The sequence below is a fragment of the Scyliorhinus torazame genome, chromosome 21, assembly GCF_047496885.1.
Source record: "Scyliorhinus torazame isolate Kashiwa2021f chromosome 21, sScyTor2.1, whole genome shotgun sequence".
NCBI lineage: Eukaryota > Metazoa > Chordata > Chondrichthyes > Carcharhiniformes > Scyliorhinidae > Scyliorhinus > Scyliorhinus torazame.
This window is the reverse complement of record NC_092727.1, coordinates 32059888-32131976: the sequence shown is the minus strand read 5'-3', so window position 1 is coordinate 32131976 and position 72089 is coordinate 32059888.

The window sequence follows — 72089 nt, the reverse complement described above, 5'->3', positions numbered from 1 at the left end:
GATCCTTTTAAAACTAGATAGAATCGTCATTACCCTAAAGCATGCAATCCATGGTGCTCAGACAGATCCATGAGGGTCACCTTGGGGTCGAAAAATGTCGCGCAGAGCTCGGCAGGCAGTCTACTGGCCCGGCATCAGCCACGACATTGCCAACATGGTCCTCAACTGCACAACATGCCAGAAGTTTCAACCAGCTCAGCCCAAGGAAAAACTGAAACCGCACTAGATTGTGACTTCTCCGTGGTCCAAGGTGGGGATAGACCTCTTTCACGCAAATGGGCGTGATTACGTGCTCTTGGTCGACTACTTCTCCAGCTACCCAGAAGTGGTGAAACTGTCGGACCTCACGTCCAAGTCAGTGATTAAAGCCTGCAAAGAGACATTTGCCAGGCACGGCATACCACTCACAGTAATGAGTGACAACGGCCAATGTTTCTACAGTCAAGAGTGGTCCGACTTTGCACAATCCTACCACTTCAGTCACATCACATCCAGTCCCCATTACCCACAATCAAACAGGAAGGCCGAAAAAGGGGTCCATATTGTCAAGCGGTTGTTGTGCAAGGCTGCAGACTCAGCCTCGGACTTCAACCTGGCGCTGTTGGCATACAGGACAACCCCTCTGTCGACAGGTTTGTCTCCGGCGCAGCTACTCATGAACCGCAATCTGAGGATGACAGTTCCAGCCATCCATGTTCCAGACCTTGACCGCCTCATGGTGCTGCAGAAAGTGCAGCGATCCAGGGACCAGCAGAAGATCAAGTATGATGCTCATGCCAAGGATCTACCTGCGCTGGCTCCAGACGATGTTGTTCGCGTCCAGTTGCCTGAGGGAGGTTGGTCAGCCCCAGCTATTGTAGTCAGGCAGGCTGCCCCCAGGTCCTTCGTTGTCCAAATGTTCTGATGGCTCCATTCTACAGCGCAACAGGAGGGCGCTACGAAAAGTTCCCTGCCCACCGCCAGGCCGCACTTCTCCGCATGTCATCATGCCTCCTCCGGACATCTCGCACCACGAGGCCACCGATCTGGCAGCAATCCCGCCTCTTCATGAGGCCACCGACATGGCAGCAATCGCATTAAGACTCTCCCTCTCTCGACAGGACACAGCTACTGAAATGGTAAGAGTGCACAAGCCAGTGAGCACTATCACCATGAGGTAGAGAGTTAGTCTGGTCAAGCCAGTAGGAGGTATCATTTAGATTGATAGAGTGTCAACTCACAGCAGACTATGTACAGCAATCAGGAAGTTCAATAAAACAGTGATGGACCATCTCCTGTGTCAGAAGCCTGTTTCTAGTTTCACTGCATCCAGTTGCAGTCAACGTTGAACCAACTTATTTAACACATCAGTTCCAACCATAGTATTTAGTTGGAACTTTGGTTATAAGTGTCTCTCTGTCTGTTAGGTCAACCAACCTTCAGAAAGCTTTGCACAATAGTAACAATTGAGGCTCAGTGTGTTCAGAATAGCATATTTCTAATTGCTGAATTCTATATATGCATGCAACTTGCATTAAATTTGCATCTATTTTATTTGTCTTGTTACAGCTTCAGTGCCAGAGCACTTGGGGGGGGGGAGATTGGTGTAATTTAATATCTTGGGCGGGATTCTGAATCTCGAGCGTCCACGCCATCGTAAATGCCTTTGCGTTTTACGACGCCGTGAATGGGCCGACCTGATGACTAATTCTGGCCCCTATAGGGGGCCACCACGGCACTGGAGCGGTTCACGCTGCTCCAGCTGCCGATCCCGGCGCAAATCGGGTGCCGCGGGATCCACGCATGTACAGTGGCACTGGCGCCAACCCGCACATGCGCAGTGGCTTCCTTCAAAGTGCCAGCCCCAATGCAACATGGCACAGGACTACAGGGGCCGGTGCATAGGAAAGGAGGCCCCCCAGCCAGAGAGACCAGCCAGCCGATCGGTGGGCCAGGCCGCATCGGAGGCCCCCCCCTGGGGTCGGAACCCCCCCCCCACAGGCCACCCCCGACCCTTCCACGCCCATCCCTCGCCGGCACCAATTCTCTGCTCTGCGGAAATCACGTGTTGGGGTCGGGCCGCAGGGCGCGATTCGCACCGGTCACGTGGATTCTCCGGCCCAGCCCCGGGCTGAGAGAATCCCTCCCCTTATTTCAAATTATAATGATGAAATTAGGATATAATGATGAAATTAGATTGATATAAAGATCCATTTCCATAAAAGAGAATCCCAACAGTGCAGAATGAGGCCATTCAGCCGATCAGAAGAGCACCCTTCCTAGGCCCAATCCCCTGCCCTTTTTCTGCCACCACACCTAAGGGGCAATTTAGCATGGCCAATCCACCTAACCTGCATATCTTTGGATTGTGTGAGGGAACCGGAGCACCCGGAGGAAACCCACACAGACACATTTCAGAATCGAACCCAGGTCCCTGGCGCTGTGAGGCAGCAGTGCTAGCCACTGTGCCACCGTGTCACCCCAAATTTGAATCTTGCAGCCAGGGGTAGTTAAAACCAACCACTTTCTTATCTGATCCTGGCTATTTCCAACTGTTAGTAATGTTAAACTGGAAGATTTTGTGGGTGGATATGCCACATGTTAGAAACGTCCAGGTGAGGCAGCATAGTGGCGCAGTGAGTAGCACTGCTGCCTCACAGCGCTGAGGTCCCAGGTTCGATCCCAGCTCTGGGTCACTGTCCGTGTGGAGTTTGCACATTCTCTCCCATTCGGCGGCAGAGTGTCCAGAGTGTCGCGACGACGTTTCCGACGGTGTGAACTGGCCACTAGGAGTATCAATTCTGGCCCCTACAGGAGGTCAGCACAGCACCGGAGCGGATCACGCCGCTCCAGCCTCCTATCCCGGCATGAACTGTGCGCCGAGGGATCCGCGCATGCGCAGTGGCGCCCATGCCAACCCGCGCATGCGTGGTGGCCTCCTTCAATGCACCGGCCCCGACGAACCATGGCGCGGGAGTTCAGGGGCCGGCGCGGAAGAAAATAGGCTCGGGGAGCGAGAGGCCGGCCCGCCGATCGGTGGACCCCGATCGCGAGCCAGGCCCCATTGGAGGTCCTCCCCCCCACTCCATACAGGCCGCCCCCCCCGACATTGCACGCAGAGTTCCCGCCAGCTGCATCCAGGTGTGGACGGCGCCGGCGGGACTCTGCCTTTTTAGAGCGGACATTCGGCCCATCCGGGTCGGAGAAATGGCGGCCCGGCCGCGTAGAGCAGCCCGCGTGACAATCGCGTGCCGGTGTCGGGCGGCGTAGCCCGATTGTGGGGATTCTCAGGCCCGGCCCCGGGCTGGGAGAATCCTGCCCCCTGTGTTTGGGTGGCTTTCGCCCCCACAATCCAAACATGTGCAGGCTAGGTGGATTCGACATGTTAAATTGCCCCCTAATTGGAAAAAATTAATTGAGTACTCTAAATTTTTTTTTTTTAAAGTCCGGGTAACTATGACCATAATGCAGTTCGCACCAGAGCCTAAACAGGGGAGCCACTGTAACTTTACAGTTAGATAGCAGTCTGCAGCTGATTTGAAAGCAGAATGGGCCCTCTTGGATGTGGAAAGCTTCTGTATCTGAGACCTGAAGGATTCACCACCTCGCCATGGACAACAAAAGACCATCTCATCTGTAACCTGATGACAGCCATTTTGTGCCACCTTCCTGGTTAGATCTCTTCCTTGTTCAAATTGGTCTAAATACCTTAAACAACAGGGTACACACACATACATTTATAACACTGTTAGATTAGGTCTTCATTAAGACCCCATTCTCCTTCATGACTCTTGTGTTAGTGCCCCCATGTAGTGATTTGCTTACATGTCAGTTCAAATTTTTCCTTCCATTGTTACATTTCATGCATACTTATCAACACATCATGTTGCAGCAGATAACAATTGAGGTTAATCAAAGTTCACACACAACTGATAAAATACATTTTGTCCTTCTCAACCCCTTCCAATTATCCCATTACCATGATTACAATGCTTTATTTAGCTCAGCATCATTTCTCATAAGCACCACTGATCCAATAGGCATATTCCAAATCACTTCAGCCATTACGGAGCACTTACTTAACTTCAGACATGTTATCATCCTCTTGACCGCTGGACGTGCCTATTCCCTGTCTCACAGTGAATTGCTTACAATCCCATTTTCAGCAGTAAGCTGTTTTAACTCCTTGTATACTAATCCTGCAGGCTGCCCAGGACATTGAGGAACATGGATAGTGTGGACTTTAATTCCCACATCCTGTCCAGACAAGAAATGAGTTGGTGTCATTCAAATGAGACCTCGGTGATTGAAAACACCAAAGTGATGCCTCAGCAGAGTGGGGACAATCTGCTGGAGTGGCTCCTGCTTAAAAATAAATTTGAGGTTAAAATTCAGTCCTTACCATTAAAGGATAGGAATGTAGATTACAAATGATATGTATTTATTCTTGCAAATAGGCTATTACTGCGACCGAGTGGCCCTAACGACACCTGTTGGGCTCTGTGAGGCCGGATTCTATTGTGTGATGGGATCAAGTTCATCCAGACCAGCAGAGGTAAATGTATACAAGTGATTATTCAGAACTGTGACAGTCAAAGCTAAATGATCCGGCTCGTACAAAATAGACATTAAGAAGTGAAAAAGTTTATATTTTCAATCACACTGACAGGAGCTGTTAGATCATTAATTAGAACCATGAGTCGTATTGCTATACAGAGTGGAGCAGATGCCTATTGTAACTGGGACACAATTCCTCCGAGTGAAAACCAGGAGAAAACAAACCTGATGGTCCAGTAGGGCTGGATTTTCACTCAATTGAAGTTGGATGCAGATGCGCTTTGAAAATGGCATTCACAGATATCCTGTCTGTCCTTCATTGTCCCAAAATCGCCTGGCAATTTTCAACACCATGATGGGGAAAGGGAAAAGCTGGTAACCCACCCGATGTCAATTATTATTTAAACGGTAAGATGTTAAAACATGCTGCTGTGCAGAGGGAGCTGGGTGTGCTGGTGCACGAGTCGCAAAAAGTTGGTGTGCAGGTGCAACAGGTGATTAAGAAGGCTAATCGAGTTTTGTCTTTCATTGCTAGAGGGATGGAGTTCAAGACTAGTGAGGTTATGCTGCAATTGTATAAGGTGTTGGTGAGGCCACATCTGGAGTATTGTGTTCAGTTTTGGTCTCCTTACCTGAGAAAGGACATATTGGCACTGGAGGGAGTGCAGAGGAGATTCACTAGGTTGATCCCAGAGTTGAGGGGATTAGATTATGACGAGAGGTTGAGAGGTTGGAGATTAGAAGGATGCGGGGGGATCTTATTGCAACATATAAAATTATGAAGGGAATAGATAGGATAGATGCGGGCAGGTTGTTTCCACTGGTCGGGGAAAGCAGAACTAGGGGGCACAGCCTCAAAATAAGGGGAAGTAGATTTAGGACCGAATTTAGGAGGAACCTCTTCACCCAAAGGGTTGTGAATCTCTGGAATTCCTTGCCCAGTGAAGCAGTTGAGGCTCCTTCTTTAAACGTTTTTAAGAAAAAGATAGATACCTTTCTAAAGAATAAAGGGATTCGGGGATATGGTGTACGGGCCGGAGAGTGGAGCTGAGTCCACAAAGATCAGCCATGATCTCATTGAATGGCGGAGCAGGCTCGAGGGGCCAGATGGCCTACTCCTGTTCCTAGTTCTTATGTTCTTAACCTTCTGTCAGCTGTGGCAATTAATGCGTAAGATTATGGAGATATTTTTGTTGATTATTAAGAATGCAAATTCTCCTTCTGCCATGATATTCCTGTGTTAATTCCTGTATATCATTATATACATTGTTTTTTAATCCTTCCCAATGATATACCTTTCAATGGCATATCTAACATTTCCATATGGCTTCTTAATCACTCATGCCTTCTCTTTACAACATCTCTGCTGAAGTTAATAAGTAGCATTCATTTGTTTTTTAATTGTTTGTACTTTTCTCCTATTGCTGATTCAACATTTATTTGCTATAGACCTAGTTAAACTTTATTTAAACATGAAATCAGCATAATTCTCACGTGCAAATGTACTGCAAATTAAATCTGTAGTTAAGCAAAACACTAAATATGTTTAGCAATTCCACTTGCTTGTTCTTTAGGTAACACCTACTGGAGGTCCTTGTCCGCCAGGATACTACTGCACTGAAGGAAGCAGCAGACCACAACCTTGTCCTGCAGGAACTTACAACCCTTCCTGGGAACAAAAAGAATGCTTTGTGTGTCCCCAAGGTCACTACTGTGAAGCTGAGAACAGCAACTCTACAGTCCGTCCCTCTGGTAAAGGATCACTTTCTTCACACATTACCAGTTCTACAAGTGACCTTGTACTCTCATGGCTTATACCTGGTAGATTGGGTTTTAAAACCCATTAAAATATACATATCAGTTTTGGAAAAGCCAAATTTCAAACAATAGAGCTGAGCTTAACTTTGTGCAATCGTGAACCAGTAAAGTCCTCTGCCTTTCACTTCCAGCTTTTTTTTCTCTTTCACTTCTGTCTCATCCATTTTGGTTTCTCACCTCTATTCATATGTTTTCTCTATATCTCATTTTCTCTTCCTCTTTTTTTTTTTTCTTACTCATTTTCTTTTCTTCTCTTCCCCTTTCTCACAACTCTATTTTCACTCTTTTTTGACCCATGTGCCACTCAAACTGTAGACATAAGTAACCAGCAGCTTGGATCTCATCAAGTGAGAGATGAGGGCATGTGGCATTGTTCCCTGCAGTTTTCTCACCAAGCTCTCAATTCCAGTAGCGCTGCATGTAAGGTGGGCAGAAGTTTGGGCATGCTTGGGTTCAGCTACCTTTTTAAATGCTATTTTGGATTGTCCTAAGTTGCCTTCTTACTCCGCATTAAGCTGCTCCAAGCAAAGAAATGTAACATTAAATGTCAGTGGTTCAAATGTTAATGGTTGCAATAGAAATGAAAGGAACTTGAAGATCTAATCAGATCTTTTACTTGCAGAATAAATACGTTCATCTTTTTTAAGCCAATAATAAGCCTTACGTAATCCAATGTACATCTGCTCATTCTATTGTTCCCAGAGTTCTATTGTCCTAATGATCACCAGTGTCCTCCTGGTAGTCCAAAACCCAAACCGTGTCCTGCAGGACAGTACCAGGATCAGATTGGACAGATGCAGTGTAAATCATGTCCATTGGGAAAGTAAGTAAATATTTTTTTAAAAGACCTTCTTAGTGTGGTTGCTGTTTTCTGAGAAGAGGTTTTAATATTGATGGGTTTTAAAAGGGATCTTGAATGGCGAGGGTGGGGTGGAGGGTTTTGTATATAGGGAGTTCCCAAGCATTGAGCCTGGGCTGTGCACACACAAAAGATCAATACCTGAAGAATGTACAGTCAGGAAATGATGGTGTTTGTAACAGTCAAGGAGGTTACAGAAAGAGATGGGAAAAACCAGGAGAGGAATTTAAACAAAAGGATGGAAGTTTTAACTTTAAGGCATTGGGGAAGCATAAGCCATTGACCTATGAACAATGCAAGCCGGGGCGTTTTCTTTGGGAAGTCTAGAAGATGATGATTGGCTCAAACAACAGTGACATGGCAAAGGCATCAAAAAGTGCCAAGTGGACTGAATTGGAGAGAGGCTGTGACAGGAAGTAGATGGTCTTTGTGATCAAGAAGCTATTGGATACAAGTTCAGCTCAATGCTGAACAATGCACAGATTGTTGATGTAATGATGCACTTTCACAGACTTCATCAGAAACACAAGGGGCGGGATTCCCCATGTCCCCACTACAATGTGAAAACGTGGGCGAATCACTCTGGACTTTCCTGAAGAAAGTCCAGAGTGATTCTCCTACCTGGAGGGGGCTAGCAGGGCCCTGGAGTATTCCTCGCAGCTCCGGCTGCCGATACGGAGCCCGTGCATGCGCACAGCGGCGATCTGCGCCAGCCGCCTCATGCGACATGGCGGACCCACACCGCGGAGCGGCACCAAAAAGATAAGCCCCCCCCCCCGAGATCAGTGGCCCCCGAACAATAGCCTGGCCGTCTGTGAGACCCCCGGTGAATGATTCCCCTGCCCCCCACCAGGGGCGCCGTGGACTGAGTCCGCAGCCGCCATGCCGAATTCCCGATGGGTGGGACCATGAGAGAATCACGCCATCGGGAACTCAGTCAGTTACATTTGGAGAATCGCCGTGGAGCCCCCTGCCAATGCCCCCAGACCGTGCGCGCGATTCGCGGCGATTCTCCGGGGACCGGAGAATTGCGGGAGTGGTGTCGCACCGGATTTCAGCGTCAATGCCCATTCTCCGCACCCGCACCGATCGCGGTTTTGGCGCGGAGGCTTGGAGAATACCGCCCAAGGTATTTATTAATAAGAAAACCTGTGCAGCAATGTAGCAGCCACTTGGCTGCCCTAGTCCCTTACATGTCTTCTGTCTAAGAGAGGACAATACCCCCGGAGTGATTATCCACTCTGGTCCCAATTGGTTTCCCAAGCCAGGTGACTCTTACTCTGCTGTGTTGCCCTGAATGGGACAATCACCACAAATCACCACAACCCTCCCCTTTTAACTCCTTTAAACACTTTTCAATAACTAAATTCTACAGTCCTATATTCTAAATAAACATGATATATGTGAGTTGGACAATTACAAATTGGCAATTTGAAGGATTTTTCTGTTTCTTGTAGAGGGACATCATTCTGTAGTCTGAATTGCTTCCACAGGATTGACATTAACTAGGACTACAATAACTGGTATCTCTCTGGCACAGGCCGTTCATTACTACTTGCTTCCACGGAGACATCAGTTATGCCTATAACAGGTTGATCAGGTCCTTTGGTGCTTACGCGTTGGAAAACATGCCAATTGGAGAGCCCTTTTTTTTTTCTTCTTTGATGAGCTGATTTTTTTTTTTTTTGTCGCTTTTTCACTGGGAGACCTGGCATTCTCGAAGTCGAAGAAGCTGATATTATTATTTTTTTTTAAATATAAATTTAGAGTACCCAATTCATTTTTTTCCAATTAAGGGGCAATTTAGTGTGTTAAATCCACCTACCTTGCACATCTTTGGGTTGTGGGACGAAACCCATGCAAACACTGGGAATGTACAAACTCCACATGGACAGTGACCCAGAGCCGGGATCGAACCTGGGACCTTGGCGCCGTGAGACTGCAGTGCTACCACTGCGCCACCGTGCTGCCCTAGAAGCTGATATGTTTACAACTTTTAGTTGAGGACTTCTCTGCTTGCTTGAAGTCCATCAGTGCATCGATTGCTGCCACAGAACCCCCACAGGCTCTGCTCCGACTTCGGAAGCTAGTCTGTTTTAGCCTCTTGATTTTCCCATGCTTCAGGACACCTCGCTACAGCTCCTTGGGGTATTACTTAAAGCCTGATTTCTGTGTGCTTTTTATTTTAAAAAAGAACTTGCAGAAACTATTTTTAAACTTAACTTCCACATTTTAAAAACTTTAAAAACCACAGCTCTTGCTTCTCAGAGTTAAATATTCTTTATACCTTTATTTCTAAACTTTTGACTGTACCAGACAATTCAGATTTGTTCTGCGTCTGTCCCTCAGCTGCTCCAATGCACTGAGCCTCCCGGGCCACCTTAGCTCCTAGTCTATAAGTAAGTGGAGGTACGTTTCTGCCTTTTGCTCACCCTTCTTGTGGATTCTAACCCAGGGTTCTTGGCCTTGTTCTCTTCATTGCCCACACAGCTTGTAACTGTCCATCTTTTCTGATGCTACATTACTCGGAGTCTGGTAATATCTCAACATCACAAATGGGTCTATTCGTCCAAAGAGTCTATTCGACTGAGCACCTTCCTTTTCGCAGCTTCAATTAAAACAGGATACACTCAGGAATCAGGCCAAAGTCCGTGTCATACTTTTATCCTTGTTGCCAGATGCACTTACAGACTTCATTAGAAACACAAAAGGTATTTATTAATAAGAAAAACTGTACAGCAGCCACATGGCAACTGTAATCACCTACATGTCTTTTGGGTAAGAGAGGACTCCACCCCCTGGGGTGATTATTCATTCGGTCCCAATTGGTCCCCCAAGCCAGATCATCTTTACTCTGCTGTGTTGCCCTTAAACCACAAATTTCAACAGTTGATCTATTGAAGACTGAGCAAACAGTCAAGAAAGCTAATGGAATTGGAACAAACGTATTGATTTTCTCATGGGCAATGGACAGAGTAGTTAAGATGGAGAAAGCTTGGCTCATTTATAATGTTAATACGTTGATTCCAGCTGAGTAGATTTCCCCTCGAACTCTTATGAGGTAAATATAAAATAACATAGGAACATTGTATACTTTTTAATTGTTATTGTCTTATTGAACTGTGTATCTAAATAAATCTTGTCTCTGAAACATTTCTCTAGACAGGAAATTAATAGCATCCACTTCATTTTGTTTTGTTTTAGGCATTGTGACCCATTCCATGTAATTGAACAATACAGTGAAAGTAGCCCTGGTACATTCCAGCCCATTGACTGTCCAGGCGGATATTACTGCATTAAAGGAATATTATACCCATGTCCAGAGGGAACTTATAGTAATCAGACTGGTCAATACAGTGCTGAGCAGTGTGAGCCTTGTCCCAGTGGAAAATATTGTGCACTGAAGGGTATTGCTATTTATTCTTTAATAATTATGAATGAAGTGTATATGAAGTGACATTGCCACTAAAATCTGTGTTGCCAGTGGTGTAAAATAAGTTTGGATGTAACTTTTTGAGTTTTTTGTAACTTTCTCAGTCAAAACAATATTCTCAGTGCTCATCTTTAAGTCTGCTGTATTCAACCTTTTCCAGGAATGAGTAGTTACTCCGGCCTCTGTGACCCAGGTTGCGTGTGCTTGACAGGTGCCACCTCTCCCTGTCCTTCAGATAACATAACTGGATATAAATGTCCATCTGGGTACTATTGTCCCCTAGGATCTGGCCATGGAAATAAATGCCCAGCTGGAACATTTGGTCCTCGAGATGGTCTATATTCTGTGATGGAATGCATTGCTTGTACACCAGGATTCTACTGTGACACGGAAGGTATGTGGAAAAACCCTTAAAACCATGATGAATCCCACTGCCTCTGAAAAATAGGCGTGGTACCAATGCGGTAATGATAGACAAAGTAATTTTCTATAGCTTCAATTTGATTTTATTAATTGTTCTTGTACTAATGCTTGGAATTTCCTGAATGACTGAACCCATCACCTTTTGTTGTCGAGCAAGAATGCTACCATTGAACCAAGCCTTATTAGGCCCAATTTTAAGTTGATGAAAGAGGATGGGTTTTGAATGAGTTAAAATCTTTCCTGTTGTCATTCTTCACTAACAGACTCCTATCCAGATACAATTATTTTTATCATGGAAAATGTGGATGAAATATATCCTGCATCCAACATGCAATGCAGCAGGTAGTTGGAAATGTATATGTCTCATCATTGATTTATATATTCACAAGCAGTCACAGAATTATATATTCAAATCATCCCGTAAGTTGATTTCAAACTCTGCATAAAAAAGGTGTAAAACCCAAGTATTGTCCTTTGACTCCTATTAACATTTCATAGGATGGCATGTGGAACAGTGGTTAACACTGCTGCCTCACAGCAGCAGGGACCTGGGTTCAATTCCGGCCTTGGGTAACTGTGTGGAGTTCGCACATTCTCCCTGTGCCTGTGTGGGTTTCCTCCAGATGCTCCGATTTCCTCCCACAGTCCAAAGATGTACAGGTTGGGTGGATTGGCAATGATAAATTCCCTTAATGTCCAAAGATGTATAGGTTAGGTTAAGGGATTACTGGAGTAGGGTGGAGGAGTGGGCTTGGGTGGAGTACTCTTCAGAGGGTCAGTGCAGACTTGATGGGCTGAATGGCCTCCTTCTGCACAGTAGGGGTTCTATAATTTGGCACATCTCATCACTCCAATACAACTGCACTCTGATTCCAACTCTCATTCAGTGCAGTTAGCTTCTACTGTTTTTGTTGCTTCCTGTACCAGATTCCCTGACACAATAAGAATAACAGGTTATAATTAATTTTCTCAAATTGATATTGGAGAAAATAGATGAATGAGTGCAGAACAGTGCATTAATTTTGTTACAGATAATGTTCACTTGCAATCAAAGAAATCCTGCTTCACCCTGAAGTTGTTACAATCCTACAACAGAAGGCTGAATATCTGTATCCAGCATTGAAATTAAACCGAGATAATTGTGCTGATTGAAAGTGGCATGGGTTTTTTAAAATGACAATACGTTCATGGCATAACACTGCAGGGCAGTGAATCTTTGCTCTATGGAATTTCTGCATTTATGTGTGGCCATGTTTGAAGGTTTAGAAATAGCTGTAACCTGATCCTCGGATAATTTCCTTAATATGTCCGCCCATTGGCAGAACAGGATCACGGAATTAATCGGATTGTGTTTTTTTTGAGACATTTCAGGCACTTCATCCAATTGATTAAATTTGAAGTGTAGTAATTTGTTTTTGTCGACAGTCAAGGATGTCTTCATCCGATAGCTGAGAGCCCTCTGTTTCTTTCCTCCCCCAGGACTCGTTACTCCAACTGGACCTTGTTTCCGAGGACATTACTGCCTATTCGGTGCCACAACACCCAATCCTGTTGGAGCCGTAAAAGGTGATAAGTGTCCACCAGGCCACTTCTGTCCATCTGGGAGCATCAGTCCCAAACCTTGTCCCCTGGGTACATATCAACCTATCCCAGGGGGGACTTCCCAAAATGAGTGTCTGTCTTGTACAGGAGGGAAATATTGCAAAAGTCCAGGACTGAGTAATGTGTCTGGTAAGGATTTGTTCTGATTCTTAAGTGTAAATTACATGAATTTAATTTCACTGGGTGGGATTTTCTAGCCCTTCCCACTGGGCGGCAATTACCGGTCACCACCACCACCATGGCAATGGGGTGGGCGAGTCACACAACGCGATAAACATCAGCGGGACCAAAAAAATGGCGAGCTGCCTCTGTTGCCGGAAAACACGCCGTGGGGGGGCCAGAAAATTCCACCCTATATATTTCTGAACAATAGAATGTATTTGTATATTTATATATTGAAATGTTACATCTTCCCTCTGGTCGGGAATAAATGCAACATTACCACATTCATCTGTATTTCTTGTGATTTCATTCAATAAAACATTGTTTAGCAATCGTCTTGTTCAGAAGCAGAAACAAGGTAGTGGTATTTTTCATAAAGGCACTATATAGAAACAATGGAACAATGCCTTTTTCTAATCAAAATTGTAAATGCAACATCCACCTTCACTCCAGAAACCTAACCAGAGGAGGTATTCTGCTCCTTGTACGTGACCTCTGACTGTAAGATTAGTGTGGAAAATCCTTGTGGATTTTCAATAAAATGACATGGCATTCAAAGTTTACAATAATTGATGTGATGTTTCTAACATACTGGAGGTCAAATATGGAGGTACAGGGTAGTATTCCCTTGATTACATTGATCTTCCACGTTCTGTCACCTTGAACTAAATCATATATCTGCAGAAATCTCAGTACAATAATGCCCAGATTTATACCCAGGGAAAATGGAAGAAAATAGAAGGGACGGCAAAGTTGACCGCCACGGACCTGGGTTTGAATCCAGCCTTGAGTGACTCTCTCTGTGTGGAGTTTGCACGCCCCCCTGTGTTTGTGTTGGTTTCCTCCGGTTGCTCCCGTTTCCTCCCAGAATCGAAAGATGTGCAAGTTAGGTGGATTGGCCATGATCAATGTGCAGGGGATAGGGAAGAGCTCTGGGCCTCAATTTCAGTGCCCTTTCTGAGGGTCGATGCAGATCCGATGAGTCGAATAGCCTCCTTCTACAATGTGGGGATTCTGTGGTCGAGGAAGAGAGAAAGAAAAGCTTCTTTTAAAACTTGGGTTTGAATTAGAACCTTCTCTCGCCTGAAGGCAACCGTGTGATTGGTACACCGTCATCAGTGGCTGCTTTGAAACTTTTGGAAATCACAAGTTGAATAACTTCCAATAATTTTTAGCTCCGTTACCAATACACAAAGTCCACAAGGATTTTCCACTAGTTTACTAATCTTACAGTCAGAGGTCACGTACAAGGAGCAGAATACCTCCTCTTGTTGTTAAGTTTCTGGAGTTAATGTGGATGTTGCATTTACAATTTTGATTAGAAAAAGGCATTGTTCCATTGTTTCTATATAGTACCTTTATGAAAAATACCACTACCTTGTTTCTGCCTCTGAACAAGACGATTGCTAAACAATGTTTTCAGGCAGGTGTAACAGCCCTTCGTCCATCTCATGGTTCCCTTAGGCCTGAGTTGGCACAGGGGGTTGACTTTAATCTTAAAATCCAATCGATGAAGGGGAGTTCAGTTTGGGTTGTTGCAAATAGGGCTGAGTAATGAAATGTAGCAAATGTTAAAAAAAACTTATGGAGAATTATCTCATTTTTCAATATGTATATCAGCTAAGCTAATCAGAAATAACAACCAAAAGGCTTGAAAGCAAATTAAGCATTTTCCAACAGGATTTAAGAAAACGAGATGGAAGAAAAATAATCCTTGTTGTGTCGATTCCATTTATGTCATTCTACACAATTGAACCATCCCAAGACTGATAGAAAAAAAAGTTGTCAGAAGGGAAGTTTGAAGTTCACCCTTTTGTTTCAGGAGACTGTTCTGCTGGGTTTTACTGCATTTCCGGTGCTGGCAGTGCCTCCCCTGTGGATGGTATCACTGGTGCTCCCTGCCCTCTGGGTCATTATTGCCCAGCAGCCTCAAGCCAACCTCTGGAGTGTAAACATGGTAAGTTATGCTTGTGGCTGCATATCAGTTGGATCTATCTTCAGCGATTATCATAGCAGTGCAAAGAATCCTGGTGTGGGCCAGTACTGTGATTCTGCAAGCTGAATAGCATTGTTCCTGTGTAATGAAACTCGATCTTGTCATGTCAAGCTGAAAAAAACGTTTTTGAACGAGCTACAAATTTAGAATCAGGATTTAAAATATTTGCACATCAAACAATCGATTGATTTTTGGATTTCCACTCCGAGGGTCTATGCTTCCTCCCTTACGACTGTGTTGGAAAAGCAACATAAATCATCAGCCACAGTGTGATCATTGTAGGCATGGATATGATTGTACACCATACTCCACCTCATTCTTCCTGACACCTTGCTAGTCAGGTCATTTCATTTTTCAATTATTTTTAGAAAGTGGCGACGTTTGCCATTACTACTTGCCGAACATGATTTTTAAAATAAAAGCATTCAGTAAAATCTATCTTGAGTAATTTGAATTTTAGTACATTTTATAACCTGATACCTTTTCTGTGGCTTATTTCAGTTCATGGTGATACTGGACAGAATCTTCCGATAATTTGTCAGAGTTTTGGTTTCAGAGGGGAAACCTGCATGTAGCTCTCCAGCTGCACAGCTGAGCTTTCTCACCAGATTCTTTGACACTTTGTGCACAGAGAATCTGGGGGCGTAATTTCCACCGTCATCTTCGTGGGGTTGGGCCTGATAGAGCCGGCAACGTCGGCTCCACAGAGATCGGGTTGCAATCTTTAAATGGCGGCCCAATCTACACTCACCGCCCCACAGTCATGGCAGACTAGCCCCCCTCCCCCAAGCAATGAAGCAACCTTCCCCCAACCACAAGCATTGGAGCAACCACTCTCCCTGACCCACCACAAGCATTGGGGCATCAACAACCCGACCCACCACAAGCATTGGGGCAACCAGCTTTCTCCACATGCATCAGGGCACTGCCTCCATACCAGCATCAAAGCAATCCCCACTCCCAAACATATGGGGGCCCCCCCAGAGAATCAGCGCCTGGCACAATCCTCGACCGCCAGGTTGGCACTACCCAAGCATGTCCATCGATAGGTTCCTGATTTGCTTAGGCTGTTGTAAACCTCACCGTGACAGGGAATTCCCTACCTAGCGAGAACATATGGTGGGGAAAACCTTTTAAATACATTTAAATATTCCCTCTGTGTGGGAACTTCACTGCGCTCCTGGCAAGGGGTGAGGAAAATCTCAGAACGAGATCCTGTCACCGAGGTTCTTGTTCCCATGGTCCTGGTCATGGTCTTCCGCTGACATCACCATTTGCACCCCCGGCAAACGCCAGCTGAAAATCCCACCCCGTTGTCAGTTGCCAGTTTCAGTATTGCTATTGATTTGTTAACAGATTGCACATTTAACTGTTGAATGGTTGATTTTAGGTTATTACTGCCCTAACGGTACTGTACATCCTGCCCAATACCCATGCCCTGTTGGGACCTATAACAACAGAACAATGTCACAGAGCATTTTGGACTGCCTTTGTTGCCCAGGTTAGTGAAACAAGTGATGTGCTAAAGAGTTCACCAGGCACACACAAGTAAAATACTGCGGCTGCTGGAAATCTAAAATAAAAACAGAAAATGCTGGATAAGCTCAGCAGGTCTGGCAGCATCTGTGGAGAAAAATCATATGGACTCAAAACGTTAACACAAGAGAAGAAGCTAGCTGATTTTAGATTTTGATAAGTAAATACGTTTGAGAATCTGCTTCTGCAATGAACTGGTGTAGTGCTTTGTTGTGCCGAAGAAATAAATCTGAATCACTCCATGCTGAATGAATCGTTTTGAAGTGGGTAAAATTCAGCAGCAATTTTGAACAAATGTCCATGAAATGAGTAACTCGAGGTGGAGGGGGTTGGGGATGAGTGGTTGCTGGCAGTGGTGGATTATGTTCAAGGCTGGAGCAGGATTGCCTAGTTGAGTGTGTCTCACAGTGGAAAGGATATAAAAGCAATGGAATAAATACAATGCTCATTCACTTGGGTGTCATTCAGGATTAGTCAAGTACTGATGACTGACCTGAGAAGTTATGACATTTATTTTTCGTACAGCTGAGGAGGTTGAGTTACCATCTCGAGGTTGTAGTAACAGTATCAGCAGTCTTAGATTAATGTTCATTGCTCAGTGCGTCAGTAACATTATAGACCAAATTTAGGATAATTACAAAGAAAACCAAAGAGGCATTCAGGAATACTTTTAACACAAAGAGTGATTCAAATGTTTTATTTGCTGCTTAAAACGTGATGGAAGAGAGTCAATAAATACATGTGAAGATATTGAATCGGAATAGACCAACCAGTCTGTCTAGATATCCATCAAGCCTGTCTGCTATAAAGCATACAAAGACCCTCCCAAAACAGTCAGAGTCATGAAAATCAAATAAGAAGCCAGGCCAATGAGAAAAGATAAATCCTCCCAGACTCTAAAACCCGTATATATTGTAGGGTATCTACCTCCTCTACAATGTCATGTGCACAAGAAACAGGACAAATGCAACCCAGCCAATTACCGCCCAATCAGTCTGCTCTCCATCATCAGCAAAGTGATGGAAGGAGTCATGAACAGTGCTATCAAGTGGCACTTACTCAAGGATAACCTGCTCATGGAGGCTCAGTTTGGGTTCTGCCGGGGTCATTCAGCTCTGACCTCATTACAATCTTGGTTCAAACATGGACAAAAGAGCTGAGTGCCAGAGGTGAGGAGAGAGTGACTGCCCTTGACCTCAAGGCATTTGACCGAGTATGGCTTCAAGGAACCCTAAGTAAACTGGAGTCAATGAGAATCGGGGGAAACTCTCCGCTGGTTGGCGTCATACCTGGCACAAAGGAAAATGGTTGTGGTAGTTGGAGGTCAGTCAGCTCAGCTCCAGGACATTGTTGCAGGAGTTCCTCACGGTAGTGTCCTGGGCACAACCATCTTCAGCTCTTCATCAATGATCTCCCTTCCATCATAAGTGGGGATGTTTGCGGAATGTTCAGCACCATTCGCGACTCATCAGATAATGAAGCAGTCCCTGTCAAATGCAACAAGACCTGGACGATATCCAGGCTTGGGCTGACAAGTGGCAAGTTACACAAGTGCCAGGCAATGACCATCTCCTACAAGAGAGGATCTGACCATCTCCTACAAGAGAGGATCTAACCATCACCCCTTGACAATCAATGGCATTACCGTTGCTGAATCCCCTACAAACTATATCATGAGGGTTACCATTGATTAGAAAGAACTGGGCTAGCCATATTAAACTGTGGCTACCGGGGCATGTCAAAGGCTATGAATCCTACAGCGAGTCATTTACCTCCTGACACCCCAAACACTGTCCACCATCTGCAAAGCACAAGTCAGGAGTGTAATGGATTATTCTCCATTTGCCTGGATGAGTGCAACTCCAACAACACTCAAGAAGCTAAACACCATCCAGGACAAAGCAGTCAACTTGATTGTTCCTCCTTCCACAAACAGTCAAACCCTCCACCACCGACGAACATGTGGCAGACACGTGCACCATCTACAAGTTGCACCGCAGTAACTCTCACCAAGGTTCCTTAAACAGCATCTTCCAAACCCACTCCCATCTAGAAGGACAAGAGCAGTCGATACCTGGGAACATCAATGTGGTTCTTTGTAGGGTACATGCTTATTTAACATTAGACCTATTCAAGTGTGGAACACTGCACTCTTCAAGTTAAACAACATTTTTTTCAAGGAACACAGATGATTGTATGAAAAAGAGATATTGGTAGTGAGCCAGATGATAGGATTAGTTTCAAATACAGTGGAAAAAGATGGCAGTACAAACCAAAGGGGCCTGTTTATTTTGTGATGTTTTTTGATTTTAATAACAGTTTGTTATTAAAAATTCTGGTTAATTAAATTCCGGTTCTTCTTTTTTGTTGTTGTACTTTGGTCAGAACATTAGCCATATTCTCAATGAGACCTGAATGCCAATCACTACGCTTATAGAATCATAGAATTTATAGTGCAGAACGGGGCCATTCAGTCCATCGAGTCTGCAGCGGCTCTTGGATAGAGCGCCCACTTAAGCCCTCACCTCCACCCATCCCCGTAGCCCCACCTAACCTAAGGGCAATTTAGCATGGCCAATCCACCTAACCTGCAGATCTTTGGACTATGGGAGGAAACCGGAGCACCCGAAGGAATCCCACGCAGACACTGGGGAGAACGTGCAGACTCTGCACAGACAGTGACCCAAGCCAGGAATCGAACCTGGGACCCTGGAGCTGTGAAGCATCTGTGCTAACCACTGTGCTACCATGCTATAATGATCAGACGTAGGGCTCAGCACTGCGCTGGATCACTTAAGATTGATTTTGTATTCTTTGGATAGATTTGGAACCATAACCTTTAACTCCAGCTTGAATTCTGGATTTTATCATCACTAATTGCATTTTATGTTTTCATTTTGTCTTCCACAGCTGGTCAGTATTGTGACCAAAAAGGTCTGAACTCTCCTTCTGGGCCCTGTCCCCCAGGGTTTTATTGCCCAGGTGCTGTATGTGGAAACCAACATCAACTTCATACCAACATATCTGATTATCATGGGATTCATGCAAACACCTTTGGCCAATGCCAGAATTTTACAAGGAATGTTTGTCCTCCAGGTAGTTTTATTAACTCATGTTGATTATTGCATTGCATTAGGAGAAAAATACCTAATTTAATGTAGATTTTGATCACAATAAAAAATCACTGAGGATTCAGACTTTGCTTTGTAAATACTGTTAATGATGCATCGGGTGGGTCGGTTAGCTCAGGTGGCTGAAAGGCTGGTTCGGATATGGAGCGACGCCAACAGCGTCGGTTCAGTTCCTGTACCTGCTGACATTATACATGAAGGACCGGCCTTTTAATCTTGCCCCTCGCCTGAGATGCAATGACCCTCAGGTTAAATCGCCATCAGTCAGTCCACAAAGGGTTGAGCAGACCATGGTCCACTGGGATTGTGGTGACATTTACATTTTAATTATGTTTAAATGTTTTTACTCTTCCTTCTGTATTGTATCATTTTGTGATTCGGTTATTTTCAGCTGTGTACTCCGTCTTTCTTGTTGATCCAGCACAGGGAATAATCCTGTGGTTACTTTCCTTAAAGGTTATATCACAATCATGAAATATGATCGAATAGGGTATCTGAATATGTTGACTTTATCAGTAGTTAACACTGCTGCAAAGTTATATTGTTCATCCCTCTGCAATATCAGAGGCATGACTTTGAACTGTAACTTAAATATTTTATCAGTTTCTGAGAGTGACAAAGAATTTATCCTTTTTTGCCAAAATTCATATCATTGAACCCCAGAGATGGATATTATGGCCACACCCTCTACCTGGCAAGTTTCTGCAGGGGAGGTGAGTAAAATGTTCAGCGAGCCTGCCACCTTCTCACCGACCCTTCGATCTGTCCTCCATTACACGGGGGGGGGGGGGGGGGGGGGGGGGGAGTGGGTACTGCATGGGTGCTGAAATAGGCAGCCCTCCACCATTTTGGAAATAAATAATTACTGGTCAGTTGAGCTTCTTCAGAAGCTAATTGACTTCCATTTTGCGCTGCCCACACCATAACATGGTTGGCTTGGGCAGGAAGGAAGGTGCCACTGTCTTGAAGGGGTGCCCTTTACGTCTCTGTGGAATCTTACCAAAACTAGTAGCCCCCTTCCGCCCTCTCTGCCTGCACCCTCACCCACTCCTCCCTAAGGTGTTTGATCCCTCCCTGACCAATACCCCTGACTTGCCTAAGTCCAGGATTGACTGGGGCCTTCAGCCTGAGTTTGCCTTTAATTTCAGCAGTGCCCACTACTGAACATGAGGTCGCCAGGACTACAAGTGCTGCCAGCCAATCAGATCGAAGGGCAGGACTTCCTCCCAGTGAGGGACGGAAGTCCCACACTTCCTTTGCTGTTGTCGCCCGCAGTGCATTATCCAGCGGGTGGACTTTTTCGGCGCTCGGTTTCTGACCAACATTATAGTCGGAGGTGGAGTAAGCACCCGGCCCCCCTCCCCACCCCAATACAATCCAGCCCCAGGTATCCCCTGCATAATACACAATTTCCATGATAAAGTGTGTTATGAACACTCATGCTAATTCTGGACTTTTAAAATGTAAACACACTTAATTGGCTTTTACGCTTTTAAAAAGTCTAATGCAGCACAATAATGGAAAAATTATTTTAATTAAAATGGAATCACTGTCAGAAAATTAGATTGAGCCTTGACTATGCAGATAATAGGTTTGATTTTAAAGGATATTATGAACATTGCTCAAATGACTAAACCCAGTATATAGTGCACTCTAAATTATTTACCAATCTGCAAACACCTATTTAATTTTTTTCTCTTATAGGACTGAAACTTTGAAACTTCCAAAGAACTTAGCATTTTAAAGCATTTATTTCATAAATATGTAAAGATGAATCCAAAACTGTAATTTAGCTCATTGCTTTGTATCGTACATTTCGGTCCAAAATTTTCATTAAATCCCACGTTAAAGATTCCATTGCAATAAATCACATGGCACAATATTAAATATGATTCAAACACTATGAATTCAAAGCAAAAATAAAAATATGCTCAGCATTATTCTTTTAAGCAAGATGAGGTAAATGTTGCACTCATCTAACTGAAAAACATGAGCAGTGGAGGACATCCTCTGCTTATGATAACCAAGGTAACTTTTACACTTGCAAGTGACAAGATCCCAGTCAGTATTACTACTGAACGGGAAGGTCCCAGAATGGAACCCTGGCTCAGAAGACCATACATTTTACTTTGTTTTAGAAAACATGTATAAACAGGGTAATAAGACTGCCAATTAACTTTTAACAACAAAAAAGATTTATTAAACATGAAAAGTTTGACTAAAATACAATACTCCTTCACTCCCACAGACCTTCAGAGATGTACACTGATTTAAAGGATAACATGGATTACAAAGTGTATCTTATGTTACAATGGTCTCAGTAAACACATAGTCCCTTTAAGCCCACAGGCAGACTGTGGCCAGACACACTCCACTTTGAAAGTATGAACTTCTGTGGGTTATCCTCAGATACCCCGAGGTGATTCTTACACCATGAGACAATTTTTTTCATGGGACTTTGGCTTCCACATGAGTGATTCCAAACTACTCTTAAGCAGATACCATTTGAAATCTTCTTTCAAACAATGCTTTCTCTCAGCTATTTTCATCAAAGATCCACCTCCGGTTTTCTAACTCTCCTTTCAGTATTCCTTTGTCTTGAATTGCCACCTCCGTTCAAACTTCCACACAAACTCTCAGATACTCAGTTTGTTTCAAAGACTAAAAATAAGGACAAAATATCATATAGCTTCAGATATGTGGCTTTTCTCCAGCAAACCTCATCAGCTCTGCTCTTCCCAGGTCTGACTTTAACTTTAACAAGAACTTGTTCCTTTTTTACTTCAATCATCCTGGAAACCTTTCTTCATTCTCTAGTTTCTAGAACTAGATGTCCTTAAGCTTCTGGGCTTGCTTTCTTGCCCATTACTCCATTTTAAGGTTTCCCTGCTCCTAGCAGGGCTCTGATAGATGTTCATTCTCCAGCTTGCTATCTCCATTTGCCTTTTGAGTTCAGTTAAACAGACTCGATGCTATATTTTTAAAAGATGGTCCGGCTCCCTGATTTTAAGCAGCAGCTCGTTATTTCTCCAAGCTCATGTTTACTTTTCCTGTCATAAACCTCCTACGCACAATTGAACTGAAACCAAAAACTTCCATCCATGCACACACCTTTGTTTAACATGAATCTAACTCGTGTTTTACCTAAAAGCACTAAATTAAATCTGTACTCCAATCTATACCTTATTTCTAATATCCAACAATATAAACATGGATTACTTACAACTACCTCTGCTTCCTGACACAAGCATTTTCACTCCACTCTAATAATGGAGACAAATTTCTGTTGTTTGATATTAATTATCTTCTTGAGTATTTACAATATAATATTAAACAACAAACTGTGGGAGTCGTTCCTCAATGTGCCTTACCTCAGCTTGTGAAGAACAATGCCACTTCCCTTGGCACCTCCGGCATACACCATGCTTATGCCAATTTGTGTCCCGTAAGTTCATAAAACCAATATCTGTTGACAATTGTGATGTGCAGATGCTGGCGTTGGACTGGGGTGAGCACAGTAAGAAGTCTTCCAACAGCAGGTTAAAGTCCAACAGGTTTATTTGGAATCACTAGCTTTTGGATCAGGTAAATGAAGGTTGGCAATTGGTTGGACACTACCAAAGCTGATTTTCCATGCAACCATTACAGCTGTCGAAGAGAGAAGGATCAGTGTCTGTTGTATTTTAACAAAGAGAAGCAGGGAGTCGAGCAATGCAGATCAGAGGTTATTGTATTGTAGCTGTTTCCAAGCTAGGTTCCCAGAAAGTGGGTTCACAAAATCATCCCTAGTGTGTTAACGCATTGCACTATCTAGTCCTTTCCTGGTTATTTTATTCACTCAAGAGCTACTGTCTATTCTGATTGATTAATTAGTAACCAGACGACGAGCTTCTTTCTTTCTCAGGGTTCTATTGTCCCGAAGGTGCTTCTCAGCCAGTCCCATGCGATCTTGGTCAATACTGTGAACAGTCTAGCCTTTCGAGCCCAACTGGACCATGCGCTGCTGGGTTCCTGTGTGATGGCAATGCATCAGTCATCAACCCAAAACCCTGCCCTGCCGGACATTACTGCCCAGAGGGAACAAGATACGCCAAACCATGTCCACTTGGAACCCTCTCCGGTGAGCGTGTTAGCTGCATTCGTTTACAGTTTTACTTTCAGAAGAAGTTTTTGTTGCCTCGAATTAAAGCTGCAAATTCCATTGTGAAGGCACAAAATTACAGCCAGGGAAAGATCAACTCCGTCATCGTGACCTTCAACCTCTTCATTAATCAGTATTCTTTCCCTGAAATTGAACAAGAAAATCTCTCAGCCAAATTAGGAGGGAAACAATCTCTGCAGAAATTAATCTTTTAATTGCTTCTTAAAGGAATGTTCTCTGCTTTCTCCCAGTAGTACCTTCTCGGCTGCATTCAAATCATCATCTTCACATCCGTATGATAGATCACTGCATTTACCAAACCCTATTTATGGAACCATGAGTGTGAGTCTCCCACAATTTGCGGGGCGACCCATACCGGCGCTAAGAGCGGCGCGAACCACTCCGACATCGGGCCGCCCGAAAGTTGCGGAATGCTCCACACTTCCGGGGGCTAGGCCGGCGCCGGAGGTGTTGGCGCCGCACCAACCGGCGGAGAAGGGCCGCCACCGTTGGTGCAAGTTGGCGCATGTGCAGGACTGCCAGCGTGTTCTGCGGCATGCGCAGAACCGCCGCCGTGTTTCTTACGCATGCGGAGGGGGTTTCTTCTCCGTGCCAGCCGTGGCGGAGCCTTTTCAGAGGCCGCCGCGGAGGAAAAGAGTGCCCCCACGGCACAGGCCCGCCCGTAGATTGGTGGGCCCCGATCGCATGCCAGGTCCCCCCGAGGACCCCGCTAAACGGCCGACAAGCCAGGTGCTGCCAGGATGGACCATGTCCATTTCACGCCAGTGGGACTTGCCGAAAACGGGCGGCCGCTCGGCCCATCGGGGCCCAGAGAATTGCCGGGGGAGCCGCTACCAACGGCTCCCGACTGGCGCGGCGCGATTCCCGCCCTTGCCCAAAATCCGCCGCCGGAGAATTCAGCAGCAGGCGCCGGAGCGGCGGGGCAGAACCCAGCGGGGGGTTGGAGAATCCCACCCCATGTATCCGAGCCCACTAGTACAAACTCTTGATCCTAAAGGAGATGCCAGCAGCAATCCAATTGAGTTGTAATTGCTGCTGTTTTGCTCCATGGTATTTCATGATTTACATATAAGGAGAAAAGTAAATGAATCCTTGAAAGTTTTCAGGTCTGTTACAAGTCCTTTTTGAAAAAAATGGCAGTAGGTGGCAGACAGGCAGCCCTTCTTAATTCACAATTTTTTTAACTGGTGAATTTTCTAAATTTACAATACTTCTTTCAACATGAGTGGGGGGGGAGGGAAATCCTTATGTGGATACCTGATTCATACCTGAATCTCATGTAGAAAGAAACTCACTCTCTCACACCTTCAGAGCAAGATTCCTATCGATAGAATCATAGAATCGCTACAGTCCAGAAGGGGGCCATCCGGCCCGTCGGATCTGCACCGACTCTCAAAGAGCACTCTACTATGTCCACTTCCCCCATCCCCATAACTCTATACATTCCTGGGCATATAGGAGCAATTTAGTATGGTCAATCCACCGAACCTGCACATCTTTGGACTTTAGGACGAAACTGGAGCACCTGGAGGAAGCCCACGCAGACAGGGTGAGAACGTGCAAACTCCACACAGTCAGAATGTGCAAACTCCACACAGTCACCCAAGGCTGGAAACGAACCTGGGTCCCTGGCGGTGTGAGGCAGCTGTGCTAACCACTTTGCCACCTTATGAGAAATGCCCAGCTTTCTTATCAGTAAATCCATATTCTCGATAGTGCAATCACTCCAGGAAGAGTTATTTTGTTCAGTTTCTCCGTAACGGATGCACCCTAACAATGGGCAAAAACCTTTAAGCCAAGACCTGCAATGTGTAATTGCAATATGAATAAATTATCCGTCCTGTTGCCCACAGTCAGGTAATGAATCTGATCTTTCTCCATTTGGTAATGGAGTTGGGGCAGAGAGCTCCATGCAAACTCACTTTCTAAGGGGTGACAACTTGCAACTACATTGTGATATTGTCCACAAAATTGAGTGGGAAATTTGGTGCAAAGATATAAAAGTTTAATTATGGACATAGAAATCTGATCAAAAACCATGATTTATGGAGAGGAACTGTGCATCCTGTTTTTTTTTAATTTAAAGTGTTCAATTCTTTTTTTCTAGTTGAAGGGCAGTTTAGCGTGGCCGACCCACCTACCATGCACATCAATTGGGTTGTGGGGGTGAGACCCACGCAGATGAGGGGAGAATGTGCAAACTCCACACGGGCAGTGACCCGGGGCCAGGATCGAACTCGGGGCCATGAGGCAGCAGTGCTAACCACTGCACCATCCTGCTGCCCCATCAATTTTTAATGCAGATGTATAAAGTACTTATTAATAGAATATATAATTAATCATGAGGTGATTAGGATGTTTTCTTAATTGACTCTTTCTTTGTCATTTTCCTCACACTAAGTTGGTCCAGGGGGAGTTGCTTTGACTGACTGCAATCTTTGCCCATCTGGTCATTATTGTGAGAACCACGGCCTGTCGGCTCCATCAGGTTTATGTTCCGCAGGGTATTATTGTCCAGGAGGACAGAGCATATCTGAGCCTTTGGATTACATATGTTCTCCAGGTCACTTCTGTCCTGAGGTCAGCATTATTTTATATATATATTTTTTAAATCTTGTGATGAAGAAGTGCAGTGAAGTAACTTCATGGAATACCATTAAGATGTATAAATTAGATGTTACTGATCAGGCTTTTTCCCCCCTACACTTTTTCCATTGATCACAGCTAGACTAAAACTTTCGCATGTAGGACAGAATCATAGGCCGGGATTCTCCGTTGCGTATCCGCTCCGCTACCGCTGCCAGCAAGAACGGAGAATTTGCCGTTCTGTCAAATCTCCCATTCACTGCAGTGGGCCCAGTGAATCCCGATGCTGTGAACAGACGGAGATTCCACCCAGAGTCTTTATTTACATCTCTGGATTTGGGTACCTAGCCTTGATAGTCAGCAACTAATTGGCTTATAACACTTAATATAGGGCTTCCCCTCGATCACATTTTCAAATTGCTTCTAAAGGTAGAGATAATATAATATCAGACCAATGTTTATGGACTAAACCCACTTGGTGATACTTAATTACAGAAAAAAATATACAGCAGGCAAGACAAAATAAGGTATGAATTACTTTAGAACAGCATGATCACTCATTCTTGGCAATAGGCTTTTGGTAACAGTCTCTGATGATGATCATGAAAGGAGATTACTGTTTGAGTTGGTTTTATCATGTGTTTGGCTGGAGATTTCAACCAGTATCTGAGTAAAACCTGGTCTGAATTTCTGGTTATGCCATTTCAGGAAATTTCAAGCAATTGCGTTGCATTGAAGTGAAGGGCCCTTATTTCTCCAACACTTTGAAATGGACAATAGAGAGAAATCAGACCAGCTCTGAAAATGTGTGTAAATCCCCAATCCTCTTCTCCCCAACCCCCATTCACCTCCCCTCACCCCCCCCCCATTAACCCCCCCCCCCCCCCCACACACACACACACAAGGCAGTCAGCGATAGGGACATCTCATACAATCAAACCTGAATTTAACTATTGTTCATTTCAGAATAGAACATTATTAAGTGGATAATGTACTCTCATACATTTGAAGACCAAGCCACTTTCACAATGCTATTCATTATCTTGACAGCTTGCCAGATGTTAGAAGTGACAGTCTCGCAAACATATTATTTTAATGTCACTTACCTTTTGAAAACAAAGTCTTATGATTACTCACTGTACTAAAAACATAACTTATGGGGCGGGATTCTCCGACCCCCCGCCGGGGGGGCACTCTTTTCCTTCCGCCTTCGCCATGGTCTCCACTATGGCAGAGGCAGAAGAGACCCTCTCCACTGCGCATGCGCGGGGTTGCCGTGAGCGGCCGCTGACGCTCCCGCGCATGCGCCGCCCGGCAAAGTCATTTCCGCGCCAGCTGGCGGGGCACCAAAGGCCTTTCCCGCCAGCTGGCGGGGCGGAAATCAGTCCGGCGCGGGCCTAGCCCCTCAAGGTGAGGGCTCGGCCCCTCAAGATGCGGAGAATTCCGCACCTTTGGGACGGCGCGATGCCGGACTGATTCGCGCCGTTTCTGGCGCCGGTCGGCAGACATCGCACCGATTGCGGAGAATCCCACCCCTGATTCAGCATTTCCTTGTGACATGCGAAGTAGGCAATACCTTTTGAGCTTGCCTTTCAAATGCTTCCTGACTCAAAACTAGGGGGCGGAATTCTCCCATCCAGCGGCAGAGTGTCCACACCGTTGTAAACGTCATTGTGTTTTACGACGACGTGAACGGGCTGCTCCCACGACTAATTCTGGCCCCTACAGGGGGCCAGCACGGCGCTGGAGCAGTTTGCGCCGCTGCAGATCCCGGCGCGAACTGTACGCCGCAGGATCTGCGCATGTGCAGTGGCGCCGGTGCCAACACGCGCATGTGCAGTGGCCTCCTTCAACGTGCCGGCCCCAACGCAACATGGCGCAGGACTACGGGTCGACGTGGGCATGTAGGAAAGGAGGCCGCCAGCCACAGAGGCCGGCCCGCCGATTGGTGGGCCCCGATCGCGGGCCAGGCCACATCGGAGGCCCCCCCGGGATCGGACCCCCCTCCCCCCCCCCCCCCCCCAAGCCGCCACCCTACCCTTGCACGCCGAGGTCCCGCCAGCCCAGAGCAGGTTGGAACGGCGCCAGTGGGACTCGGCTCTTTTCTTACGGCCGCTCGGCCCTTCCGGGCTGGAGATTCGGCGGGCCGGCCGCGACCAGCGCCGCGCCAACCATGCTGGCGCCAATGGTGCCGATTCTCCGCTCCGCCCAGGGTTTCCATGTGGTTCACGACACCTCTGAGCTGATTGAAACACATCAAATTCCAAAATTAGCCCCATTCCTTGAAAATTTCTGATACTTTTACATGTCCACTTCTGCAATGGAGCCAGTATTACTGGGGCATCAGTATGCACCAGGGCGGTAGTGGCACAGTGGTATTGCCACTGGACTAATAATCCAGATGCTGGAGCAACGTTGTGGGCATCCGGGTTCAAATCCCTTCATGACAGATGTGAAATTTCAATTTTAAAAATCTGGAATTATAAGTCTGCTGCTGACCATGAAACCTTTGTTAACCATGGTTCACTAATCTGCCATGCTTACCTGGCCGACATGTGACTCCAGACCCACAGCAGTGCCCTCTGAAATGGCCTAACCAGTCACTAAATGAGCAATAAATGTTGGCCCAACCATGAATGAATCAAACCATGAATGTATCAAAGAAAAACTCTCGCTCCTAAAAATCATCAGCGATGAAAATGGAGGCAGGAATCCCAGAATTGTTCCCATCCACCATTTATAAATCCTGCCTGATGAAATTCGGTCCTGGAAATAAATCCTGAAAAATCTGTTCCTGTGTATGTTGTTCCGTGTTTCAATTTTGTGAGTGCATGAGAAAAGCACTGAACAGCCTAAATGGAAGTACGCACCAAAATACCGCCCATCGTATGTCTAGGTGTAACCAGACAAACGTTACTGAGGGTTTGTCAAGCCAGGGTCTTCAGAGAGCCAGATGCAGAGTGATATCAACTGCTACTCCCAGACTTGCAGCCCCCCCCCCCCCACCAGAAGTCGGGCCCAGCCTGTCAGCTGCATCTGAAACATGCCTTGATTCTTTCAAGGATGCTGCCACACCCATCTCCAAGGATAATGTTGTGGAGAGACCGGGAGGGCCTCTGCTCAACCACATTGAGCGGGAGCAGCACATATTGGGGAGAGTGCAACACTGTCGGGAGCCTGTGGATTGATACCTTCCAGCACTTAAGTTTCCTTTCAGCCAGCCTGACTGTTATTCCAGGAGGGTGACCTTTCCCAACAGGTCTTATAATGGGAGTCCTGCCTTGCCATTTGATCAAATCTGCTTGTGCACATGCATGATGCTAGAGTTTTTATTTTGTAAGTATTTCCAATCCTCCTCAACAATGTGAGTAAGAAGTATTAGAAAAAGGGACATAAATATATATATTTAAACGCAGAAGTAACATTAAGGCTACACTGCAGATCTGTTTGTAAAGGCCATTGAGAAATTCTGAATAGGCTAAAAATATGACAATTAGAACATTGCTTCCCTCGAATGATGCCACTTTTGATATTCACAGGGGAGTGCCAATCAATCCAGCTGTGCACCGGGTCATTACCAGCCCAAATGGGCAAAGAAAATATGTGAGGTTTGTCCTGCAGGATCCTACTGCCAAACTCCAGGTAAAAACTTTGTAAAATTATGCTAATGGCGTATTTGCCACAGGATTGATGTGAAGCATGAAACTAATGACTGGTTACTCTCAAAAGTGTCCTCTCAAAAGTTTTCTCTCTTCCCAGTTGATATTTTGGATTATGTTATTTTCTGTGTCCCTTTTTCCAAGGAACACTCAAACCTGTCATTTGCCAATTGGGATCTTACTGTCCACCTGAATCTGCAAGCCAGCACTTCTGTCCTGAGGGCACCTATGGGAACCGAACTGGGCTACACAAAGCATCAGACTGCCTGCCTTGTGACCCCGGAATGTACTGTCAGGGTTCAGGTATCCTCCAATCACTTTGCCCTTTTCATCAAATATATGGCACAATTCAATAGGCAGTATTGAATTCCTGTTGTGATGCACTAATGATCTGATACTCTTGGTGTGATTTTAACCCCCTCCACTTGGAGTTAGACATTAACCTTGCATAGTTCTCTTTTCTGCTCCATTCCCTCCCTGCAGCAGTTTTAATGCTGCTAATTTTGCTGAGAGATCTGCCTGACTCAGCCAAGAGCCTCATTAACATCTGTTTATCAGGTCATGTAGGATCCCAATGGATTTTTAATAGCGTACTGAACAGGGCATGTGCCATAGGTACGCCATTCGGTAAATTTTGTAAGGATAGCTTGCTAACCCATACAGTCTGGACTCGCACAGGGAAAATATTCTCTGCCAACTGGATGAAACGTGGGGTGAAGTTGACCAAATCTGAGAGTCAAAAGCCTCGAGGAGATGAGATTTGCGGGGGGGGTTGGAATAATAGAGTCAGCAAATACTTGCCAAAACTTTTTGTTTTAATTTCTCTTCCATTATATGGTGGCCGCCATCAATGGTTAGAGCAATGGTGGTGTGTGGCTGTACCTCGTACACTTATTATTTTCTGACCAACTCCATGCAACATTGCATGTATTGAGAGAGTGAGACATGGTGAGGAGCAATGTGTCCCATTTTTGCAAACATGAGAGGTGAAAGCTGAAATGAATTACAATGCCAAAGCGATTTTAAATTGACCCATTTGCGTAACCTTATGGTTAAACTTGAACATTTCCAGATTTTGTTGCTTGATGCAATTTTTAAAAATTAAGTTTTACACCATGGATTGAGCATCAAGCACCTTGAAACCAAGTTCGTTTTCTTTTTTGAGTACCTTCACACCCACAGTGCTTTTTTACCTTTTTGAGAAATAGCGGGGGCAAGTGGTGGAAGGAGTCCCAAGCTATTTATCAGCCGTTGAACACTCCTGCTGTGGCCACCAAGCCCTGGCATTGGACTCAAAACCAGAGCACCTGGTTCAGAGATGTGCCATAAGACCTCCTAGATCATCATGTTGGTTGAATAGTGGCAACATTTCCACAATGGACAAACAATTTGACTTATGTTCTGGAACGTTGAGCATACTGCTGTGATTGAACTGAACAGGATAGTTGGTTTGCTTCTAATTCCTGGTTGATGTTCCCTCTGATAATAGCTAACATGAGGGGTACAGGAACAAGAAATGGTAGCAGCGAATTCAGCATCTTAAGAGAGTCAGTTGCGTTTCCATGAAAATTTGACCTGATAACCAAGGCTCCAAACGTTAGCATCATTTAATATTTCACCACTGATAGGACAAATGCTCTGGGGTATTAAGAAGGTTCTCCCCTTGTCTTTGATTTATTTTGCCCCACATCCTCAAACAAATTGGCTGTTATCCAACAGCAAGTAGATTGTTAAGGGTTTAAACTCAGCAATTCTCTGCCAAATGGGTGACCTATGGTGGCCAGGTTGACCAAACCTGACTGTGTTGAACACTCGCAATCCCTCAACTTTGCTCTACCTGTGCAGAGTGGTCCTTACCATCTCAAATTCTCCACATCAAATAAAGAACCTGTAACTCTACTTCATCCTACTTCTGATCTTTCTTTGCTAAGGAACATTCAGAGTAAATTTTAACTTGTAGCTTCACATGGAGCTCTATCATGAATGTTATATTGTATGTCACCCTGTGAGTTTACGGTTTACCAAATCAATACGACAGATATTTAGTTTGTTTTTATCTGAAAGAAGGAAACTCGGAGAGGAAGATTTTTGTTGGCCATGTTTATTTTGTTTTTGCTTAAGGGAACACAGAGCCAACTGGGCTGTGCAGTGCTGGATATACATGCATCCTGGGCGCCGCTCTGCCAACCCCAACTGATGGCATTACTGGAGATAAATGTTTACCAGGGTTCTTCTGCACCAGTGGCAGTGTCACAGGGCAGCGTTGTCCAAAGGGAACCTTCAGGTATTGTTTATCAGTTGGTAACTATTTAAGTGCAAAAAGTGTAGTTTTATTAGCAAGATTGAATCAAAATACACAATAATATTCCTCATGTGTTCAATTTATATGACTGGAGGTCTGATTCCCCAACTGCTCCAGGGGTCACAATGGCCAGAACCCGTTCATGCCTCTTAATAGGCATTTGCTTCAGCCCCAACATAGGGAGGATGTTTAATGAGGGTGCAACTTGTAAGAAGCTGTCAGAAACATATCTGGCTGCTGCTCAACTGGGACGTTTCTTCTGTCAGTTTTTAAAACAAAATTGTCACGTATTGATGCTAATAATAAAATGGAAAAACCATTCCACCCAACTAAGATTCTTCCACTTGTTGTAGACAGTTGGTTGTGCAACAAAGTATTTTCAATTTTACCATTTCAATGTATTGCTCATAATATTCCTTGCAGAACATGGAAAAATTGGTGTTTTTGACATTGGTTTTGTGAAGTATGCAGAGACAAAAGGTGACTTTTCATTCAGCGGTTCCCAAAAAATAAGTTGATGAGATACGTTGAGGTGAATTTTAATGGGTCAATTACAGTCAGATGTTAACATTTTTAAAATTTGAAACCTACCTCCAACCTGCACTATTCTACCTTAATGGAGGCAAGGTGAGAGGTAAATAACCAACCTGCACTCTGGAGGGGGATGGAGCAAGGGGCTTGGTGTAAATTTAAATATTTTGATGTGACTGGCAGACTGCGATCGAAGCCATCTAACCTGCTTTGCATCAATGTTAAGTGCCTTTACAGCACTGCCTGTGGGCCAGGAGCAACAAAACTGCACTCCCATCCCCTCCCCTCACCATTAAAACAACCTTGGGCGGGATTCTCCCGTACCCGGCGGGGCGGGGGGTCCCAGCGCCGAGGAGTGGCGTGAACCACTCCGGCGTCTGGCCGCCCCAAAGGTGCGGAATCCTCCACACCTTCAGATGCTAGGTCCGCCCCGGAGTGGTTGGCACCCCGCCGGCCGGCAGGATAGGGGCTTGGCGCCACGCCAACCGGTGGCGAAGGGCCTCCGCCGGCCGGCGCGACTTGGCGCATGCGCGGGAGCACCAGCGCGTGCTGGCGTTATCCCCACGCATGCGCAGGAGGGTTGGTCTCCGCATCGCCCATCGCGGGGGACCACAGCAGCCGATACAGAGCAATAGAGTGCCCACACGGCACAGACCCACCCGCGGATCGGTAGGCCCTGATCGCGGGCTAGGCCACCGTGGGGGCACCTCCCGGGGCCAGATCCCCCTGCGACCCCCCCCCCCCCCCCAAGAAACCCGGAGCCCGCCCGTGCCGCCAGGTCTCGCCGGTTAGGGACCGGCTACAGACGGGCGGGACTTCGGCCCATCGCGGGCCGGAGAATTCGGGCGGCCCCGGCGCGCATTGAGTCACGCAGACCCCGTCATGCTCCGAGGCAGGCGCGCGACTCACGCCGGTTGGTATTTTTTGGGGGGCGGGAGATTTGGGAGGACAGCGGGAGCAGGATTCGTGCCGACCCCCGGCGATTCTCCAACCCAGCGGGGGGGTCGGAGAATCCCGCCCCTTGTCTCAGCCAGGATTTGGGAATTGAACTTGCAGCTTCAGTGTCCTGCTCCAGAGTCCTCTCCACGCAACTTGTATTGCAGCAGGCTGATATTTGGGAGGGGAACCTATCAAGGTCAAGAAGCACAAGCTGTGGAGTTAAAATTCCACCACATTCAGGGAAGCCAAAACGTCCTTGTTTCCCATCATAAACCTCACTCACGTAACCCACCCCTGTTAATATACAATCGATTAACTTGTAAAATTCATTTTCTATTGTATTTGTTTCCTCTGCAAACATTTGGAGCTATACCAGTTGATCTTTTGGAATATGCCATTTGGTTTTGTGATTTTTGACAGTGAGAAGCAAGGATTGTCAGAAGCTCACCACTGCCAGACTTGTACCCCTGGAAGTTTCTGTGCAGAAACGGGACTTACCACCGTTTCGGGATCATGTTGGGCAGGTAATAAATTGAGTGTATAAAGTATCACTGTGAGCCTTAATGATTTCCATTAGAATTCCTGAATGCCTATGCATAACTGGTAAGGTAGCTGCAGATAAATTGTGGATCTTTCCAACTACCAATTGGATTTCAACCAACCAAATAGCTTGCGAGTATTGTGGGTGTTTGTTGAGTCAATGCCATAAAATACCTCGGCATTTAGTGTTCCTGTGACCTGCCAGAATGGTTATTTTGTATTTCTCAGTCTCTCTCACCAATGTATTTTTAAAAATTAATCCATACCACATTTCAATCGAGAAACTAAATGCTGAGTTGATAATCTGTGTTGTCACTTTCCAATCATTATTTCCTCCCCCCTTAGGATTTTACTGTCTTGAGGGATGTGTAACTCCCACTCCCATTACATTTGTCTTTGGCAACATTTGTACCTCTGGTCACTTCTGTCCCAATGGTACGGCCCTCCCTGTCCCATGTCCACCTGGAACATTCCAATCCATGACGGGGAGAATGAGTCAGCGAGATTGCACGCCATGTCCATCAGGTTAGTGTTGATTGAATAGTATTCAGTTATAGCTGGTGTTTTGGTGCTTCTGGTGACATTGGAACTGGTATTTTAAGACTATATTTATTATTACATTGGTTTGAATTTATTCTCCACTGGGTTGGGTTCAATCATTATCAACGTTTCTGTAAGAACAGGTAATTCCTGTTTTTCAATGTCCCAGGTAGCCTGCGATCCTATATCAGGGATGTCATGTGATGAGCCTATCTGACTGTTTCTGCAGGTTTCTATTGTAAGGAACCAGGCAAGGACAGTGTGGAAGATTTTTGTGAAGCAGGATTTTATTGTTTGAAGGGAGCAAATACTGCAACTCCCCTTGATGGCCTTACAGGTACCACATTTAATTATCATTGATTTCTATTGACTCGCACTGTATAAACAATGAGTAAATGCCGGCGTCTCTTGAACTATTGGCACAAATAATGAAATGTCTACCAATGCCAATAGAATAGTTCCACGGTAGCACAAGTGATTAGCACTGTGGCTTCACAGTGCCAGGGTCCCAGGTTCGATTCCCCACTGGGTCACTGTGTGCTCGGAGTCTGCACGTTCTCCCATATCTGCGTGGGTTTCCTCCGGGTGCTCCGGTTTCCTCCCACAGTCCAAAGACGTGCAGGTTAGGTGGAGTGGCCATGATAAATTGCCCTTCGTGACCAAAAAGATTAGGAGGGGTTATTGGGTTACGGGGATGGGGTGGGAGTGAGGGCTTAAGTGGGTCGGTGCAGACTTGCTGGGCCGAATAGCCTCCTTCTGCACTGTATGTTCTATCTATCTATCTCTTAATTCTATTAATCAAATAAATGTCAAATCATCAAATAAGGTAGTTAAATAGAATTAAAGTACCAATCAGCCATAGCCTAATTTAATGACGCATTTGGCCCCTGTTTCTGTGCTGCTATCTCCAACTTGCCTAACCTGTATCTGCACTCAACCATTGCCAACCCTTCTCCAACAATCTTCCCTTCGAGCTTCTGAAAGCCACCCGACACAAACTCCAATTCTGAAATTTCAAGCTCGCATTTTCCCGCCGGCGGGATCTTCAAACCCTGCCGAAGTCCACGGTGTTTTTGTATGGCTCACCCACTATGGGTGGGTGGGGTGGGGGGTGGGGGGTGGGGGCCATAATCGCCCTAGGCAGGACCAGATTGATAGATTTTTGTGAGGCAAGGGTATGAAGTGATATGAAGCAAAACGGAATTTATGTACAGATCCCCCGTAATTGTATTAAATGCCAGAACAGGCCCAAGGAGCTAAAATATTCTATTCCTGTTCCAACTAGTTACAGCCCACATAACGGCTTGATGATTTGCGCTCCTCTTCCTGTTTTCCTAATTGCCTTTGTCATGTTTTGTCCAACGAATGAATATGGAATGAGAACCTGAAGTGCTTTAAAAATATGCAATGCAGGGGCGGCACGGAGGCACTGTGGTTAGCACTGCTGCCTCACAGTGCCAAGGACCCGGAGCACTGCTGCCTCACAGTGCCAAGGACCCGGGTTCAATCCCAGCCCTGGGTCACTGTCCATGTGTAGTTTGCATATTCTCCCTGTGTCTGCAAGGGTTTCACCCCAAACCCAAAGATGTGCAGGGTAGTTGGATTGACCACTCTAAATTGCGTCTTAATGGAATTTTAAAAAATATATATATTATTTAGAAAATGTATATGACTGTGCAACTGTTGAGAAAGCATAGAGAAATGCAACTCTTATTTGCAAGTAAGAATGGTCACAGAAAAACCATTGAGGTGAAATAAAAGCATCAATCTTTCAGGCATGCTAAAAAGACAGCAGTTATGAACCCTTCGTATTTTCTTCACCATTGAGCAGTTGTTCATCATTTTTGTGAATCCAGGTGACATTTGTCCTGTTGGTCATTATTGTCCATTGGGTTCTGCTGGCCCCATACCATGTGAGGATGGGACATTTGCGAATTATACAGGGGCTGAAGAATGTGATGTCTGCCCTGCAGGGCACCTGTGCACAAAGAGGTAAGGGATGAAGTAAAGGATGCAGGTTTTTATTTTGCCTCATCTAAAGATTGTATGGAGGAACACTTGTGCTACTGCAACCTTCCATCCAAAATAAAAGATTACAGGAAGTAAAAGAGCCGTTAAGAAAATCTGAAAGAATAATGTGAGTGAGAAGTATGAAATGAGACCACAAAATGCACCATGCAGAAATAATTGGACATCTGAACAAGCATTGTCATATTTACCAGGAGTTCAAGTACACAGCAACTCGGAGACAAAAACAGATGTTTTTGGCAGAAATATAGATCTTTTTTTTCTTCAAAATATATATAAAGATCTGTGAACAGTTGAGTAAAAAGCATTTGTTGGTCTGGACCCTGCGCTGTTTCAGAAGCAGTAACCTGCTGTTAATTTTGACTGGATTGCCCAATTAGTGGCCAAAGGGTGTACTCGCCATCCAGTTAAGATTGGCGGGCGGGCTCCAATATTGTCTGACCAATCGGAGGGTGCCCTAGTTTCCACAGTGAAAGTGGCAGGGAGAGAGAGAGAGAGAGGGAACCTCACAATGAAGACAGCCTCTGAAGAGAAACTTGAATTTGGATTTTTTTTTTTAAAGCCACAGCACACTCTGCATCCACCAGGAGGCCACTTTATTCTGCTACCTGTAGCATGGCTGCTATAAGGGGCTCACCCACCTGCTGAAAAATTCCAGTCGGCACATGGGCGAGGTCTCGATTGAGCCCTTAATTACCTCAATTGGCCAAAGGCTATTCTTCTCCCAAGCTAAACTTTCCAAAATTACACACCCACCTGCCCCCTTTTTCACCCCATCACCCTCTGAAAATTCTGCCTGCAGAATGTTATGGCCTTTCTTTAAATTTTCAGTGCTTCATTCTCACAAGAGCTACGCAGAAGCACAACAGGTTTGGCTACCGAGTAATTTGAAGCTATAAATTCTGTCGGTCAATAAAGCTCGAATGCTTACTAAAGATTGAATTTTATGGGAGTCAAGTTGGTCTTCAACAATGGTGTGAAGTTTTATTTATTTAGCGAATGCAAAGTCCCTAAACCAAGCTTTTCTTCCAGTCTTGCTGTGTTGGGTATAGATAGGCCTCTGCTGAGTCTGTGGATTGGACATTCTTCCAATAATCTTTATTAGTGTCACAAGTAGGTTTACATTAACACGGCAATGATGTTACTGTGAAAAGCCCCTAGTCGCCACACTCCGGCGCCTGTTCGGGTACACTGAGGGAGAATTCAGAATGTCCAAATTACCTAACAGATGATGCGGTGTGTAGTTTGCTCTCTCCCACAGGCATATGAGGGCTGGTGCAAATGCCCCATCTGTGAAAGTGGGCCAAGTAGGGGTCGTGGCCAGTCCTGAACCTGCAAAGGGTGGACCACTCTTTCCTTGGAAGGTGGAAATCAAGTGGCTGTTGAGTTGGGTTTGAGACCAGGGGTGCGCTACGGCATTGTCGTGCATAACTCGGTGATGCAGCAAGGCCGTTAAATCTCATGAGACGTCTGTGGTGAATGTATTACTGCTACTATTCACCATTGTATTGCATTACACTGTATTGTATTATGTTGATGCCCTTGTGGGCTCTGCCTATGGCTCCGCCCCCTCGGGGGAGGTATATAAATCTGCAGCCTGGAGGCGGCTCTCAGTACAGAGCAGTCGCAGGCAGGCACAGATCTAGCTGATTAAAACCACAGTTCACGTCTACTCATCGTCTCGTGTGAATTGATGGTTGCATCAGTTTAATCAGCTAAGATATCGCTACAGAAGCCGCCCTCAAACCTCATCGACTGGAACTCGACCCACAGGCAGCTGAAGCCAAAGGAATCTTTTCACACTGGCTCCGCTGCTTTGAGGCCTACCTCGCAGCCTCCTCCTTGCCCGCCGTCACAGAGGAACAGAAGCTGAGTCTCCTCCACGCCCGGTTGATAAACCGAATTTCCATATTAATCGAGGAAGCGACCACGTACGCAGACGCAGTCACGATCCTGAAAAGACTTTACATGAGGCCGGTGAATGAAGTGTTCGCGCGGCATTTCCTCACCACTCGTCGTCAATGCCCCAGGTAATCGCTGGAGGAATACCTACGCGACCTGAGGGCACTCACTCAAAACTGCAATTACAAGGACGTCACGGCCTCGCAGCATATGGAACTCGCCATCCGGGGCACCTATGTGGCTGGAGTCCGGTCCAACTATGTCAGACAGCGCCTGCTCGAAAAGGGCGCCCTCGACCTAGAAGAGACGGTAAAACTATATACCTCCTTAGAAGTAGCTTTCCAGAGCCTAAATGCTTTCCCCTCCAACCACACGAGTCCCTCGTTGTCACCCGACCCGAGGGTGTCGCTGGCCTGTGCCGCGTGGCTGCCCGCCCAACCCGGGGGGCCGCCCTGCTATTTCTGTGGCCAGACCCAGCACCTCAGGCAGCGTTGCCCGGCCCGGAATGCGACCTGCAGTGACTGCGGCAAGAAAGGACTGATGCGACCATCAATTCACACTTCATAGAAGTGAACAGTGGTTTTAATCAGCTAGATCTGTGCCTGCCTGCGACTGCTCTGCACTGAAAGCCGCCTACAGGCTGCAGATCTATATACCTCCCCTGAGGGGGCGGAGCCACAGGCAGAGCCCACAAGGGCATCAACTTAATACAATACAGTGTAATGCAATACAATGGTGAATGGTAGCAGTAATAAGAACTAGGAGCAGGAGTAGGCCATCTGGCCCCTCGAGCCTGCTCCACCATTGAATGAGATCATGGCTGATCTTTTGTGGACTCAGCTCCACTTTCCGGCCCGAACACCATAACCCTTAATCCCTTTATTCTTCAAAAATCTATCTATCTTTATCTTAAAAACATTTAATGAAGGAGCCTCTACTGTTTCACTGGGCAAGGAATTCCATAGATTCACAATCCTTTGGGTGAAGAAGTTCCTCCGAAACTCAGTCCTAAATCTACTTCCCCTTATTTTGAGGCTATGCCCCCTAGTTCTGCTTTCACCCACCAGTGGAAACAACCTGCCCGCATCTATCCTATCTATTCCCTTCATAATCTTATATGTTTCTATAAGATCCCCCCTCATCCTTCTAACGAGTACAGTCCCAGTCTACTCAACCTCTCCTCGTGATCCAACCCCTTCAGCTCTGGGATTAACCTAGTGAATCTCCTCTGCACACCCTCCAGTGCCAGTACGTCCTTTCTCAAGTAAGGAGACCAAAACTGAACACAATACTCCAGGTGTGGCCTCACTAACACCTTATACAATTGCAGCAGAACCTCCCTAGTCTTAAACTCCATCCCTCTAGCAATGAAGGACAAAATTGCATGAAATTGCTTTGGCAAATAATGCAAGGGAGAATCCAAAGAGATTCTACAGATACATAAAGGGGAAAAGAGTAACTAGGGACAGAGTAGGGCCTCTTAAGGATCAACAAGGGCATTTATGTGCAGAGCCACAAGAGTTGGATGAGATCCTGAATGAATATTTCTCATCGGTATTCACGGTGGAGAAAGGCATGGATGTTAGGAAACTAAGGGAAATAAATAGTGATGTCTTGAGAAGTGTGCATATTACAGAGGAGGAGGTGCTGGAAGTCTTAAAGCGCATCAAGGTAGATAAATCCCCGGGACCTGATGAAATGTATCCCAGGATGTTGTGGGAGGCTAGGGAGGAAATTGCGGGTCCCCTAACCGAGATATTTGAATCATCGGCAGCCACAGGTGAGGTGCCTGAAGATTGGAGAGTGGCGAATGTTGTGCCCTTGTTTAAGAAGGGCAGCAGGGAAAAGCCTGGGAACTACAGACCGGTGAGCCTAACGTCTGTAGTAGGTAAGTTGCTAGAAGGTATTCTGAGAGACAGGATCTACAAGCATTTAGAGAGGCAAGGACTGATTCGGGGCAGTCAGCATGGCTTTGTGCGTGGAAAATCATGTCTCACAAATTTGATTGAGTTTTTTGAGGGAGTGACCAAGAAGGTAGATGAGGGTAGTGCAGTAGACGTTGTCTACATGGACTTTAGCAAAGCCTTTGACAAGGTACCGCATGGTAGGTTGTTGCAGAAGGTTAAAGCTCACGGGATCCAGGGTGAGGTTGCCAATTGGATTCAAAATTGGCTGGACGACAGAAGGCAGAGGGTGGTTGTAGAGGGTTGTTTTTCAAACTGGAGGCCTGTGACCAGTGGTGTGCCTCAGGGATCGGTGCTGGGTCCACTGTTATTTGTGATTTATATTAATGATTTGGATGAGAATTTAGGAGGCATGGTTAGTAAGTTTGCAGATGACACCAAGATTGGTGGCATAGTGGATAGTGAAGAAGGTTATCTAGGATTGCAACGGGATCTTGATCAATTAGGCCAGTGGGCCGACGAATGGCAGATGGAGTTTAATTTAGATAAATGTGAGGTGATGCATTTTGGCAGATCGAATCAGGCCAGGACCTACTCAGTTAATGGTATGGCGTTGGGGAGAGTTATAGAACAAAGAGATCTAGGAGTACAGGTTCATAGCTCCTTGAAGGTGGAGTCGCAGGTGGACAGGGTGGTGAAGAAGGCATTCGGCATGCTTGGTTTCATTGGTCAGAACATTGAATATAGGAGTTGGGACGTCTTGTTGAAGTTGTACAGGACATTGGTACGGCCACACTTGGAATACTGTGTGCAGTTCTGGTCACCCTATTATAGAAAGGATATTATTAAACTAGAAAGAGTGCAGAAAAGATTTACTAGGATGTTGCCGGGACTTGATGGTTTGAGTTATAAGGAGAGGCTGGATAGACTGGGACTTTTTTCCCTGGAGCGTAGGAGGCTTAGGGGTGATCTTATAGAGGTCTATAAAATAATGAGGGGCATAGATAAGGTAGATAGTCAACATCTTTTCCCAAAGGTAGGGGAGTCTAAAACTAGAGGGCATAGGTTTAAGGTGAGAGGGGAGAGATTCAGAAGGGCCCAGAGGGGCAATTTCTTCACTCAGAGGGTAGTGAGTGTCTGGAATGGGCTGCCAGAGGTAGTAGTAGAAGCGGGTACAATTGTGTCTTTCAAAAAGCATTTAGATGGTTACATGGGTAAGATGGGTATAGAGGGTTATGGGCCAAGTGCGGGCAACTGGGACTAGCTTAATGGTAAAAAACTGGGCGGCATGGACTGGTTGGGCCGAAGGGCCTGTTTCCATGCTGTAAACGTCTATGATTCTATGATTCTATGAAAATTCCATTTGCCTTCTTAATCACCTGTTGCACCTGAAAACCAACGTTTTGCGACTCATGCACTAGCACACCCAGGCCTCTCTGCACAGCAGCATGTTTTAATGTTTTATCATTTAAATAATAATCCCTTTTGCTGTTATTCCTGCCAAAATGGATAACCTCACATTTGTCAACATTGTATTCCATCTGCCAGACCCTAGTCCATTCACTTAGGTTATCCAAATCCGTCTGCAGACTTCCAGCATCCTCTGCACTTTTTGCTTTACCACTTATCTTAGTGTCGTCTGCAAACTTGGACACATTGCCCTTGGTCCCCAACTCCAAATCATCTATGTAAATTGTGAACAGTTGTGGGCCCAACACTGATCCTTGAGGGACACCACTAGTGACTGATTGCCAACCAGAGAAACACCCATTAATCCCCACTCTTTGCTTTCTATTAATTAACCAATCCTCTATCCATGCTACTACTTTCCCCTTAATGCCATGCATCTTTATCTTATGCAACAACCTTTTGTGTGGCACCTTGTCAAAGGCTTTCTGGAAATCCAGATACACCACATCCATTGGCTCCCCGTTATCTACCGCACTGTGAATGTCCTCAAAAAATTCCACTAAATTAATTAGGCACGACCTGCCCTTTATGAACCCATGCTGCGTCTGTCCAATGGGACAATTTCCATCCAGATGTCTCGCTATTTCTTCCTCGATGATAGATTCCAGCATCTTCCCTACTACCGAAGTTAAGCTCACTGGCCTATAATAACCCGCTTTCTGCCTACCTCCTTTTTTAAACAGTGGTGTCACGTAATACATTCACCACGAGGACATTTTGCCAAAGTCTGCTTGGCCCAACTCAAAGCTCCTAAATCGCAGGCCCGCAGACCCCGCGTGGCTGCGTGCCTGCCGGTACCACCCCCTTCCGACGCGTCATCCGCCTCGTGCAATCCGTGGGGGCCGCCGTCTTTAACTCCGCCCGACACGTGCGACTCATGGGGGTCGCCATCTTGGCCGCCCTCTTCTATCCAGCCCGCCATGTGCGACCCATGGGGACCGCCATCTTGGCCGCCATCTTCGACCGACAAGGGCCGCCATCTCCAACACCGCCCGACAAGTGCAACCGACGGAGGCCGCCACCTTGGGACCACCCCGCTACATCCGACCACGCCGGCTACCCACAGCTCAGCGCTGTCACCCTCGACCAGTCATGGCCCAAGCACCTCAGGAATTCGATGATGACTGTCCGGGTCAATGGGCACAAAACGCCCTGTCTGTTTGACTTCGGGAGCACAGAGAGATTCGTACATTCAGACACGGTAAGGCGCTGTTCTCTCCAGATTTTTCCCGCATCCCAAACAATCTCCCTCGCTTCCGGATCACATTCAGTGGAGATCTGGGGGTACTATGTCACGAACCTCGCGATACAGGGCGCCGAGTACGCCAATTTTAAACTCTCTGTCCTTCCCCATCTCTGCGCTCCCCTCTTGTAAGGACTGGATTTCGAATGCAACCTCCGAAGCCTGATCCTGAAGTTCGGCGGACCCCTACCTCCTCTCACCATTTGTAGCCTCGCGACCCTTAAGGTCGCCCCTCCCTCGCTCTTCGCGAACCTCACCTCCGACTGTAAACCTGTCACCACCAGGAGCAGGCGGTACAGTGCTCAGGACAGAGTCGGAGGTCCAGCGGCTCTTGAGGGAGGGGATTATCGAGGCCAGTAATAGCCACTGGAGGGCCCAAGTGGTGGTTGTCAGGTCCGGGGAAAAAAACGGATGGTTGTAGACTACAGCCAGACCATAAATCGTTACACGCAACTCGATGCGTACCCCCTCCCCCGCATAGCGGACATGATAAATCAGATTGCACACTACCGGATTTTCTCCACGGTAGACCTGAAGTCCGCATACCATCAGCTCCAGATCCGCCCGGAAGACCGCCACTACAGTGCCTTTTGAGGTAGACGGCCGCCTCTCCCATTTCCTCAGGGTCCCCTTCGGCGTCACCAATGGGGTCTCGGTGTTCCAAAGAACGATGGACCGAATGGTTGACGAGTACGGGCTGCGGGCCACGTTCCGTACTTGGATAGCGTCACCATCTGCAGCCATGATCAGCAGGACCATGACGCTAACCTTCAGAAGTTTCTCCAAACCGCCCAAGCCCTCAATCTCACCTACAACAAGGAGAAATGCGTTTTCTGCACAACCCGACGAGACATCCTTGGCTATGTCATGGAAAACGGGGCCTAGGGCCCGACCCCGACCGCAAGCGCCCCCTCCTGCAACTCCCCCTTCCCCTCAGCCCCAAGGCCCTGAAGAGATGCCTCGGGTTCTTTTCATATTATGCCCAGTGTGTCCCCAACGATGCGGACAAAGCCCGCCCACTTATCAAAGTCACCATCTTCCCCCTGACGACTGAGGCCCGCCTGGCCTTCAGTCGCATCAAGGCAGACATCACCAAAGCCACGATTCACACGGTGGACGAGTCCAACCCCTTCCAGGTGGAGAGCGATGCATCAGATATCGCCCTGGCCACCACCCTTAACCAGGCAGGCCCGTTGTCTTTTTATCCTGTACCCTCAACGCCTCCGAGATTCGACACTCTTCAGTCGAAAAAGAAGCTCAAGCCATTATGGAAGCTGTGCGACATTGGAGGCACTATCTGGCTGGTAGGATGTTCACCCTCGTCACCGACCAATGGTCGATAGCCTTTATGTTCAACAACACACAGCGGGGCAAGATCAAGAATGATAAAATCTTGAGGTGGAGAATCAAACTCTCCATCTGTAATTACGATGTTGTGTATCATCCGGGGAAGCTCAACGAGCCCCCAGATGCCCTGTCCCGCGGCACATGTGCCAGCGCGCAAGGTGACCGACTCCGGGCCATCCACAATGACCTCTTGTCACCCGGGGGTCACCCAGCTTCTCCACTTCATCAAGGCCCGAAACCTGCCCTACTCCACCGAGGAGGTCAGGACCATGACCAGAGACTGCCATGTCTGCACGGAATGTAAGCTGCACTTCTATCGACCAGACAAGGCCCACCTGGTGAAGGCATCCCGGCTCTTTGAGCACCTCTCCCCTCCACTGACCGCAACACGTACTTCCTTAACGTCGTTGACGAGTATTCCCGTTTCCCCTTTGCCATGCCATGACCGCGACCACTGTCATTAAGACCCTGCATAGCATCTTCACCCTGTTCGGTTTCCCCACTTACGTCCACAGTGACCGGGGCTCCTTGTTCATGAGCGACGAGCTGCATCAGTACCTGCTCAGCAAGGGCGTTGCCTTGAGCAGGACTACCAGCTACAACCCCTGGAGAAACGGACAGGTGGAGAGGGAGAGCGCGACGATATGGAAGGCCATCTTTCTGGACCTAAGGTCTAGATGTCTCCCAGTTTCCCGCTGGCAGGAGGTCCTCCCCAACGCGCTCCACTCCATTAGGTCGCTCCTTTGCACAGCCACAAACGAGACCTCTTGTGACCGCCTATTTGTCTTCCCCAGGAAATCCACCTCCGGGGTCTCGCTTCCATCCTGGCTGACGACATAGGGGCCTATCCTCCTCCGAAAGCACGTGAGGAGCCATAAGTCTGACCCCCTGGTCGAGAGGGTCCAGCTCCTTCATGCCAACCCTCAGTATGCCTAATAGGTGCACCACGACGGCCGACAAGATACAGTTTCCCTCCGGGACATGGCACCCGCCGGTTCCCCTGTGACCACCACCTACCTCTCCCCACCCTACACAAGACACCGCCCCCCACCCTCTACATGGCCTACACACCCCCTCCCCCCATCGCCGGCCTACAGTGAAGAAGCTCCAGACGACACACACTCCCCGAGTCAACAAGTCCAACACCCGTGCCCGCAGCGCCGATGTTCAACACCCGTGCCCGCAGCGCCGAGTTCAACACCCGTGCCCGCAGCGACGAGTTCAACACCCCTGCCCGCAGTGAAGCCGGAGCTGAAGCGATCACGGAGAACAATCAAGGCGCCGGACAGACGCGATCTGTGAGCCCACTCCTCTCTCCCCGCCCCCCCCCCCCCCCTTGCTGGACTTCAGTTTTTTAACAGGGGGTGAATGTATTACTGATACCATTCACCATTGTATTGCATTACACTGTATTGTATTATGTTGATGCCCTTGTAGGTTCTGCCTATGGCTCCGCCCCCTCAGGGTAGGTATATAGATCTGCAGCCTGTAGGTGGCTCTCATTACAGAGCCATCACAGGCAGGCACAGATCTAGCTGATTAAAACCACTGTTCACTTCTACTCATCGTCTCGTGTGAATTGGCCAAGTCTGTGGTGAGATTTACCCTCACGAGATCTAACCAGATGTTGCGATCGGGACCTCGCCCTCACTGGGCGGAATCCAGATTTGCATATTCAAGGGAACAGTAAATATGTCTGCCAGAGTATCCAGTATCAAATGCTCTCAACTGGGAAACCTCGCTGTGGCGCCGATTAGCACTGGTTTCCACAAATGTGGACCTTGCAGGCAGTTTTCCAACCCTCCAGATGGTTGGGCTCTGGGCAACCTGTAAGTGTCAATCTGCAAGTGTCACCCTGGCACTGCCAAACAGAGGCCCCCAATGGTTGCCCTCTGGGCAGGGTGGCACCCTGGCACTGCTGGTGCCACCTTGCTGTCTGGACACTGCCAGCCTGGCACCCTGGCAGTGCCACACGGATGCCGGCCTGGCACTGCCAAGGTGCTCATATGGCACTGTCAGGGTACTAGGCTAACAGCGCCAAGGTTCCAGACTGGCATCTTTCCCATGTCGGGGATTGGAACTCGTGGGGTCCTGCCCATGTGAGATTGGGTGCAGGGGCGTCCGAAGATCCCTTTATAGGTGAGTTGGGGCTTTGGGGGGTCTGATGGTTGCATCGGGAAGGTAAAGAAATCGAGACATCATTTATAAATGGCGTCCCGAACGCCTGCACTGAGGAGTTCTGGCGAGCAGAACTCCTTAAACGGGACTAAGTGTGGCCTCGGTGGGGCGTTCTCTACTGAGGCCCCGGATTGCAACAAAGTAATGTTAGATAGCATGGTCTTTCTCAGCGCTGTGAGCCGCGAGAAACATTCGGCTAAACGCACTCGACAATGGACTCTTGTTGCAATTGGGTTTGATCACACGAACCTGCCTCCCATCCATTGACTCCATCTACACCTCCCGCTGCCTGGAGAAAGCGGGCAGCATAATCAAAGACCCCTCCCACCCGGCTTATTCACTCTTCCAACTTCTTCCATCGGGCAGGAGATACAGAAGTCTGGGAACATGCACGAACAGACTCAAAAACATCTTCTTCCCCACTGTCACCAGAATCCTAAATGATCCTCTTATGGACTGACCTCATTAGCACTCCACCCTGTTTGCTTCATCCGATGCCAGTGCTTATGTAGTTACATTGTATATGTTGTGTTGCCCTATTATGAATTTTCTTTTCTTCCCATGTATTTAATGATCTGTTGAGTTGCTCGTAGAAAAATACTTTTCACTGCACCTCGGTACACGTGACAATAATCAAATCAAATCACGCTCTTAATTCTTTTCGCTTAACTATCGACATTTCCAATCATCTTTATTTTCATCTCCTTTTCTACAGAATGCGAGCTGAGCCATGCCCTCATGGTTCATACTGTCCAGAAGGTACCAGTACCTTCCCACAGCCTTGCCCTGTTGGGACATTTGGAGCATTTGGGGAACTAAGGAAAAGGTCTGACTGCACTCCATGCCTTGGTGAGAAAAATACAAAGTAATCCTTGACTCTGCTGATTTTCCTTCCATTTTCTTAGTAACCTGGAGGCCAAATAATAAACTGTTCTCTTTCCCACTTGTATTTAATGCAACCTTCAGACTTGCACAAACTCAAAAGATGCATACTATATTGATCAAGGCAGAGACTTGAAGGAGTTTCCAGTTCTCTCTAGCGTTGATAAAGAGTCATCCAGACTCGGACTTCCGGGTGCGGCGATGACCAGCTGAGTCGCACGTTTCGGCAGCTCCCGGTGGAACGGACTTTTGGGCTCTTGATAGGAGCCCCAACGGCAATTTTAACGGCTAAAAACACCGTGCGGTAAACCAGAAGGGTGTTCCCCCTGGACACGGATGGAAAAAGGAGAGGAAAGTGGCCGGATTGCAGCGGATCCTTTGGAACAACGGCAAGGAAGGCAAGCAGAAACCAAGATGGCGTCGGAAGGTGGCAGTTTCATATGGGGCCCTGAACAACAAGAGTTCTTGAAACGCTGCGTGGAGGAGATAAAAAAAGAAATGAAGAAAGAGTTGTTGGCCCCGATATTACAGGCGATTGAAGGGCTGAAAGAGGAACAAAAGACCCAGGAGCAGGAGCTTCGGGTCGTGAAGGCGAAAGCAGCAGAGAATGAGAACGATATACAGGGCCTGGTGGTGAAGTCGGAGATACAGGAGGCACACCAGAAACGACCTGTGGAGAGGTTGGAGGCACTGGAAAACAACGCAAGGAGGAACAACTTGAGGATTCTTGGCCTTCCTGAAGGTGTGGAGGGGGCGGACGTCGGGGCATATGTGAGCACGATGCTGCACTCGTTAATGGGAGCGGAGGCCCCGACGGGTCCGTTGGAGGTGGAGGGAGCATACCGAGTTATGGTGCGAGGATCGAGAGCAGGAGAAACTCCCAGAGCCATAGTGGTGAGATTCCTCCGTTTTAAGGATAGAGAAATGGTCCTTAGATGGGCGAAGAAAACTCGGTGTAGTAAATGGGAGAACGCGGTGATCCGCGTTTATCAAGATTGGAGTGCGGAGGTGGCGAGAAGGAGGGCGAGCTTTAATCGGGCCAAAGCGGTACTTCACAAAAAGAAGATAAAATTTGGAATGCTGCAACCGGCAAGACTGTGGGTCACATATCAAGGGAGGCACCACTACTTTGAAACGGCGGATGAAGCGTGGACTTTTATTGTAGAAGAAAAATTGGAATGATTGGATTATGAAAATGAACGTTTGGACAAAGTGGTGGGGCGAATGGGGGGGGGCGAAGAGGGGTTTTATGTTTTAATCCTGCGGTATGGTAACTTTTCTTTCTCCCACAGGTGGTGGTGGGAGAGGTGGGGAGGGAGAGGAGATGGGGCGTTGGCCATGGGAGGCGGGGCCGAGGGAGAGGCGCGGGCTTGGTTCCCGCGCTATGATAATTATGGCGGGAATAGAGAAGCAGGAAGGAGGGGGCGTCGCACGGTGCGAGCCGTGATCACGGGGGGAAGCCGAGGTCAGCCAGAGTTTGCTGACTTCTGGGAGCAACATGGGGGGAGTAATTACGCTAGCGGGGGGTCTAGCAGGGGGGGGGGAGGGGGGAATTACTGGGTTGCTGCTGCTGGGGAAAGGGGGGAGTGGGTACGGGAAAGGATGGGCGGGGGGGCACCGTCTGGGAGAGATACAGCTGCGTGGGAACTGGGTGAGAAGCTGGAAAAAGATGATGGCTAACCGGCAAGGGGGGGGTGGGAAGCCCCCCAACTCGGCTGATCACGTGGAACGTGAGGGGGCTTAACGGGCCGATAAAGAGGGCACGAGTACTCGCACACCTTAAGAAACTTAAAGCAGATGTGGTTATGCTACAGGAAACGCACCTGAAACTGATAGACCAGGTTAGGTTGCGCAAAGGATGGGTGGGGCAGGTGTTCCATTCGGGGCTGGATGCGAAAAACAGGGGGGTGGCTATATTAGTGGGGAAGCGGGTAATGTTCGAGGCGAAGACTATAGTGGCGGATAACGGGGGCAGATACGTGATGGTGAGTGGCAAATTACAGGGAGAGATGGTGGTTTTGGTAAACGTGTATGCCCCGAACTGGGACGATGCCAACTTTATGAGGCGAATGCTAGGACGCATCCCAGACCTAGAGACCGGAAAGCTGATAATGGGGGGAGACTTTAACACGGTGTTGGAACCAAGGCTGGATAGGTCGAAGTCCAGGACTGGTAGGAGGCCGGCAGCAGCCAAGGTGCTTAAGGATTTTATGGAGCAGATGGGAGGGGTGGACCCGTGGAGATTCAGTAGACCTAGGAGTAAGGAGTTCTCGTTTTTCTCCTATGTCCATAAAGTCTATTCACGCATAGACTTTTTTGTGTTGGGTAGGGCATTGATCCCGAGGGTGAGGGGAACGGAATATACGGCTATAGCCATTTCGGATCATGCCCCACACTGGGTAGACTTGGAGATAGGGGAGGAAACAAGAGGGCGCCCACCCTGGAGAATGGACATGGGACTAATGGCGGATGAGGGGGTGTGCCTAAGGGTGAGGGGATGCATTGAAAAGTACTTGGAACTCAATGACAATGGGGAGGTTCAGGTGGGAGTGGTCTGGGAGGCGTTGAAGGCGGTGGTTAGGGGGGAGCTGATATCAATAAGGACACATAAAGGGAAGCAGGAGAGTAAGGAACGGGAGCGGTTGCTGCAAGAACTTTTGAGGGTGGATAGACAATATGCGGAAGCACCGGAGGAGGGACTGTACAGGGAAAGGCAAAGGCTGCATGTGGAATTTGACTTGCTGACTACAGGCACTGCAGAGGCACAATGGAGGAAGGCGCAGGGTGTACAGTATGAATATGGAGAGAAGGCGAGCAGATTGCTGGCACACCAATTGAGGAAAAGGGGAGCAGTGAGGGAAATAGGGGGGGTGAGGGACGAGGAAGGAGAGACGGAGCGGGGAGCGGAGAGAGTGAACGAAGTGTTCAAGACATTTTATAAAAAATTGTATGAAGCTCAACCCCCGGATGGGAGGGAGAGAATGATGGATTTTTTGGATCGGCTGGAAATTCCCAAGGTGGAAGAGCAGGAAAGGGTGGGACTGGGAGCACAGATCACGGTAGAAGAAGTGGTGAAAGGAATTAGGAACATGCAGACGGGAAAGGCCCCGGGACCGGACGGATTCCCAGTTGAATTTTACAGAAAATATTTGGACTTGCTCGCCCCGCTACTGACGAGGACCTTTAACGAGGCAAAGGAAAGGGGACAACTGCCCCCGACTATGTCAGAAGCAACGATATCGCTTCTCTTAAAGAAGGAAAAGGATCCGCTACAATGCGGGTCCTACAGACCAATTTCCCTCCTCAATGTGGATGCCAAGGTCCTGGCCAAGGTAATGGCAATGAGAATAGAGGAATGTGTCCCGGGGGTGGTTCATGAGGACCAAACTGGGTTTGTGAAGGGGAGACAGCTGAACACGAATATACGGAGGCTGTTAGGGGTAATGATGATGGCCCCACCAGAGGGTGAAACGGAGATAGTAGTGGCGATGGATGCCGAGAAAGCATTTGATAGAGTGGAATGGGATTATCTGTGGGAGGTGTTGAGGAGATTTGGGTTTGGAGAGGGGTATGTTAGATGGGTGCAGCTGTTGTATAGGGCCCCAGTGGCGAGTGTGGTCACTAATGGACGGGGATCGGCATATTTTCGGCTCCATAGAGGGACAAGGCAGGGATGTCCTCTGTCCCCATTACTGTTTGCACTGGCGATTGAGCCCCTGGCGATAGCGCTGAGAGGTTCCAAGGGATGGAGGGGAATACTTAGGGGAGGAGAAGAACACCGGGTATCTTTATATGCGGATGATCTGCTACTATATGTGGCGGATCCAGCAGAGGGGATGCCAGAAATAATGCGGATACTTGGGGAGTTTGGGGATTTTTCAGGGTATAAATTGAACATGGGGAAGAGTGAGCTGTTTGTGGTGCATCCAGGGGAGCAGAGTAGAGAAATAGAAGACCTACCGTTGAGGAAGGTAACAAGAGACTTTCGTTACCTGGGGATCCAGATAGCTAAGAATTGGGGCACATTGCACAGGCTAAATTTGACGCGGTTGGTGGAACAGATGGAGGAAGATTTCAAGAGATGGGATATGGTAGCATTGTCAATGGCAGGGAGGGTGCAGGCGGTTAAGATGGTGGTCCTCCCGAGATTCCTCTTTGTGTTTCAGTGCCTCCCGGTGGTGATCACGAAGGCTTTTTTCAAAAGGATAGAAAAGAGTATCATGGGTTTTGTTTGGGCCGGGAAGACTCCGAGAGTGAGGAAGGGATTCTTACAGCGTAGTAGGGATAGGGGGGGGCTGGCACTACCGAGCCTAAGTGAGTATTATTGGGCCGCTAATATTTCAATTGTGGGTAAGTGGATGGGAGAGGAGGAAGGAGCGGTGTGGAAGAGATTAGAGAGGGCGTCCTGTAGGGGGACCAGCCTGCAGGCTATGGTGACAGCCCCATTGCTGTTCTCACCAAGGAACTATACCACGAGTCCGGTGGTGGTAGCTACACTGAAGATTTGGGGACAGTGGAGACGACATAGGGGAAAGACCGGAGCATTGGGGGGGTCCCTGATAAGAAACAACCACAGGTTTGCCCCGGGGGGAATGGATGGGGGATATGGAATGTGGCAAAGAGCAGGTATAACGCAATTGAAAGATCTATTTGTGGATGGGAAGTTCGCGAGTCTGGGAGCGCTGACTGAGAAATATGGGTTGCCCCAAGGGAATGCATTCAGGTACATGCAATTGAGGGCTTTTGCGAGGCAACAGGTGAGGGAATTCCCGCAGCTCCCGACACAAGAGGTGCAGGACAGAGTCATCTCGAAGAAATGGGTGGGGGACGGTAAGGTGTCGGATATATATAGGGAAATGAGGGATGAAGGGGAGACTATGGTGGACGAACTAAAAGGGAAATGGGAAGAAGAGCTAGGGGAGGAGATCGAGGAGGGGCTGTGGGCAGATGCCCTAAACAGGGTAAACTCGTCGTCCTCGTGCGCCAGGCTAAGCCTGATTCAGTTTAAGGTATTACACAGGGCACATATGACTGGAACACGGCTCAGTAAATTTTTTGGGGTGGAGGATAGGTGTGCGAGGTGCTCGAGAAGCCCAGCGAATCATACCCATATGTTTTGGTCATGCCCGGCACTACAGGGGTTTTGGATGGGGGTGACAAAGGTGCTTTCGAAAGTAGTAGGAGTCCGGGTCGAACCAAGCTGGGGGTTGGCTATATTTGGGTTTGCACAAGAGCCGGGAGTGCAGGAGGCGAGAGAGGCCGATGTTTTGGCCTTTGCGTCCCTAGTAGCCCGGCGCAGGATATTGCTAATGTGGAAAGAAGCCAAGCCCCCGGGGGTGGAGACCTGGATAAATGACATGGCGGGGTTTATAAAGCTAGAGCGGATTAAGTTCGTCCTAAGGGGGTCGGCTCAAGGGTTTACCAGGCGGTGGCAACCGTTCGTCGAATATCTTGCGGAAAGATAGATGGGGGAAAAAAAAAGGCAGCAGCAGCAGCCCAGGACTTGGGGGGGGGGGGGGGGGGGGGGGGGGGGTGGCCTGAGACAAGGCAGTTGCCAATTAGGGCTAGTTTTTATTTTTGTTATTTAATATTTATTTATTTGTTGTTGTTTTCTTTTGTTCTTGTTTAAATAAAAAAAGGTCATTATTATCTGTATTGTTATAATGTTGTGTAAAGGATGCACAATGTACTGTGTTGGTTGACCAAAAATTTTCAATAAAATATTATTTTTAAAAAAAAGAGTCATCCAGACTCAAAACGTTGGCTCATTCTCTCTCCACAGATGCTGCCAGACACACTGAGAATGTTCAGCGTTTTCGGTTTTTGTTTCAGATTCCAGCATCCGGGGTAATTTGCGTTTACCTTAAAGGAATTTATTCACCATATTTCTGTAATTATTTGTTCCACATCCAAACTGTTGTTAGATTGTTGAATCTCCAGAGACCAGGTTAGAAAGCATTTAATGAAGTTTTAAAATATGTCAGCATGAAGATCTTGCAGATGCATGGGCCAAAACTGCGGATCATGTTTTTTAATTTTTGAATTTTAATCATTTCTTGATCTAGAAAGAGTTAAAAATCACATGATATGAAGACCATTGTTCTGTGTGAGCACAACAGATCATATAGTTTCTAGGTGGGTGCCCTGAAGGTGCCTGACTCTAGAGTACTGTGGTCCAATGATGCATTATGTCACAGGTAGAGCTTCTCAATCCAGGTCCATGCACAATGAGTTCCCAATCTCAGATGACTACTTCCTATCGAGGGGAAACAATGCAGCCACCTAAAGTGGCTGATTCCCAATTGGAATGGTCAAACCCCGATCTAAAATGGCGAACGAAAGAGGCTGATGGGAAAATCAGCCAACAGGACTCAAACGGACAGCTGCAGGTAAAACAGTGTATTCGCCTCTGAGGAAGTCGGCCCAGACCGATACCTGCAGCCATTAACATCACAACAACCCAGCCATCTGCATATTAAGCAGCCATCCCCGGGAACAATTGCTACACATTAGCATCATAAAGCCGATCCAGACCTTTCGGCGCCAGCAGTGGCTGTGACAAAGGAAGGTAGACGACCACCCCCCGATCAAGGAATCGCCCCATTATTGGAGCATATCGAACCAAGTGATTGGGACCAAGTCCAATCACTTGGAACCAGGTACGAGGTCCGCCCCGAGAGGCGGGAAGCCCCTGGGAACTATAAGAATAGGGGCCAAGTTCAGATCGACCCTTCTCTTCCTGCTCGCAACCTTCGAGACCCTTCGACAAAGAAAACAGTAAGTCTTACTCCAGCGATCGCTACCAGATAGGTGCTCCTGACTATCGACTTGTACCAGCTTTGAATCCCGCAGGCTCAGACCCAATTTGAAAGACCATTCGTTTCCCTGACCTGGTGGGCCATTTCCAAAGTTAAGTATTGGCCTTTAGTGGTAGGTAGTAGTCTAGAAGTAGGATTATTGTATAAGTATTTATTGCTGTATATAATAAATGATCGTTGATTTAACTTTTACTAAGCGGTGTGCTGCATTATTAATCATTACTTGAGCTTGCACCACGTGGCGGTATCAGAAAGATACCTGGCGACTTGTGAGCAAAGGTGACAGAATTAGAGCTAATAGAACTAAGGCTAATAAGAGCAACAACAGTAAAATTGGTTGCTTCTGGTAGCTCTCAATGTAAGAACAAAATCAGCAGAAGCCTGGAAACAATAAATCACCAATGTTTTTTTACTGTGGGATTGCGAGTCATGTATAAATAGCTAAACCTGCAGTAAGAAATACACATATGGTCGGAAATTAACATTCCTAATGTAGTTTGCAATTACACAACCATAAAGTCTCTCTTCCTTCATCCTCAGGTGGCTTCTACTGCAGTAGGCCAGGCCTCACAAAGGTTGAAGGTTACTGTGATCCTGGTTTTTATTGTGAATCGGGAGTGAACACACCTCGGCCTTCAGTGCACTTGGGTCATACAGGGAATGGTGGCGAATGTAGTATAGGTGCCTACTGCCCCAGAAACTCTACAGTGCCTATACCCTGCCCACCTGGAACATACAATTCAGAAACAGGTACAGATCATTCTTGGCTAAAGTATGAAGATAGGACCCTGCCTTAAATTAGATTAATCTTGAAACATGAATCACATCACACATATTCAACTGTAATAACTTGTACATTATGAATAGTTAAAATAAATTGAATTGTACATCTGCTTTTTCTTGATTTTGAATAATTCAAGTCAGTTACTTTCTCTTGTACCTTGGAAAAATCCATGCTATAGCATTTAGTACTTTTTAATGAATCTTCAGTCCCAAATTGGACATGCAACCAGAGAAGACAACAGTCCTTCTTAAGTATGGAATTAATGATTCACTCCAAGTTGTTTGGCCAGCTGAATGCACATCGACAGCATTAATTATAAACCATAATAAGCTATTTTAATCTGGAGTCAGGGGAGAGGCTGCAATGAAATCATGAGGAGTCAAACTCCGATGACACAAAAGTGGTTTTGCTGAGGTCGTCAGCCATTCCCGCCAGCAGAATAGCAAATCCTGTAAAACAATGCCCATGATGAGCCAAAATTCCAAACTGGTGACTGGAGAGGGTGCAGAGCAGATTCACCAGGATATTGCCTGGGATGGAATACGAAGAGAGGTTGAATAGGCTTTGGTTGTTTCCGTTGGAGCAGAGAAGACTGAGGGGTGACCTGCTCAAGGTGTACAAAATTGAGTGGCGTGGATAGAGGGCAGCTGTTCCTTTTAGTTGAGGGGGCAGTCATGAGGGGACACAAGTTCACGGTGAACGGCAGAAGATATAGTTTGAATGTGAGGGAATACTTTTTTATCTGGAGGGTAGTGACAGTCTGGCATGCATTGCCTGGGAGGGTGGTAGAGGCAAGTTGCTTCACATCCTTTAAAATGTACCTGGATGAGCACTTAGTCTGTCAGAACATTCAAGGCAATGGGCCAAGTGTGACAAATGGGAATTAGGTAGGTAGGTCAGGTATTTTTTCACATGTTGGTGCAGACTCGATGGGCTGAAGGGTCTCTTTTTCATTGTACATTTCTGTGATTCTGGTAACTCCAGATTAGCTAAACGGGTCCAAGATTGTCATATGTGCGTGCTGACCAATCAGGGCAAGAATTTGAAATCATGGAGTGCTGGGCAAGCCAATATTTGACATCAAGATTGCCCTGTGAAAGGACATGGAAAAACCTGCGAGCATGGCTTAATCCGTGAGAAAGTGAAAAATGTTGGGGATTGGGTTCAGACAGATTACAACGGAGCAGGGTGAGGCCAACCAATCCAAGAATGGGGCACTTTTCGTTCACCTGCGAGTGAGCCAGTATGGAGATGCAGTGATGACAACCGTGCACAGCATGGTGGAAGGGAGAGATGAAGCGATCATCGATGCAATATTTACTTAACCAAGGAAGCCGATGACCCTGAACATTGTAATGGATGTCATTGCAATGGATGACCGCACGCTTGGAGTATAGTGTTCAATTCTGGTCGCCACACTGTTGAATCCCAGGTTTCTTTACCCGTCAGCCTGGCCTCAATAAAAGTCGAGATGGATTTGCAGGTATAACATTAGTTATTTTATTTAGCTTGCAAGCGTTCCTCAATTCTCAGGAGCACGAAGCACATTCTGCTCCATGGACTTCTGGAATCAAGTGAGGATATGGAACAAAGGAATCTGTACTGATACATTCAAATGGCATCAAGTTTCACATACACGATGCCCATAGGTCATCCTATATCCCTCCTGACCTGTTGATCTATTCTGATTGGCTCACTTCCAATCCCTTCCTCTGGCCCCTATTATCCAGCATCACTCTTGTAGACACACCTCTTCCTGCTTTTTCCATGCGGTCTGAAATCCTTTGTCTATGAACTAACCAGAATCAAAGTGGCCTATTTCTACATTACATTAACTAATATCTCTAAAGTAACTATTTTATATCACATTCGTCAACACTACCAGAAGGATGTGGAGGCTTTAGAGAGGGTGCAGAAGAGATTTACCAGAATGTTGCCTGGTATGGAGGGCATTAGCTATGAGGAGCGGTTGAATAAACTCGGTTTGTTCTCAATGGAACGAAGGGGGTTGAGGGGCGACCTGATAGAGGTCTACAAAATTATGAGGGGCATAGACAGAGTGGATAGTCAGAGGCTTTTCCCCGGGGTAGAGGGGAAATTACTAGGGGGCATAGGTTTAAGGTGAGAGGGGCAAGGGTTAGAGTAGATGTACGAGGCAAGTTTTTTAAGCAGAGGGTAGTGGGTGCCTGGAACTCGCTGCCGGAGGAGGTGGTGGAAGCAGGGACGATAGTGACATTTAAGGGGCATCTTGACAAATACATGAATAGGATGGGAATAGAGGGATACGGACCCAGGAAGTGTAGAAGATTGTAGTTTAGTCGGGCAGCATGGTCGGCACGGGCTTGGAGGGCCGAAGGGCCTGTTCCTGTGCTGTACATTTCTTTGTTCTTTGCTTGTCAGAGCAGAAAAATATTTTCCAGAGCTAGTTTGCGATATTTTTCAATACAAAGCTACAGCATTTTACAAAGTTAGGCCATATTAAGGTGCAAAATAATTGAATATAGGCTTTTATACATTCATTGCACTAATTGCCATTTGAACCTGTTATTTTTGATATAGACTGTGTTATAAGGCATATTGAGTTTCACAGAGATGAATTCATGTGGTAATAGGGCCTCCTTGACTATCACAAATCTCCACTCAACAAGAATGTGTGGACAGATCCCCTGGGATTCTACCAATTGGGATTTTACTGTATTTGAGATACTGTGCACAGTATTTATTAATATTACTGTGAAAAATATTATACCATTAGGGAAAATTTGAGAAGAATAATGAGAATTAATACATATTATGAAACTTAAATCACAAAGGTAGGCTGAAATATGGGTAAGCAAATTATTTAACTGGCTTACTAGTGAAATTAAATGATAAATAAGCATGGAAATTTCCTTTTCTGAGTGTCAAACGCTCTTTCTGCATTCTTCTATCTAACTGCACATGCCTTTCAAAATAATTCAGGTCAGAGCTTCTGCCAGATATGTTTGGCTGGATATTTCTGTTTGGGTGGCACCTCGAGCATCATCCCACTGAAATGCCCATCGGGTCACTACTGTCCAGAACATACCCGCTTTGGAGAAGAGTATCCATGTCCCCCTGGGACCTACAACAGTTCACCTGGTCAAGAAAGCTCTGCTGGCTGTTTAATTTGCCCTCCAGGTAGGTGTGAATGGTACAGTTGGGAAACATTGGCTGGAATTCTCCGGCCATTGGGATTCTCTTTTCCTGCTGGCAGCGCATTCCTGCCCGTGAGCACAGGTGGATAGCACAGTTGCTTCACAGCACCAGGGTCCCAGTTTCGATTCCCCGCTGGGTCACTGTCTGTGCAGAGTCTGCACCTTCTCCCCGTGTCTGCGTGGGTTTCCTCCGGGTGCTCCGGTTTCCTCCCACAGTCCAAAGACGTGCAGGTTAGGTGGATTGGCCATGCTAAATTGCCCTTGGTGACCAAAAGGTTAGGAGGGGTTATTGGGTTACGGGGATAGGCTGGAAGTGAGGGCTTAAGTGGGTTGATGCAGACTCGATGGGCCGAATGGTCTCCTTCTGCACTGTATGTTCTATGTGAGTTTCCCCGGGATGTCGGGTGGCTTCAATGAGAAATTGACGAGCAGCAGGAAAAGAGAATCCCGCCGCTAGTGAACGGCGCACCATCGAGAAAGACGCGGCTGGGGTATCGGAGAATCATCCACTTTGACACTAATGTCATTAATGCCTCCTGGGCTATCTAAATATAATAAGCGGGACTTTCCGGTCCCGAGGTGGTGGAGGCAGCTTGCCATTGGCCAGTGATGGGATCTTCCTGGCCCACCGATGTCTATGGGGTTTTGTGAGGCTCGCACCCTCCGCCACCGGGGAACCCATCGTGGGGGCTCGCCATTGGTGGGAACGGAAGATCCTGCTAGCAGGAAGGGCTGTGTGAATTTCTTTTGAAATAGTTCAAAACCATCCAATTTGCCTTTTTTAGAATTTAAAATAATTGTTAAACTTATAAGCTGCAAACAACTATCTAGCAATCATAATACTAAACCAGTACAGAGGCTATATCCAGTCAGGCTAAATAGTCAACTTTAAGGGATTCTAACATTAAAATTGTAAGTCATTGTAAACACGGTTCCTATATAACGTGCACGGCGTTCGCTGGTGGCGGGATTCTCTCTTCCCGCTACTGTCAATGGGAATTCCCATTGAAGCCATCCCACGCCACCGGGATACTCACGGGTGGGGTGCACTGCCGGCAGGAGCAGAGAATCCCGTTGCCAGCGAACGGCCGGAGAATTCCGGCCAAAATATACCTAAAGTTTAAGATCACACTTAGCTGAAAATCTGAAATAAAACAGAAAATGCTACAAATAGGGAAGAGTAAAGGTTGCTTTTGCATCTCGGGTCACGACACTGATCAGGTAAAAGGGAAATATCTGCAAGGAAAAATGAATGGATACACAATCAAGAGAAGTAGACACCTGCAGCGGGATTCTCCCTTCTGGGGACGAAGTCCCCACGCCGGCGGGAGAACCGGCGCCAACCACTCCGGTGTCAACAGCCCCCGAAAGTGCAAAATTATCCGCACATCCAGGGGCTAGGTGGACGGCGGAGGGGTTGGCGCCGCTCCAGCCAGTGCCGAAGGGCCGGCGTGATCTCGCGCATGCACGGAACTGCCGGCGTGGTTCCGCGCATGCGCGGACTGGCCGGCGTATTTTTCCGCATGCGCAGGGGGTTCTCTTCTCCACGCCAGGCATGGCGGAGCCCTACAGGGGTCGGCGCGGAAGGTAGGAGAGCCCCCACGGCACAGACCCGCCCTCAGATTGGTGGGCCCTGACCTCGGGCTATGTTACTGAGGGCCCCCCCCCCCCCACCGAGGCCGGATCTACCTGCGCCCCCCCCCCCCCCCCCCCCCCCCCAAGGTCCGCCCCGCCGACTAACTTGCCAGGTCCCGCAGTGTGGGACCATGTGTAACCCACGCTGGCGGGACTGGCCAAAAACGGACGGCCGCTCGACCCATCGGGGTCCGGAGAATTGCCGGGGGGGACCGCTGCCAATGGCACCTGACCGGCATGGCGTGAGCCCTGCCCGAAACCGGTGCCAGAGAATCCGGCAGCCAGCAGAGGGGCAGGATTCGTGCCGCCCCCCGGGGATTCTCCGACCCGGCGGGGGATCGGAGAATCCCGCTGCTGATATTGTGAGCTGTGTGTGAGACCACAGCAGTGGCATTAGCAAAATATCCTCGATCAGGTTTTATCTACTAAAAATAGAACCAAATATTTGTGAAATATGTTCTGATGTTTTGTTTTCCAAAATGTTGTAATTTTGTTAGGTCAGTTTTGTGAAAGGAGTGGTTTGAGTGTGCCCAGTGGGAACTGCTCTCCAGGTTGGTATTGTACAGGAGGATCAGTCACAAGCAAATCCTTGCCTCCAGGTATGTGAGAGACAGAGATCTCAACTTATCTTTTTGTTCAAAGTGAAATCGGTCTGCAGATCTACACTTCGTTGCAAAATGAAATTTCTACAAAATGAAATTGCCACAAAATGCTAGAAATGTGTTGTGTTATTGATTTTCTCGATTTTGTGCCCGGGTTCCTTTTGTGATTTTAACTTGGATGTCTTTATTATTTTGGTGTGTGCTTTCTACAAACAGAAAGTTAATCTAACCCTCTTAAATTGATAACTTCCCGATCAACCTTCAGCCTCCCCTCCAAATTATCAGTAAAGTGGTGGGAAGTGTTATCAATCATGCAACGCGTGACATCTACTCACTGCTAGCTGTTTTTCAGTGTTACCAGATCATCCCAATTTCCACCTCAACACAACCTTAACCCAGATTTGGCCATAAGAGCTGAATGCCAGATGAATAGTACTCGGCTGAGTATGATGCCAAGTAGACATTACCAAACAAAAGTCAATGTGGGGAAAACAATGGAAAACCTTCAGTGGCTGGAATCATGTAGGCACAGAGAAAATATGGTGATGGCTGTTGTCGAAAACCATCACAACAGCCCAAAGCACATGACAGTAGTCGTTCCTCGAGAAGGATCTTGGATTTGAGCTGCCTTATTGATAACATCTCATATTGTAAGATCAGGAGTAAGAAATGTCATTTTTCTTCCACAATGTCAAGCTCCATTCACCATTCCTCCAATTATGAAGTAGCCCACAGCATGACATTACTCATGTCCAGGTGTACTGCCACATGGCAGATTACATTTATACCAGAAAACAAATGACCATTTCAAACAAGCGCAACACAATCTTCTCCTGTTGAATTTCAATGGTACCAATGTCATTGAATCCCCCCGTACCATCAACATCTTGGAGTACAACCATTGACCAGAAACTGAACCTGAGTCGCCATATCAACATCATTGTTGCAAAGAGCAGGGCAGAGGCTGGGTTTTCTCCAGCCTGTGGCTAACCTCCTGATCCGTCAAAAGCTCAAGTCAGGAGTGTGAGGGAATACTTTTGACTTGCCTAGAAGGATGCAGCCGCAGCAATACATAAGAAACTCAGCACCATCCATGATAAAGCAGTTTGCTTAATTGGTACTCCTGTCATTAGATTCAATATCCATCACGCACTCCACCATTGCTACACGGGGTTACAGATTATATACAGGATGCACTGCAGAAACCTATGAAAGTATTTCAATAACATCTCCCTGTCTTCCTACTTCTACTATCTGGGAAGAAAAGAAAAATAGTTTGCATTTGTAAAGTGCTTTTTGTGATCTTAGGATATCCCAAAGCACTGTGCTTTTTGAAATTAAATCATTGTTTTAATTAAGAAAACATTTCAGATTGCTAGTGCACAATGACTTTAAAGATCATGGAACCAAAGAATTCCTATAGTTCAGAAGGAGACCACTTGGCCTATCAAATTTGCACCGATCCCATGAAAGAAGGGTAACCCCACCTAACCTGCACCCCTTTTGGACACTAAGGGACAATGTAGCATGGCCAATCCACCTAACCTGCACACCTTTTGGACAATAAGAGACAATTTAGCATGGCCAATACACCTGACCTGCACACCTATGGATTGTGGGAGGAAACTAGAGCACCCAGAGGAAACCCATGAAGACATGGGGAGAACATGCAAACTCCATACAGACAGTCACCCAAGGCTGGAAATGAACCCAGGTTCCCGGTACTGTGAGGCAGCAGTGCTAACTGTTTTGCCACCCATAGCTCATCTGTTTTGGGTGTTTGTTGAAGGATGAGTGTTAATGAGGAAGAACTCCCCTGCTCTACTTCGAATAGTGCCATTACTTCTCTTTTTAAATCTTCCTGAAAGGGCAGCACCTCTAACAGTGCTGCCCTTCCTCAGTGCTGAACTAAGGTGCCAATCTAGATTAGGAAAAGTCTCTGGAATGAGGCTTGAACCCTCTGCCTCCTGGCCCTGCTGCTTCAATGGTGCCATAGAACCAATTTTGGCACTGAGTGGGTACAACAGCAAACTTCAAGTCAAGCACTATCCTCACTTGAATACATATTGCTATTGTATAAATATCCTACAAGAACGTGTTGTGGGGACACCCTAACTCAAAGTACACGGTCAATTCCAGGAGAAAGCTAACCGCAACTCGAAGGGGCAACAATTCAGATGAATTTTTTTTTTTGAGAAGTGATAATTTCATTGAAAATCATCGTAAAATACTTACACATTTCTCAACAGATGCAGTTAAAAATCTTAATTTTTTTTCTTCTAAAATCATATCTCTTTTCAGGTGAATTCTCGAAAAGCTCAGAATGTGCTGGTCCAGCAGATGTTTCCCCAGGAAATCGTTGTTCTCCTGGGTTTTTCTGCCCAGAGCGATCATCTCTCCCTCAGATCTGTACAGCAGGATATTACTGTGATCAATATGAACTTGCTGAACCAACAGGTTTGATTTTCCCATGATCTGTTCCAAGGTGAAACTTCAGGACAGACCATTTTGTTACAGGTCATCTCCACATTCAGCAGTGGATGAGCTTTTTTCTTCAGTTGAATACCAATATGGTATTTGGTTTTCCTTTATGTTTAATAACATTCCTTTTTTGCAAACCATTCATTCACTGCTACAGGACAGGAGATAAACTCTCGCACTTCTCCAGATTGAAAATTTGAACCCTTGGGTTACTGATTAATAAATATGAATTTAAAATGAACAACCAATAAGGAAGGTTGACGGGGAGAGCTTCCCTAGATTTCCATATGTAGCATTTAATTGAATACATATCTTCTGCCTAGGCCATCAGGGAAATAGATGCCTATGACTGTTAGTCATTTAAGCTAATAGCACAGCAAGATTATTGTTTTTTAAAATATTTTTGTAATTCTCCTTTTTCACATTTTCTCCCAAATTTACACCCAACAATAAACCATAATCAGTAACGAATGTAATGTCAATCCCCATATCAATAACAACGATCCCATCCTCCCCCCAAACCCCAGACATTGGCCTGCATGTTAACATAAACAAATGACAAAAAGGAATCAGGAATCACCCAGAGTCACCATTAACACATACAGTCCCCAGCCCCCCAACCCCCCTAATTTTTGATGTGATCCAATTCTCGAAAGTGCATAATGAATAAAGTCCATGAATTGTAGAACCCCTCCATCCTTCCCCTCCGTTCAAATTTGACCTTTTCAAGCGTTAAGAATTCCAGCAGGTCCCCCCCGCCACGCCAGGGCACAGGGTGGAGAGGTTGATCTCCACCCTAACAGGATCCACCTTCAGGCGATCAACGAGGCGAAGGCTACAGCATCTGCCTCCCCGCCCATTTCCAACCCCAGCTGGTCCGAAACCCCGAATACGGCCTCCCGAGGGCCCAGGTCCAGTTTCGCGTGCACCACTTTATAGATTACCCTAAACAGCTCCTTCCAGTAATGCTCCAGCTTTGGACAGGACCAAAATGTGAACATGATTTGTGGGGCCACCCCCGCAACGTTCACACACATCTTCTACCCCCTCAAAGAGCCGGCTCATCCTCGGCCTTGTAAGGTGCGCTCTGTACACCACCTTCAGCTGTATCAGACCCAACCTCGCACACAAAAGTGGAGGCGTTCACCCTCCGGAGCACCTCACACAAGAACCCCCTCCTCCATAACCTCTCCCAACTCTTCCTCCCACTTTGCCTTGATCCCTTCCAGTGGCGCCTTCTCCTCCTCCAAAATAGCCCCATTAACCACCGATACTACCCCCTTCTCCAGTCCCCCTGTCGTCAGCACCTCCTCCAGCAATGTGGAAACCAACTCTACTGGGAAGCTCAGTTTCTCCTTTCTGGCAAAGTCTCGAACCTGCATGTATCTAAATATTTCCCCCTGCTCCAGCCCATACTTCGCTCCCAGCCCTTCAATCCCGCAAAACGACCCTCAAGAAATAGATCTTTTAGTGTTCTAATTCCTTTCTCCTCCCATCTCCGAAAATTTCCATCCCAATTCCCTGGCTCAAATCTGTGGTTCCCCCGAATCGGCATTTCCCTTGACCTTGCCCCCAACCCGAAGCGCTGTTGAAACTGCCTCTAAATTCTCAATGAAGCTATTACTACTGGACTCCAAGTATTTCCCCAGGGCCATCGGGAGTGGCGCTGTCATTAGCGCCTTCAATCCCGACCCCCTACACACACTCTCTTTCATTCTGACCCATTGGGAGTCAACCCCTCTGATTCAGCTCCGTACCTTTTCCACATTCGCCTCCCAGTAATAATACATCAGGTTCAGAAGACCCAAACCCCCTACCTGCCTTCCTCTCTGCCAGTACCTTCGCCAATATCTTTGCGTCCATGTTTAAAAGTGATATGAGCCTATACGACCCACACTCCATCAGATCCTTATCTTTCTTAAGTAACAGGGAAATCGATGCCTGCCCCAAGGTTTGTGGTAACACCCCCTTCCCTATCGCCTCCTCAAACATCCCCACCATCAGCGGTGCCTGCTTATTTTTGAATTTTTTATACTATTCCATCGGAAACACATCCGGCCCTGCCACCTTCCCCGACTGCATCCTCCCAATCGCATCTTTTATCTCCTGCTCCATTATCGCCCCCTCTAATGTAGCCCTGTCCCCCTCCCCTAACCTCGGGTACTCAACACAGCAGGATTATTGTTAACCTCTCACGTATCAGTGCAATGTGTCACAAGTTGTTAGGCAGTAAGGTCATTTTGACCAATTAAAATATAGCTTATCTTCTGTTGGAATCGTTCTTAATTGGATACAAAAATCATCAAGAGCCTCCAACCTTGACACCTTTATATTTATCCAGATGTGCTCCCATCATCCTTCATAATAGCCTCAAATTTGGATGTTTCTGGCAAGTGTTCATCAGCTTGGCTGTCAACCACCAGATATTCCTTTTCCAGCCACATTTTCTCATATCGAGATGATATTTGGCACGAAGGACAACTCCAGACTCCTCTCCTCCTCCAATGCATCTCTGACTTCCCTGCCATACATGCGCCACCTCTACAGATATGTAGTATGAGGAACTGGTAGACTTCATTAAGCCCAAAACCGAGGCTATCCACACAGGCAGGTTCTTGAGAGCAAGAATGGATGTAACAGACCAAGCAGCTTCCTTCTGTGCTGTATTGACTCTATGACACGACAGCGACCACTTCCTCCACCGACCTATCTGCTTCCTGCCCTCTCAACTCAGTATTCGGTCTCCCGAGAGAGAGAGAACTTGGTCAGTGAGCCCTCAGTTACCGCATGTACTGTTAATTGTCACCAAGCCCCTATTCCACTTAATTCTCAAAGCACTCATTCTCTTCATGGAAACGCCTTGATTCCCTTTTTGCCCCGAGCTCCTTACTAGCCAATTTCTCCATGCTCACTGATATCAATCTGAAGGCATCTTCTGCCAGACTTTCAAACTATTTTTAAACTGTTACTGTCCCATTCTCTCATGAAAAACAGTCATAAACCTATGCATTCTCTTAGTGATGTTATATCTTCAAGACATTATCTCTTTCCAAAGTTTATTGCTGAATAAGAAGAACTGCCTATATGTGAAGTACTTTACAGAAATGCAAGTTGGTATTTTAGGAACCAGGATTTTAAAGTTGGGCTTGGACTTTGTGTTAAAAAGCTATCGACATTCTTTGAGGAAGTTTTGAGAAGATTCTTAAAATAGTCTCTTCCCAAATCACTCCTATCCGATTGATTGCAAGGAGTATTCCCCACACAACAATTGTGAAACATATACTGCCATCCAAACTACTGTGATGTTCCTTTCTGGGACTATTTTACCTGCATTTCTATTGTTATTGGGCAAATTCAGGCTCATTCAAATATGTGACATATGTGTCATATAATGTGAGTTGATAAGCTTGTTTATAAAGGACAGGCTTACAATTTCATCACACTGAGAATCTTTACTGTCATGTGAAGTTAAATCATAGTTATATTAGAAGATGTTGTACATTTAGCCACAAAATCAACATGTTTGGGTTTTTTTTTTAGTAACCAATTGACCATTATAGTTATCAAAGAGGAGCACTAATTTGGTGAAGCTATAATATCAGAAAACCCCTTCTGAACCAAAGGATGCATTAGTTGCTATCTTTTTCATTGTATTATAGGTCCTTGTGACACAGGATATTATTGTCCTACTGGCAGTGTTGAGCGTGCCCCAGACCGTTTCACGTGTATTGCTGGCCATTATTGTCCTGAGGGATCGCCATCACCCAAGCCATGCCCTGAAGGAACATACTCCAGTACCCCCAGAAACAAGGCACATGAAAACTGTCTGCCGTGTACACCAGGTATACAAACAATGCTCATCTCTTTGAGTTGTTTAATGCACATTTTAAATGGATATTGTCGACTTCAAAATTATTCACAAGCTTGCAAAAATCTGTTTGTTCAAAGCATACTTTACTAATCATTTAATGATGGTTGCTGCAAGTATCTGCTATATCTGAAGCTAAAAAATGCACATACAAGGCTACGGGAAATCTGGGGAAATAGGGCTAGTTGTGTTCTTCTTGCAGAGAACTAGCAATGACATGTTAAGCTGTATGTCGTCCTTCTGCGCTATAACCATTTATTTGCTTCGACTATACATATCGTCTGCTAAGCTAACGTTTTCCGGTATTTGAGTGAAATAGATCCTGATGGCTGTCTTTTGTTAGGATTCTTCTGCGAAGGCATTGGGCTGCTTCACACTACAGGTCTCTGTTTATCTGGTTACTACTGCCCAGGAGGCCAGAGTTCTCCTACCACAGCACACTTTTTATGTCCTGCTGGGTCCAGGTGTCCAGCAGGAAGTCCCAGTCCTGACCCCTGTCCAAAAGGTAAAATGCTCCTTTTAAAAACCTATTCAGTAATGTAGCAATTGTGAATTTTACAAATTGATTTTTTTATTTTCTCTTGTCACCCGAGTTATCATTGCCATAATTTCTACCACTTTCTCCATCTACCTTTTCTACTAGATAAAGTTAGCTATGCCTTCAATCATGGCTTGATGGCAGGCTATGACAGATTGTCTGCCTGTTTTTCCTCTCCTAACTTCACAAATCCAGTGTGTATTCTGGAGATGACCAAACTCATCAGTTGTGTCATTCAATATTTCTTTTTCATCAATGCAGCCATAAAGAGGATTTTCCTGATCCATGCCCAATTGTATTGGATCATCTGGACACGGTGAATGCAGAACAATTCAGTAGGGAGGTGTCCACATCTGGAAAAAGGTCCACCCAAGGCCACCAATGGCTGGAAAAGCAAAGGCACTTCATAAAAGACAGATAAGCCTTCTGCCTGATTTTCATAAGTTCATAAGATATAGGAGCAGAATTTGGCCTATTGAGACTGCTCCACCATTCGATTATGGCTGATCTCATCCTGGTCTTAACTCCACCATCCTGCCTATTCTCTATAACCCTTCAACCCATTTTCAATTAAAAATCTGTCGAACCTTCAACCTTCATGGTTAAGTTCTATAAACCAAAATCTGTACAAATACGAACTCCTCCTTACATCTATTCACTGTCCCAGCATCCACTGCACTCTGGGGTAATGAATTCCACAGGTTCACAACCCTTTGGGAGAAGTAGTTTCTCCTCAACTCATGATCTCTCGATCTAGAATGCCCCACAAGAGGCACCCGGGTGATCTCGTACACTTGGAGTCGACCTATTTGACCATTGTGCCTTTTCTATCTTTTACTTTCTTTCACTTTCCCAGCACCCTTTCTTGACTACTTCTACAAAATGTTTTCATTAGTTTGACTTTAAAAACCACTGCTGGAAATGCATTGGAATGCCTTTCCATAAAACTAATTCTTCTGGCCCTGTCCCCACTTTAGGCTTCTACTATTACATCTTAAATGGACTTCTACTTTTACACCTTAAATTTAAACCTCTTGCTACTAATTCTCTTAACAAGTAAGGATAATCTTTCAGTGTTTACCTGTTTACACAGTCCATGTGGTGAAGATATTTCTGGACGTACTGTTAAGCAGGATGTCCCAGGATGTTGGTCCAGTGACAATGGAGCAATATCAACATGTAGCCAAGTAGGGATGCTGTGTGATTTGGAAGGATTTCATGAACCTGCTGCCTTTGTCTTTCTAGGTAAGAGTATTGATTCTTGGTTGTGCTGCCAGGGTGATTTGGTCAACTCCACTCCAAGGGTAGCTATCTGAAACCATGAGAATTTGCTGGGTTCCCTTTATCCCACATCAGCAGTTTATTGAGCAACAAAACGTGGATTCTTTATTTCAGGCTTTTTGATTCTTTCTTAAAGGTTTTTCATTCCCGGAGAGTAATACAAGCACCGATTTTTGTGATCAATAGGTTTCTATCAAGCACGGAAAGGCCAGCCTGACTGCAATGCTTGTCCTGCTGGAAGCTATTGCTACACGCCCGAGTTGGAGAACTGGGGAGTGGAAGCCCCTCAGCGATGTCCACCTGGGCACTTCTGTCCACCGAGAACAGAATTCGCCACTCAGTACAAATGTCCCCGTGGAACTTTCAGCAACAAGGAAGGACTAACCTCAGCAGGTAAATACTTACTCCTCTTCAGATAGCCAGTCATTCTGAAGAAATAACCAGTACTGTCACAGAAAACCGAGGTCAATGTGACGTCATGAGTGGGCCAGAAAGGCAAGAAATAAATTAAGTGCGTGACTAACATAAAAGCACTTTCTTATGTTATCTTTTTAAAAATAAATTTAGAGTACGCAATTAATTTTTTCCAATTAAGGGGCAATTTAGCGTGGCCAATCCACTTAACCTGCACATCTTTGAGTTGTGGGGGCGAAACCCACTCCAACACGGAGAGAATGTGAAAACTCCACATGGACAGTGATCCAGAGCTGGGATCGAACCTGGGACCTCGGCGCATTGAGTCAGCAATGCTAACCACTGCGCCATCATGCTGCCCTCTTATGTTATATCTAATCCAGATTAATGTTTGGCAAGTTTTTCCTTTCCATTCCTTTAAGATATTGGTTTGAGTTGCATTAAGCTGCCAGCTGGAGTCAGGTTAAGTTGGACTTACCAGCAATAGCTGGGTCTGAGTCCATTGAGGTGATTCCCAAAGGGGAATAGCATGTGGCCTGTGATTTGATGTATGGTTATTGAGGCTGCATATCTCCAATTTCTCAGTGTGTTCCCTGCAAACACTGCTTCCCACCAAAGGTGCTGCATCTGGCAATCGGGTCTGGTGTGTTCAATTGTTTGTTTCCTGTAGACATTCGAAAAATTATTCTGTTCATTGGTCCTGAACATTCAAATACTAACACTAAGAGCAATGGGACAATCACATGCCACATCTCCTCTTCTCGCAGCCACCTTTAACTACACACCATGCCACCTTGTGTACAAACGCCCAATCTGGAATGAAAGAAATATATTTAAAGGAATGCATTCCTCTGATTCTAGCTGAGTGTGATCTGTGTCCACCGGGCCAGTTCTGCAGCCAAGAAGGCCTGGTTAAATCCTCTGGTTCCTGTTTTCCTGGTTTTTATTGCCTCAGAGGAACAATGTACCCGAATCCAACTGATGGCATCACTGGTGATATTTGCCCAATGGGCAAGTACTGTGAAGCGGGCTCCACTGCAGGTAAGAACCCTTCATGGTTATGTCCTTTTAACCAAAGTCTGTACAAATATACCTTAGAAATAAGCCATTTGTATAGGTTGTGGACGTAGTCTGGCAGTTGTGGATCTAACTACATGGGTGAATAAATGTTCATCTTGTTTTCTTCTCATGAAGTAGGAAAGTGCAGATGTGCACTTTTCCAAATAAATGTCTCCATATTGTGAAGCATTTATGCAAAAGAGTGAATGACCTTTTCCTGCCCAAAACGGTGTTAATGAGCTGCTAAGTGTTAAAAGGAAGAGCAAGGGCTTATCAACAGTAATATATCAACAGATGAGCCGCTCCTTGTCACAGCTTGCATTCCCATAAGGCACATCAACACTACTCTTAAAATGGTTACACAAAGGATTAGCTCTTAACATAAGTATCTTGCCTCTTATTACTTTACTTAAATATTTATAGGTGTTCCATTAAAGACACCAATGATGTTTTCCTTTGGTAGCACATTTGATTTACATGTGTCTTTTCTCACCTTGCTGCTCTATTCATCAGTGTGGACTACAGGTAGAAATGTCAACGATATATGGAATAAAATGTAAAGACACTGGACGGAATTCTCCGAGCCTCCACGCCAAAATCGCAATCGCCGTGGGGGCGGAGAATGGGCGTTGACACCGAAATCCGGCGCGGCGCCGCTCCTGCGATTCTCCGTACCCTAGATAATCGCCGCGAATCACGCGCGTGCGGTCTATGTGGCGCAGGTAGGGGGCCATTGACGGAGGCCCCTGCGGCGATTCTCCGACGACAACTGGCTGAGTTCCCGACGGCGTTGTTCTAATCACGCTTTACCTGTCGGGAATGGCCGTCCTGGTGAGGGGCCTCACGGATGGCCAGGCTAGCGATCGGGGGCCACCAATCCGCGGTCGCGCGCAATCTTGGGGGGGCGGGGGGTTACATTTTTGGTGCCGGTCCGCGGTGTGAGTCCGCCATGTCCCGCGGGGCGGCCGCCGAAGGCCGCTGCCGTGCGCATGCGCGGACTCCCGACTGGACGTGCAAGACCCCGTATCAGCAGCCAGAGCTGCGAGGAGTACTCTGGGGTCCTGCTAGCCCCCTTCAGGTAGGAGAATCACTCTGGACTTTCTTCAGGAAAGTACAGAATGAAACGCCCGCTTTTTGACGCTAGAGTGGTGACTTAGCCCCATTATTGGAGAATCAAGCACATTGTAAAGAAATGGCTGTGCAGATCCATACAGTGAAACACTCGTCATATCATTCAATCTGTTTAAATAGAAGATCATTATAAAGGGGTAGATATTACTCGGCCTTGACACAACACACAGCCTTAATGAAGGAAAATGCTGCTTTGAGAATTGGGTACAGGGGCCAGTACACCTGATGGTGTTTTTGTTTCTCCATTCATTAAAATAAATTCCCAGAAAGCTGACAGGTTAAAAATCGGCCTCCGTGGTTAATTTTCTGATCTGTGCTCCCATCAAGCAAAACCTTTTGGTGGGATTGAAGGCTACCTCAATAACCCAACAAATAGAGACCTTTTCATCTGAATCACCAAAGTAATCAGTGAATTTCTTTTTGGAAAAACAGATGTTGATTGTCCAGTTGGTCGTTACGGCAATAAGACTGGATTGGCCTCTCTAGGTGATTGTACCCTTTGTGACCCTGGGTTCTACTGTGGCCATCCTGGATTGACGGCCCCTCAAGGTCCGTGTGCGGCAGGATATTACTGCAAGCTAGGTAACTGAGCA